Source organism: Aedes albopictus, chromosome 3 (genome assembly GCF_035046485.1).
Source record: "Aedes albopictus strain Foshan chromosome 3, AalbF5, whole genome shotgun sequence".
In the NCBI taxonomy this organism is placed as follows: Eukaryota; Metazoa; Arthropoda; class Insecta; order Diptera; family Culicidae; genus Aedes; species Aedes albopictus.
The window spans coordinates 387693536-387765624 of NC_085138.1; the positions used below are offsets into that span (position 1 = coordinate 387693536).

Genomic DNA, 72089 nt, shown 5'->3' on the forward strand with positions numbered 1-72089 from the left:
TTTCATGTAATGCTCCCCATATTCCACCAGCCAAAAATTACTATATCAAGTGTCCTTATTTCACGCGAGCTCATATTTTACAATTATGATTTTAGTTTTGAATTTTACATAATGTGTGAAGGATGAATTACTTTCACACACCTTTTAATATTCAAAACTAAATCCTAAAAGCAAAAACGAGCTCGCGCAAAATATGAGCACTAAGGTGAAGGAAATGCTCTATTAATTGAAACTCGAAGGCTGTAGTAATTAAAATTTATTGTGATTATATTGTTATACAATTTAACATTACTTACATGGATGATTTTATTCGCTTCGTTCAATCTACGTCAAATGAAGCATCCTTCTCCACTAACAGACCCGGTCCCAATCGTTTCCAGTATCTCCGGACAATAAAAGGCTCTTAAGTTCCATCATAGGCGGTCTTACTTAACCTCAAACTCATGTGCGGCCTGCTGCGGAGTCACTGGCCTTTTTCTGATTACCTACTGGATAAATATTATCTTCGCACGCCTCCTTGCGACGTGACCAATCAAGTTACGGAGGTTGACGCATACGACCGACGGATGCTGACTAAGGAAGCAGTAGATTATCCTATTTGCTGCTGCAAATCGCCTTTTCACCTCACAGGTTGCGAACATCGATATGGATTTCACTCGTTATGGCTGTAAAAATAGGATTATGTAAACTCAAATAAAATGAATTGGTTCTATATAATTGTTTATACTTTTCAATTTTATAGTATTGTTTTGTACTTACCGTAAAAACGAGACAAAGTTGCTTCGTATTTGAATTCTCCATAAGTTGACTCGCCATGATGAAAAACCGTTGAAGTTTGACAGTCTTTTTATGGGTCATGTGTTAAAAGTTATGAAATACAATTGATAGAAACAGTAACGCAAATTCGTTTGAAAAATTACTTCAATTTAAATCATATAACATATGAGATTATAATGTTTTGACCATTGCATTCAGTTAAAGATAGAACTACTCGATTCCCAGGTGCAACAAATATTACATTAAAGTGAATTACATTTGATTCGGTGATGTAAGCTTGGCTGCGAAATCTATCTCATAATGTGTGAGATACATATGATACGCAGGAAAAACACATCAGACTAACGTGTGCGTCTTTGGCTCAGCTCACAAGTCAAAACACATGAATCGATCGTGTCAATTTTTTTCAGTGCAGTGCACTCAGAATAAAGAACACATTAAATTTAAAAGTTCTGCACTTAGATTGTGACCAGTTGCTTTTACACTTGGAAAATAAGTGCAGCGCTATTGAGTCTTTGTCGATTCAATCATGATAGAATGTATGTGCATCGCTGTTGATTTCCAATCGTTCAGTGCATAGTTTTCATTATGACGAATAATAACACAATTTACACGTGGGATTAGATACAAAATGTAAATAAATCCAAATTTTGCATAGTCTACGATCGAACTGATTTTATTCGATAAACTTAACACTAAATTGATCAATTTAGACCCTACCAAACTGTTAGCCGATCAAAAAGTACATCCTTCTCGCAGCCAGGGGGAATGACACTTCCTTTTCTAACCGAAAAATCCGCATATATCCGTCCCTAACCGTCACTAACCGCTGCTAACCGAGCAGCAGTTAGACGCGGTTAACGACGGTTAGCAACGGATAAATGCGGATTTTTTCGGTTAGCCAAGGAGATGTCGTTCCCCTTGCTCGCAGCTGCATTCGGTCTAGGATCCGGCAGCTCCCAAAATCGTCCACGCGTTCGGCCTTGGTGACGGTGAAGGAGCGGCGACAATGAAGTGCAATTCTATAGAAATGCGAAAGAAATGTACGTAGTGTGAAAAGGTTCTTGAAGATTGAATAACAAGTGCACTACTTACCTTTAAAAACAACAAGCGACTCGGGCGACGGAGCACCACGTATGGAAGAGTTTTTTTTTTTCAATATTCCGCAATCAAATGTGTGTCTTCTGAGCGCGCCATGTTCGATTCGGTTTGTTATGTTTGTGTTTGGTTTTTATGTTGACTGCACTCAGAAATAAAAGTATACACGGAATTTCTATTATTTATGCATTTTGTATCCGCATCTCTCTCACTCTCTTTCTGTTTTCATGCTAACCGCTGCTTCGTCTGGGTTGACAAATCACTTCACTTCAACCCAGGCTAAACGGCAGATAGCATGAAAACAGAAAGAGAGTGAGAGAGATGCGGATACAAAATGCATAAATAATAGTAATTCCGTGTATACTTTTATTTCTGAGTGTGGGTTGCTTTTTATGTTACCCCACTCTAAATATATTATAAGTGTAGTACGCACCTCAAAAGTACTGTGGAAAAGGATAGGACAAGGAACGGTCAAGAAATGATTTCGTTGTCAAAATTTCTTGAGCGGTCCGCAGCTGAAAAGAAATGAAAATTGTGTAACGCTCGTAACGCCTGCCGGGCAAATCAAATGGAGCTATCACTTTTCCTTGCGGAAAAATGTTCCGTTCAATTATTCCCCAAGGAAAACTGACATTTCCTCCCATACTAATCAGTTGTCAAAATTCCTTTGGTAATTAGAGGGATTTTTTCTTGAGTGCTTTTCTTATCAGGTGCGTACTAGGCTATAGAAAGAATGAAATATAATAATGTAACTTTTAATTTGCAATAGTTGCACTTAGAACGATTTTATTCTCTCTCGTTCGTAATCTATGTGCTTTCTGCACTTAGATTCTATCAGTAAATTAATTTGAGTGTGGCAACTATATTGCCACCTTATACACATATTTTTTCTGTTGGTTTAGAAAAATTTTAAACTTCTGTTTTAACTGATGGACACATTAGGCCTTTGTGAGCACTCATGATTTTTTTGAGCCATAACAAATATGAATGGGCTTTTTAGAACAAAATGTATCTCCAAAAACCGCCATTTTTGAGTGCATAAAGGTTTATAAGCTCGAACTTCTGTTGTGGTGAGCGAAATGAAAATCGAATGATGGGGAATAAAAGGCATATGTTCCTTTTACTTGTGGACAAAATTTCAACTAGATTGATTCATTACTTTTAGAAACTGGGCCTTTTGAAAAAATGTACTATAATAAATGGGCATGTACTAAAATTGCCATATCGTCCAAAATAATTGACCAATCGAGTTCAAATCCACACAAGTAAATCATGAATATTGGGGCAATAACCTGTCAAAAAATCAGCATTATTAATAAACGCATCACAAAATAACAACATTTTAAACTCTGTTGACAAAAAGTTGAAATTTAGACCAATTTTTTTCATACAAAATCGACAATCGAATTTTTTGAAAATAAAAACGTTTTTGTTCATTACACCACATGTACTTTATATTCAAATGTAGAACGAGTGGATCCCGTGCCTGGTTCTCTCGGCCTTATAAAGGAATTACCGTAAAATGGTGTGTTAAGGGACGGAAAAAATTTTCAACCCCATTAATTCATGGGTTATATACTTCTTAAGGCTCAAATAACCATCATTCAGATTCAGTCATCAATAATCATCAATTATTCAAAAGCAGTTTTCTTCCTCTAATGCCGTTTTTCTTTATGAACCTGGGTTGGAACTGGATTGGCGGAAAATTTGTAAACAAACAAACGTCAAACAAACTTTAGTACAAGCGAAACCGAAGTCGGGTTGGGGCAGGGGGAATAACACTTCTTTTCTAACCGGAAAAATCCGCATTTATCCGTTGCTAACCGTCGTTAACCGCGTCTAACTGCTGCTCAATTAGAAGCGGTTAGCGACGGTTAGGAACGGATAAACGTGGATTTTCCAAGATTATTTCAAATAATACAAGCTTCGCCTTACAGCTGTAATATATGAACTGTTCTTCTTTAATTGTTTCGGAGCACGGTTTTGAAATAAACTTGTACCTAATTATTCTTGAAAAAGTTTGGTCGTCGATAGCAATTTAAGAATTCCACTCGTTCCTCCTGGATTCTAACAAGATTCCTTCAAAAAAAAGCTAAAATTTCCCCTGAACTTCCTCTGGTGATTTTCAGGACTTTCACCATCAATTTCTGCAATTCTTTCATCGATTTCTCTAAGGATTCTCAGTCAGAAATTTCTTCTGTGTTTATCAAGGGACTTCTCTGAGATTTGTTTTAGGAATTTGTCCTATAATTCCAGAAATGCGTCGACAGATTTCGTCATAAACTTTTTCATAAAAAGATCTAAAAAATCTTCCATATTTTTTTTCAGGAGTTCTTCTACGGAATCTTTCACGAATTTTCAAACATTCCACTAGAAATTCCTCCAAAATTTTGCAAAGAATCCCTTCAAGGATTTCTTCAGAATTCCCTGTGAACATTTGTTCCGAAGTTCATCTTAAGATTTCTCTGACAATTTCTTTGAGGATTTCACCAGGAGTTTTTTTCGAAGAATTCTCCAAGAATATTCCAAAATATTCTTCCAAGAATTCCAATAATTTCTCAGAAGAATTACTTTTGGAATCACTAAGAAAATTTCGCTTGGAGTTCTTTTAAGACTTCTCTAGGGCTTCATCGAAGGGTTCCTCCAGAACTTTCAAGTGTTTTTCCGAATATTATTTGAGGAAATCTTTAGAGGAGTCATTCACAAATCTTCTGAATACAAAAATGAAACAAAACAAAGGGACAGATCATAATCATCTAATTCTTGTTTCGATTTCAAAACTTGATACTGTTATGTTGATAAGTTGATCAATAGAACAACAATAACAAAACATGTACTTCAACAAAACATATTATTGAAATGTAAGTTAATGAATGTATATCAATAGCTTGATTATAACGAAATGAGATTGTCCAACAAAATTTGTAATGGAAAAGTTATGCCTTGATAATTTAATAATCACAAAACAAGATATAAAAACAGGTTATGTGATTTCGTAGTTATTAATTTAAATTAAAATCGAAAAATCGTCAAATATTGGGGGGGCAAAACCATGCTTGCACCCCCAAAGTTGGCGCCTATGAACAGGTGCCTTTGTGTATACATGCAGGCGTAAACTCGGATGCTGTTGCATGTCGTTGTCGGGGCGCATGGAGAAAACGTGGCTTAATAAAAAAAAACTGCAGATAACTTTTGATAGGAAAAAAAGACATCTCTAAACTTTTGATATGCTATTTATTAATGTTTCAGCATTCAATTGATGCAAATAATAAATATGGCCGACCCAACTTTTTATTATTGTAAATAAATAGTAGCTCTATCTTTCCTCTTTTCAACAACAATTCGTTTTCAGGTGGTTTTTGGAGAAACTTTCGAGTTATAACGGTTTGAACGAGCCACCATTTGAGCAAAATCGAGGGGTCTGAAAAAATGGTTGTGGCTCTAACTAACGGGGGGTCCATCAATTTGAGTAACCAGATGCATTTTCTTTACTTTTCTATCGAGGACTTTCAGAAAACCGCCAATTTAAACATTTTTGAAGACAAGGTGCAAATAGTGGGCCGGTCTCAGCGAGAATTACCCATATTTAACAATTTGTGGGTTTTCGAGGATGTCATCAGCAGATGGTTCAAAACACTTATTAACGTATTTTTATGGAAAATTTATTTTCATACCTTTTTGTTTGTATTTTCTTTTTTATCATTCTAAACTATCAGCCGCAAGCACACATTTCCCAACCAAAATGGGAGGGGCAACAAAAGCCACGTCAACTCTTGCTTCCAAACTACGCACCACCTTGCGGCTGCGGCACGATCCTTCTTTACGCAATTTAAGTTAGGAAAAATAGTTTAAAATATAGTTTATTTTGTTTTCATTCAATATAAAAAACGAGTACTCTTAACTGACAAAAAAAAACACCTGATTCGTGACGCACATATACACGCACCCGGGCAGTCCGCAGCAAAATCGCGACACTATACTTGAACGGGGTACGCTGTGGCCGCCATTATCTTTCTATCTCTCGTTATAAGGTCTCTTTCACACCGGTGCAAGGCCGCCTGTCTTTTTTTTCGTTTCTCGAGGATGGTAGCATTGGAAAGAGTATTTTTGTTTTTAAATAAAAATTATCACGTTCAATCTTGTAAGGTTTTTTTTCGTTGAATTAATTATCATATTCCGATCATTCTCCGAGAATAGGAAAATGGTGGTTCGGATTGTTTTTGGGAATGTGGGGAGATCGGGGAAGGGATGTTAGGATGGGATTTTCGGGAGGTTGAGGAGAATGTAAGAAATTATAATTATTTACAACAGATGTCTATACTCCGTTGAGGATAGGGGAAGTACTGGGGGTTGAGGGGAATCAACGGAGATCCTTTCTTACGTTGGTAGTGTTCTCTTCACGCAACTAAATCAGACTTTCGGTGGATGGAATTTCCCCTCGGGAGACTAGCTTACTTGGTGGAGAAGCCATCTCCAGTTGGGTCCAGGATCCATGGGTAGTTGTTGGGGCACTCCATGCAAGTGAAGAGACGCAGAGTCTCACCGGGCAGTTCGCGGGTCGTCAGCGGGCAGGCGTTCGGGAGGGAACAATAGGGTTGTCCCTTGACGTCGCACTTTTCCTTCCACTCCTGGAAGTCTCGCAGAGCGTTCAACTCGGTTGGGTTCTGCATCCATTGGATGACCTGGAGCATTGTGACGAAGAAGACATCGTTGCGGCCGAGCATTTCTTCGATGAACTTGATCAGTTCTTCACGGTATTCTTTCTTGGACTTGAGCCACGAGGCGTGGAAGTGCAGACCCAGAGGGGCACGGTTGGTATTGTAGTGACGGTTGAAGTTGTGACGCAGAAGACGACCGAACTGTTCACCGGATTGGATGTTGGAGCAGGAGTCGACCATGTGACAACCTGGAAGCGACTCGTCGAAGGTTGGATCGTCACGACGATCGAGTTCGTTCATGACCATTTCCCAGACTGGGTGGCTACGGGATGGGCAGTTGTGAGCGTTACCGTTGCACTTATGGGGCATACGGAAGTACAGAGTGTAAGGCCAGATTGGGACACGTCCGAGTGAAGCGGTGATCGAGGCATCGTACACGAAGAATTGATCAGCCATCATCTCGAATTGTTTGTTACCGCCTACGCGCAGGTACGGGGCACGAACACCGATGATCGAACCGTCGGTGATGTTGGCGAATCGTTCGATGATCAGACGAGCTCCGGCCATTTCAGCCAGCCAGTCGTCGTAGGTTCCCTGGGTCCAGTAGTTGGGGTCGTCCTTGTGGGTCAGCGAGAAGACCGATATTTCATGGCCCTTGCGGTGCAAGTCCTGTACGGCCGAGTAGTTGGTGTATTTGTGCGACACGAAGTAGGTACCTCGGATCTGGCAACCATTCGGGTTTTGCCGCTGACCGTTGAAGATGTCTTCGTACAGGTCGATGTTGTCGACGTTGATGGCACCGTTGAAGGTGATGGTGATCATCTGTGGCACCTGCTGGGGTTCGATGTTTCCGGGAATACGGGTACCGTCAGCGGAGCAGAAACAATCCGGCAGGACGCACTGCGTGGTGTCGCAATCGGGAGCACGGTTCGGGTCGAGCTCAACGGCTGTTGAGGTAGAAGAAGGAGGTTAGGTATACCGGGTTTGAGCAACGGACAGAGCATGACTTACTACACGCGTTCTCGTCGGATTCATCCTTGCAGTCGGGCTTGCCGTTGCAGAACAATTCCTTGTCAACGCATTCGCCGTTACCGCAGGACAGTTTGCCCTCCGGACAGATTGGCTCATCGGTCTTCAGGATGGGAAGGACCTTTCTTGGTTCTTTGGTGTTCGGAGAGAAAAGGGCGCATTAGATATCGTTAGAATGTTTCGGGGGAGACGTGTCCTTGGACGTGGTTTTAGTATTAGCGTGAAGGGATGAAGGGGTTGTTCTGGGAACGCTAGTTGGGGATCGTTGCTGGAGGGGAACGCTGTAGAACGTGTTGTAAATATATAGGTGTGTTCGTGTGTAGATGCTGTGTAAGGGGAACGTGTGCGATTGGAATATTTAATTTGGGACCCTTGGTCAGGATCAATAAACAATTGACTGATACTGCTGTTCTGCGTGTGTATGTCTAGAATGTCTGGCTTCTGTTGAGTTAGTGTTTGACGAGTAGTTTGAGAAGACACAATGTTAAATTTTGCCGTTTTTGATTAGCAAAAATCATGCATTGTTTACAAACGATTGTCAAACTGGAGTTCGTGATGAATTAAAGGAGCGGTCGTTACCATCAATGCATAGACAAACAGTGTTTGTTTTTAGCACACAAAATAAATATATGAAGAGTAAGGTTTATATAGGATATAACTGGTGTGAAGAATGAATTTCGTTGAATTAAACGAGAGTTATCCGATCGTTATGCAATCCATTGGATAGCGTTAGGTGTTTAGTGGAAGTGTTTCTTTTCATAGTAGTGTTTATAATTATAAAAGAGTTTTACAGACACATTCTACAAAACTGGGTAAAGAGGGGCGGATCACTTCCAAAACAACTGAATCGAAAATGCGTTTTGATGAAAATGCGTTACAAAATGCTCCAATGCCTTGAAAAATGCGTTTGAAAATGTAATGCGTTGGAAAATGCGCCAAAATATCCAATGCGTTAAAAAATGCACAGGAATGCATGGCGAATTTTTGGAGTTTTAATACACAATTTGTTGAAAAATACGCCAATGCGTAGGAAAATGCGTGTAATTTATCAATGCGTATAAAAATGCGAGCATTCCACCAATGCGCATAAAAATGCGTGTTTTCTATCAATGCGTAGAAAAATGCTTGTTTTCTGTCAATGCGTAGGAAAATGCAAGTTTTTTTGTCAATGCGTATAAAAATACGAACAATTTCATCAATGCGTTGAAAAGTGCATGCTGTAAAATTTTGACAGGTGTTGTTCAATTTTAGAAATGCGTACCTTAATACGCCAATGCGTAACAAAATGCGCCAATGCATATGTCAATACGCAAGGCTGAATCGAAAATGCGCTAGTGATTCGCCCCTCGGGGTAAATAGGTTTGTTATGAAATGAAGTTGTTAGTAACCATTACCTCAAGCCAAATATTATTGAAAACAAAAAGCAAGCTATGGTTAGATTTCATAAAACTGTGATGTTTTTTGAATGTTAGTGGAACGAGATTAGCATTGGTTTTGTGTCGAGTGTCATCTGTCAAAGAGCTACAATGTCATGGCTCAGTAGACGCTGCGTTGCTTCGTGCTGATCTAGTACTTCTTTGAAACACAACGCAGTGCCTACTAGATGCGATTTCTATGCTATAAATGCAACAACTCCTAACTGCCGATTCCATCCTATTCCTATCCTAACTTCTTCGAAATCTAATCTAAGTGCGGTTGATAACTGACTGCCATCCCAAACCAAATTGCGTGTGTAACGTAGCGAAATTAAAGTTCTGCAAAATTCTGTGCACTTGGCGTTATCCTTCCGATGTTTTCGGAAAGAAACGTATATACAAAGCGGTGGTGATAAAAAAAAACTAAAAAAAAACTTTGGCGACTTGCTTCCCTCGGCCGAAAAGAATACGTTGATTTGGTTTGAGACTTACTTTCCTTCTTGTCACACGTGGTGACCTTTGCTTTCCAATCGCAAGTTTGCTTTTCAATGTCGAACGCTAGACCGGACGGGCAAGTAATTTGCTTCAGTCCGGAACGGGTACACCTATGTATTGGCCAACACGGAGATGAGGGGTTCGTAGATGGATTTTTTTTGTTTACAGACAAGGGGTAGTGATTGAGTTTTTTTATGTTTCCAAGAGACAAGTAGATGCAAATAGAGAAAGAGAAAGAAAAGTTTTAGTGGTGACAGTTTGTTCCGGTGGGCCTGGAACCGAGGATGGAACTGAAACGGGTTCCATCGACGGCCGGTCCACCGTTGTGGACTTACTTCCTAGTTCATCGCAATTTTTAACGTTTGTTTTCCAATCGCAGGTCTGACGGTAAACGTCAAAGTATAACCCGGTTGGGCAACGCACGCGTGCCAGCCTTGTGATGCCATTTTCCCCAGCATTATCACACCTATACATTGACGAATGAAGAGGAGATTAGACTGGTAATCTTTAGTGGAAAACCGTTAGCTTGTTCCGGGAATGTAGATTCAGCGAACAAATTCACGACTTGTAGTACTAGATTAATCAAAGCAACCACGAATGCGGTACCAGATTTCGTACGCAATTCGCTCGCTGCACGAACGACTCCCGAACGAGTGCAAAGTAATAGATTGAAAGGCATCACAAAGAAGCTCATGGCAACACGCACACACGCACACTCAATCTCGCTTGCGCACGCACACCATACACTCGGTCTAGTACGTCGCGGTTGGACCGGGGAAATTGCGGTTCAAGTGGGCGACGGAGATCTTCACCTCACGACTTCACGGCAATCGCCATCTGTGCTCAGACGGAAGTACTCGTCGGCCGGTCGGTCCTTGCACAGCTCTTCGATGTTGTCCTCCTGGTCGCCGTCGTCATCCTGTCGCTTGACACGGAAATCGGCTTCAGCTGGAATGGAATGGAGATGAGGACAATCATTAAAATGCGTTGAAAATTGATATTGAGATTTTAAGATTAATTGCAGCCTGCCTGCAAATATAATATATTAACAATATAGGTCACTCTTTCGATTTTTTGGCGACACCTTTTTAGTGAATGTGGCGCCACCAAGCGTCAGAAGAGGTACTACTACACACTGAATGCATGCGCTATCCGAATGACGTTTATTCTGTCGAACTGTCATTGCATGGTGGGGATGCCCATTTCTTCTGAAATAATCGATTGAACATTAATCGATTTTTTTCAACTACGCAAATTAGAACAAATTTAATTCCCTTTTCTTGAACAATTTCTGGCGTATATTATCGTCGCAGCAGCAAATCGAAGTCGCGACTCGCGTGACATGCGAAGTTGCAGATGAGAAGTAAATTTGAACCGATAAACGTTCATAACAGAGACTAAAACACAGCCGACCCAAAGCGAACTTTCCCTTAGCGAGTTATGAACGGTATTTTCTCCGGAAATTACACAAGAATTTCCTTGTGGGATCCCTTTAAGAATTGCACCCTGGATTTTTTTTCTCCAAGATTCCTCCAGAAGCTCTTGGAGGATTCCTCCTAGAATAAATTCTCGAATTATTTTAGGAACTCTTTTCGGGATTGCTTAGGGAAAGCGTTCCAGCGTTTCTCCTCCATACTCCAACATTGTTTTTAACTGGGATTACATATCTTCAAGAAAAAAAAGCAGTCAGTGAAATACTAGATTTGTAGTAATAAGCTGAATTTTTATATAATGAGAAAGTAAATTCTCCGTTGCTGCAATAAAATGGTAACTGCAATAATGGTAACAAAAAAGGAAGGGTTTTATGACTGCTTGTGTGATTTGATGCTGTTTGAGCAAAACTTTGTTATATTGACGACGACTGTTTTAAAGGCTTTCAAATAGTTTTGGCGTTTCAGTCTTTTCGGGGTCAAAAACAACTAAATGTTTTCTTCTTCCAACGTTTCGATCCTTATTGGATCTTTATTCGATTCCCTGAGGAAGATCCAATAAGGATCGAAACGTTGGAAGAAGAAAACATTTAGTTGTTTTTGACCCCGAAAAGACTGAAACGCCAAAACTATTCTAAAGCAAAACTTTGTTTAACTGTGTTGTTGTATTCTCATTTATTGCAACTTCAACAACATAATTCGCCAAAGTTTTGCTCAAGCAGCATCAAACTAGGCTAAGAATCATAATACCCATGAGTTTGCACCGTTTCAATGCAGAAACGGAGAGTTTAGCATCTCACCATACAACAAACCAACTCATTACTACAAATCTGGTTCTGTCACATTTGCCCGAATTCCAAATGCCCGAATGACAAACGCCCGAATGTGACAAACGCCCGAAAATCATTCGCCCGAAAAGACCATTCGCCCGAAATACCATTCGCCCGAAAAGACCATTCACCCGAAAGACAATTCGCCCGAAAACCATAATAATCTTGAAAATACTTTTCTGAAATCAATTTAGGCGTCGTCCACGCGTATTGCTTTCTTTGAACGCAGTCTGATATAAGACTTATACATTTTCAGCAATATAGCTGTGGTAACAATTATTGGAATTGTTCCTTCTTTTGTTATTAGGCTTTTCTTTCTAGTTCTACCTTCAAGGAAATTAAATTCAATTTGATGTCATTTTTTACCAGAAATTCGCCCTTCTTTCAATCATGGGCTGTTCTTTTGAGTTGTTATTTTATGGGGAACCTTGACGTTTTATTTTTACAATTTCTGGATTCATAACATGGGTTTAAAAGAACAGTTTATTCAAATTTCAAAGTTTATTCAAATAAGAATGAAATAATAATAAGAATAGTAATAATAACAATAATAAGAATAATAATAATAATAAGAATAAAATTCTGCATTCTCGCGATTTTGGTGTTATTTTTCTACACCGATTAGCTCACACGTTTTAATTTTTATGAACTATTGTTCATTTTAACGAAACGTAGATATTCCGAGTAGATCAGTCGTGAACACTATTGTAGTGTTGACTACTCTGTGATGATGTTTTGGCGTTATCCTCTCGATCAACAATGCTATAACAATTAATGACCTACTATGTAATATTTTCACAATAAATTAGGCCTTCTTCAAAACATAGGCCGTTCTTTCAAACTAAGCTAATATGACTATTATTGGCGCTAGTTCAGCTGTTCTTGCGATTGGACGGATACTTAGTACACCATGCGTCTATCCTTAAACTTACATCATGGCAAACTAGAAAAAAAACTTGTTAAAAGAAATTGCATGGAATCGGCGAATGACTTTTGAGCGATTGGTTTTTCGGGCGAATGGTCTATTCGGGTGATTGGAATTCGGGCGTTTGTCATTCGGGCGTTTGTGATTCGGGCGAATGGTTTTCGGGCGAATGTGACAGAATCACAAATCTAGTCTTCACTTATTCCTTCTGGGAATCCCGGAAAAAATACTTCTGAAGACATTCCAAATGTATAGAAATCTCGGAAGGAATCACGAAAATAATTCCTGGAGGATTTCTGATACTTCAAAGAGGGAACTGGAAAGATCCCTCGAAAAATATTTCTTAAATTGTTCATATATAATCGCGTTGGAGTTTTACAAAGTCACTTCGGAATTTCTCCGGAATTTCAAAAGAAGTTCCTTGAAGAATCCCAAATCTTCACTCGGTGGAAATTCTAAAAGGACGGAGTGAATTCGGGAAGGAACTTTTGGGAGAATACTGGTAGAAATCCCGGTTGAAATTCTCAGAAGGAGGAATTTTTGAAGGAACTTTTGGATAAATCCTTGAAACAACTTCTGGTCGTTCTTGGAAAATTTTGGAGGAATTCCAGAAGGAACACCGGGAGGTATTCGTAAAAAACGCCTGAGGGAAAGAACATCTGAAGGAATGCCTGACTCAATTTATGGAGGATTATCACTCTGCAGCAGGCGAATTTGCCAGAATATTTTTACTAACTGAAGTTCACCCAGAAGCCCATGACTGTATATTTAAAAACAATGAGCTTTGCAAGGATTTCGCGACGATCGTGTAAATGTCCAATCTTTGACAGCACAATGTTCACACATCCAATAACAAAGCCGATTAGTCCGGAATAAAACAATCAGTATTCGAATAAACTCACAGTTCACTCCGGAAGAACAACGAAATTAATCGAAAATAACTCATTTTTTGTAAGCACGGAACGCTCAAAAGTTGAAATTATTAAGTTCGTGCATCGGTCCATTAGCTTGTGCACCCTTGGATTCAATGTCTTGCACTCTGCCACAAGAAATTTGACGTGCACTTGGTTGGTGATCTTCCGGATTTTTTTGTAAGCTATTCAATCCGATGTATGTATATCAGCGTGGACATTAAGAAAGATGATAATTTAAGCCATTGTCAAAGGAAAATAGCAACCACCAGGGCAAAATATAAGTTAATTTTGAGGGTGAAAATTTTAAATTTCTAAGTGAAATGATTTCGGTGACGTTACAATGAGGGAGCATTCAAATTCTTCTACAGATGTATTCGTAGATGTCATCTAATGAAATACTATTTTGTTTGTTTATATTGTAAATCGATTATTTATTAATCGATTATTTGGGAACAAAAAACTTTGACACCCCTAACATCTTTTTTCGAGAAATGTCACCTTGCACGGTAAACAAAAATTGATCAAAATTCAATTATTGACTTTTTCTGACAACAGGTGGTGCTGTAATCATTCGTAAACGGCGTCTCCATGTCGTTGTATGTGAAAACACGAAGTGACCTATATTGTTAATATAGTATATTTGCTGCCTGCCAACGAGATCTCTATGAATTGCTTCTGCATGAATTTCACATTCAGATGGCGCTGTATAATGTGCGCCTCTTTTGATATTACTGCCATCTAGATGAGAAATTTCATTTTCTTTGAATTATTAAACTTTCTTTGGTGCATTAATCGACAAAAGTCGTAATACCTGCCTTCGTTAGATGTACAAAATTCAAACAAATTCAGACCATGCAGAAAACCGCGTTTATTATTTCTATCACGTTTATTCGGTTATTAGCGGCAACGCCTCAAGCCAGATGGCGACCGCCGCATCATTGATCAACTTGAGCTCAACCAAAGTCTTGCAATTCTTCGACCGCATAGCATTGCGGCGTTGTAGCACATTGCAAATCACCTTCCCGCAAGGCCCTCCTGACCCCCTTCATCAATGCGACGCGACGCAAACCAGTTTCATTCTTGCTGCAAGCAAACACCTTCTCTTTTTTCCGCAATCTCCCGGTTTGGAGATTAAATCATTTCTTGAAAGTTGCACTGCGAAAAATAATGCTAAAAACAACAATACCGGCTACAAGTAGGTTTTGCGATCGGCATTTTACGTAACCCCGCCATTGCGGACCTCCTGAACACCCCCTTTTCCCGCATTGCACAATGGGGAAAAACCCATGAAAACCAGGAAAAAAATCAATAACTTTTGTCGCAGTGGAGTGAAAATTGCAAACAAAATCATTTCCGCTTGGAAAATGTCTGATAAATCGAATGGAACTAGTGTCGTGCACCGCACGAAACTGTATGTCGACCTACAGAGTCGATTTATCATCGGATTCTTGATTTTTCATACTAAAAGATGCGTTTTAACAGTATATCTCATATGATATATCGAAATTATGAGTTTACTCTGTCATACAAATGCTTAAGAATGTACACAAGTAGTATTCGACATAAAAAAATATGTCGACTCAAGTTGGTTAGTTTGGTGAAATTGATCGATTTTTAAACAAAAATTCATAATTCTATCGTAGTTAACTAGGAAAACTAATTTATTTGCGCAAAGAAAATGTCTGGTAAATCGACTGAAACTAGTGTCGTTCTCCGGATGAAACTGTATGTCGACCTACAGAGACGATTTATGACCGGATTCTTGATTTTTTGTACTAAAAGATGCGTTTTGTCAGTATTTTTCATACTATTTATGAATTAACTCTGGCATACAAATCCTTTAGAATGTACACAAGTAGTATTCGATATACATATTTATTTATGTCGACTCAAGTTTTATTTTGGCGAAAATGATCGATTTTCATACAAAAACTCATAATTCTGTCGTTGTTAACTAGGATATTATGAATTTACTCTGACATACAATTCCTTTAGAATGTACACAGATAGTATTCGATATAAATATTTTTTTTTATGTCGACTCAAATTGGTTATTTTGGCGAAAATGATCGGTTTTCATAGAAAAATTCATAATTCTGTCGTTGTTAACTAGGAACACTAAATCGTTTCCGCTAAGAAAACGGCTGGTAAGTCGACTGGAACTAGTGTCGTTCACCGGACGAACTGTATGTCGACCAACAGAGTCGATTTATCATCAGATTCTTGCTTTTTCGTACTAAAAGATGCGTTTTGTATTAAAATTATGAATTTATTCTGACATACAAACACTTTTGAATGTACAAAATGTATTCGGTACAAGTAGTATTCGGTACAATTTTTTTTATGTCGACTCAAATAGGTTGTTTTTGTGAAAATGATCAATTTTCTTACAAATGATTAATTTTCATACAAATTAATACTTGTAATAGTTAACAAAGAAGTAAATATTTGAAAACGTTTGAATTTTGAACATATGTACACTGTAATTACTTCTGTACTCCACATTTCTCTCTCTCACTATCTTCTTGGAGTAACGTCCTCACTGGGACGAAGCCTGCTTCTCAGCTTAGTGTTATATGAGCACTTTTACAGTTATTAACTGAGAGCTTCCTCTGCCAATGACCTTTTGCATGTGTATATCGTGTGGCAGGCACGAAGATACTCTATGCCCAAGGAAGTCAAGGACATTTCCTTTATGGAAAGGAATCGAACCCGTCACCCCCAGCATGATCATGCTGGATACTCACGTCTTTACAGCTGTAGCTATATGGGCCTAAATACTGTATTCCAAGTTTATTTTTATATCGTAAATAGCTATTTTATAACTCGAGTCGATTAAATCGGCTCGCCTGCTATCACAGTAGAGTCAAGCAGAAAAGCTAGTACAGAAATCGACTAGCTCGATAGCCGACAGAAGAAGAGTGGTCGATTCGAGATTTTGACAGTTTAGTGAGAGAAATTCCTCCAGGAATTCCTCCGGAAATTCCTCATGGAGTCCCTCCGGGAATTCCTCCAGGATTTTCTCCGGGAATTCCTTAAAGATTTCCTCCGGAAATTCCTCAAAGATTTCCTCCGGAAATTCCCCAATGATTTTCTCCGGGAATTCCTTAAAGATTTCCTCCGGAAATTCTTCAAAGATTTCCTCCGGAAATTCCTCAAATATTTTCTCCGGAAATTCCTCCAGGATGTCCTACGGAAATTCCTCCAGGAGTTCTTCCAAAATACCTTCAGGAATACCTCCGGAAATTTCCCAAAAATTTCCTCCGGAAATTCCTACAGGATTTTTTTCGGAAATTCTTCAAGGATTTCTTCCGGAAATTCCTCCAAGAATTCCTCCGGAAATTCCTCCGGGATTTCTTTCGGAGATTCCTCCAGGATTTCCTTCGGAAATTCCTCCAGGTATTCCTCCAGGATTTCCTCAGGAAATTCCTTCAGAATTTCCTCCGGAAATTCCTCCAAGATTTCCTTCGGAAATTCCTTCAGGGTTTCCTCCGGAAATTCCTCCAGGATTTCTTTTGGAAATTCCTCCAGGATTTTCTTCGGAAATTCCTCATGGTTTTCCTCCGGAAATTCCTCAAGGTTTTCTTCCGGAAATTCCTCAAGGTTTTCTTACGGAAATTCCTTAAGAATTTCATCCGGAAATTCCTTAAGGATTTCATCTGGAAATTCCTCAAGGATTTCCTCTGCAAATTCCGCAAAGGATTCCTACAGGAATTACTCCAGAAATTCTTCCAGGAAATCTGCCGGAATTTTTTTCAATATTTCCTTTGGAAATTCTTCCAGAATTTTCTTCGGAAATTTCTCAAGGATTTCTTCCGTAAATTCCTTAAGGATTTCATCCGGAAATTCCTCAAGGATATCATCCGGGAAAACCTCAAGGATTTCCTCCGCAAATTCCTCCAAGGATTTCTCCGGAAATTCTTCCAGGAATTCTTCCGGAAATTATTCCAGGAAATCTTCTGGAAATTCCTCCAGTAATTCCTTCCGGAAACTGTCGAAGGAACTTCCTGGGAAAATTCCTGGAGTAATTCCTGGAGGATTCCTGCTGTACATAGAAGCCGTCTCCATTCCACTCGGTCCAAGGCGAGAATAGCGATAGTGATAGTAGCGATGATGACAGAAACAATTACATTGACGCCTGAGTTGACAAGGAAAATCATGTTGACGCGTTTAACAACACTTAAGCACCATGCGACACACGTTTTTTGAGTGGCTCGGAAGGGCCCAATTATTTTTCCTTATGTTTTATGGAAGAAATCCACTCTTCTTACCGATATGATCATATTTTTAATTTCCAACAAACTTTAACCAATAGCAATAATTTGGATTGGAGTAGCTCCGAATATCTATGTAGCAACTACCATGGTTGTTTTGTTGATATAGTAGATATAAATTTACGAAGACCATAACTCCTGATTATGTGGTTAATGGTTAGAAACTATATTCTTTTACTATGTCGAGTGTGTGTTGAGTGAGAGTTTGGTCATGCATTAAAAGTAAAAAAAAGTAATTTCCAACTGGCACGAATAAATAAATATCTTTGATCACGAGTTAACAAGAAATATAGTTGACGAGCAAATAAGAAATATAGTTGACCTTTATCTCAATGAAAACTAAATCCATCCAAACTGAGGAAGAGAGACCATAAATTGCTTTCAAAAGTAGACATAAAGATACATGTCTTTGTATTTTTGTGAGATACGTTAGTACATTAAAGATTTTTCTACAGATCCTTAACTGACTTGTTCAATTCTTCTTTGTCGATTATCTCTTTCGCTGATAATTTGATGAAAGTAACTACGACGAATAAAAAAAAAATCAAGTGAATGACCCCGTTAGTCAATAAAAAGAAAAACAACATCATATTAGTAACACCAAACTTGCATTACATTCTTCAAAAATACTAATTTCAACGATAGACGAATTTTGTTCATTTGAAATAATTTCATAATTGTTATATATTGTTAAAATTAAAACATATTAGTATGTATTATAATATGATTATGACATATCTATAACTTGTATAAAAACCAGAGCATGTAGTTAAGTTCCCTCTTGCATAAAAAAATATCTTTGCTCACGAGTCGATATAGATCAAATAAAAATGTACCTGGCTCAAGTCGACATTATTTTTTTCAATCAAAATTAAACATATTTGACAGGAAGAATGGACAGCTTTAATAAGTCGACAAATACACTTATTGACAAGTTAATATGTGAGGTATTTGAACCAAATTTTGTTGAAAAGACAAGTCTTCATACGACTAATATCCAACTTAAGTTACATTTCCGGAGAAATTCGCGAAAGGGTCGTAACTGACAAAATGTACACAATTTAAGTGATTATAAGAGTGAAAAGATGCTAGATTTTCCTAATAAATACTCATAAACTTCCTTGATATCACTTTTCTAACTATTGAAAATCACGGGTTGAGTAGAAGGCGTAATCCCATTCTGTGTCGCACGAAACAAAACAAGAATTACGCCTTCCACTCCTAGTGTTTTTGTTTACGAAAGTAAAAGGCGAAACTGAAATCACAACGTAAACACGGCGATAGTGAAAGGCGAATCTGAAATCAAAACATATACACGGCGAAAGTAAACGGTGAAATCCTGTCAAAGTGAAAAACAAGACGAATAGTAAAAGGCGATTCTGAAATTAATATCGATTCAAGGCGCATAGTATTGGGCGTATTTAGCATTATCGAGCATCAATTCGGGCGTAATAAAATAAATGCAATTTTTAGTGCAAAAATTAATAAATTTGTACTGCTTTATTAGAAAATCAAGAAAATGTGTCAGAATTGTGTCATTTAAGCTTGTTCATGTTGAATTACTCCTAAATAGGAATTGAAATTGTATTAGCAAAATTCGGTTGTTGTTTTCGCAATGTTATTGCTCTGTCAGTTACGCCCTATTCGCAAATTACTCCGGATTTTACAAAGAATACTGATGTAAAAACGGTGAATAAGCAATGACCCATTTAAATGATTGAATATTAACAAGGTTGTTCAAATAAGTCGACATAAATCTATGTTACAAACAAAGATTGACTTCGACCTGAATATAACCAGAATTTTAGGAGAGGGTAGAATAATATAGTTATGTAAAAAAGATAACATGTTATCACAAGAAATCTTTCATTTTACATGAGAAGCTTGAAATAAATGACAAAATAGGCTATCGACTGTATACGATATAAAAATCAATTTGGAGTACAGTATTTAGGCCCATATAGCCACAGCTGTAAAGACGTGAGTATCCAGCATGATCATACTGGGGGTGACGGGTTCGATTCCAGATTGCTCCAGGAACTGAGAACTGAGAAGCAGGCTTCGTTCCAGTGAGGACGTTATGCCAAGAAGATAGTGAGAGAGAGGAATTTGGAGTACAGAAGTAATTACAGTGTATGTTCAAAATTCAAATGTTTTCAAATATTTACTTCTTTGTTAACTATTACAAGTATTCATTTGTATGAACATTAATCATTTTCACCAAAACAAGCTACTTGAGTCGACATAAAAAATATACAGAATAATACTTGTGTACACTTAAAAGTATTTGTATGTCAACGTAAATTCATAATTTTAAACAAAACGCATCTTTTAGTACGCAAAATCAAGAACCCGATGATGAATCGACTCTGTTGGTCGACATACAGTTTCGTCCGGTGAACGACACTAGTTCCAGTTCATTTACTAGCCGTTTTCTTAGCGAAAACAATTTAGTGTTCCTAGTTAACAACGGCAGAGTTATGAATTTTTATATGAAAACCGATATTTTTCGCCATAATAACAAACTTGAGTCGACATAAAGCAATATTTATACCGAATACAACTTGTGTACATTCTAAAGGATTTGTATGCCAGAGTAATTTCATAAATGGTATGAGAAATACTGACAAAACGCATCTTTTAGTACAAAAAATCAAGAATCCGGTCATAAATCGTCTCTGTAGGTCGACATACAGTTTCATCCGGTGAACGACACTAGTTTCAGTCGATTTACCAGACATTTTCTTTGCGGAAATAATTAAGTTTTCCTAGTTAACTACGACAGAATTATGAATTTTTGTTTGAAAAATCGATCATTTTCGCCAAAATAACCAACTTGAGTCGACATATTTTTTTATGTCGAATACTACTTGTGTACATTCTAAAGCATTTGTATGACAGAGTAAATCCATAATTTCAATATATTGTATGAGATATACTGGTAAAACGCATCTTTTAGTATGAAAAATCAAGAATTCGATGATAAATCGACTCTGTAGGTCGACATACAGTTTCGTGCGGTGCACGACACTAGTTCCATTCGATTTATCAGACATTTTCCAAGCGGAAATGGTATTGTTTGTAATTTTCACTCCACTGCGACAAAAGATATTGATTTTTTTCCTGGTTTTCATGGGGTTTTCCCCATTGTGCATTGCCATGATTCCAATAGGAGACCCCAGGCAGCATTCGACAAGACTCAAGTGTTCAGAGTTTAACTCACTTTCATAACGAGGACAACTCGGCAACGACTAAACGAGTTCGCCCGAGGACAATTATCCAGACACTAGGTACCTACTAGATTGCGGCAGGGACGGACGACGCAATCTACCTCCACCGTGTCCGTGTAGGTAAAAGTGAACGGCGACATGGCGGTGGCGATTCTGTTGACTTGGCTTGAAGAGTTCGACGGGTATGACATCAGACATCAATCAAGTCGGCAAGTGGTTTGGAAAAACCGCACCTGTGTGGATGATCTACGGACGGGTCCGGTTGATCGAGTTGATCGCAGTGTAAATCTGGATCGTTTGAAGGCCAAAGGCCTTCAAGACACAACAAAGGATGTCATGAATCATAATGTAGATGTAAATTTTGTAACCATGACGACCCTTTGGGGACAACTGGGGTCATGGTCAACTCAGAACAGTGAGGCTGACCTCTTGTAAACGGTGGGAAAAATGAATTAGACGTACAATGTGGCTGGCCATATGCAAGCAGTGATCATCTTTAGCATGGAATTTCTATTGTCTTCACATAATGGATCGTTATTTGATGTGAACATGTGAACATGTGTGCACTTTGTTCATGGGAACCGTTGAGAGTTGATGGTTGGTCGATTGTCTCTGTCAATTACTTGTGACCATGAACCTAAGGGTCTGTCTGTGAGATGTACCGTAACTTTTATAATTGCAGGTTATGCAAAGATGCATTTTTATGCACGAAGGCATCAATATTTTGATGGTTATTACCACCTGTCAACGAGTATAATTTAACAGTAAGTACGATGTCCTGTAACGTTATCATCCATTAAGATTGCCCATTACTTAGAACTATGGGATCTTGGAATACATGGTATTCCGGATTAAGCAATGCAACAAAGCCACACTGATTGGATGGTTGCAGCAAAAATCTACATTGCTACAAACCGCACTTGTTCGGTACCTAGGTGCAGCAACATCGAGATTTGCATGCGCATCTGGTTTGGACTGAGTACAGATCAGCACATAGCTTCATTGAACGCAAACAAAAGGGAAACCAATCAACTATGGCTACATCATGACACTGAAGAAACGCCGAACCAATCAAGGCGTGCTAAAAAGTTATGCAAATTCTGTAACCGCTGCGCTGCCTGCGGTACGAATGAACAGGTAAGTGCACGCGCTCGGCGATCCTCGTAGAGCGCGGGAAGGAGTGGAGTTTGCCGGCGACGACGGCAAACTGGTTTAGGACTCGCTACAATCTGAGAGCAAACAACATATTTAGTAAGGCTTTCAGGCTACCCTCGCACTCCCGTCCAGCCTCGTTGCTTCGCTTCTGCCACCTGTTGCAGGTCGATCTGAAGCTAGGGTGTTCCGAAATTAGAGAAAAATGTAATGTTAATGATCATCCGAATCTCGATTCAAAACTCAATCGAAATCAGTTTTATCGACTGAACTATCATTTTATCCACGGAAATTCAAACTATTTTGTTTATTTAAGCATTAGAAACAAGTATTTGAGTGCAATAAAGTTGTGTTATACCTTCAGGAATTCTTGCTGCTTTTCCATCAGTATTTTTTTCCTTTAGCAGTCAACATGTTTCTATTTTAGTGAATTTTAACGTAAGTTAGTTTTTCTCAAACCTTTTAGCAGTTTATTCAGAAATTCTTTCTTTAGAAATTGCTGTGGGATCTTTTTTCAGGAATTATGTTAGGAGTTTATCCAGGGCTTCCTGAGAGAGTTCCTTCTGCAATTGCTCCAGGAGTTGCAATAGAAATACCCCCAACCGTTCCTCTAGAAATTCTTCCACGAATTGCTCCAAAAGTTCCTGTGGGATTCCTGAAACGGATTTTCTAAAGATTTCGGCAAGAATTGAGAAAAACCTCCAGTTATTAATGCATTTATGTCTCCTGGAGTACTTACAGATATGTCGCCTGCTTGCAGGATTTCCTAAAAAAAAACCCAGCAGATGTTTCTTCTGTAATTTATCTAGACAGAAGTTCCTTGTGAAATTTATCTTGGAGTTTATTTGTGATTCGAGGAGATTTTTTTCTGAAATTTCTTCAGTTTTTACAATAAAGACTTCTCTAGGGGCTCCTTCAGAAATAATTCCAGATGTTCCTCAAGGAGATACTAGTAGTTTCTTTATGATATTTTCTAGAAGATCCTTTAAAATCCCTTCAGGAATTTCTGGACGGGATTTTTTTCTAGGAGTTACTTCAGGGAATCCAGGGAAATCCTGTTTTTTATTTTAAATTTCGTCCTGTGTTTCATAATTGCATTTTTTTCCTGGAGCGATTTATGAAGGTACTACTTTTTTTACAAAAGCTTCCGGAGAAATACAATATTGTTTGAAGAAGTTACTGGAAAAAAAATCTAAAAAATCTTCTGAAAGGATTTCTAAAGGAACTGCTGGAGCGAATGTTGAAAGAATGCCTAAAGAAATTCCCGCAGGGAAGGATTCTTACAGGGAATTCAGGATGAACACAGTATCACAGAATTATGTAAACGTTTATACAGCAACTCCTAGATCTGAAGGAATTTCTATAGAAATACTTGTTGCTTGGTTTCCTGCAGAAAGCTCTGTGATGGAATAGGAAGAAAAGTTTGGATGCATATCCTGAGGAATTCCTTATAAACGTCAAATCTGCAGGGATCTTTTCACTTGCCTTAGGGGATATAGAACATCCAGCGGAATCTCTGAAGCAACTCCACTGGAATTTCTCCGAGAAACATTTTGAGAAGCTTCTGAAGAAACATGTCGAGAAGCTCACGCAGAAACTGCTGGAGAAAATCCTTGAAGTGCTCCTGGAGAATCTTTTGCAATATCTTCTATAGACTGGAAAAACTTGTAATTAGAAGGCACGAAATGATGCTAATTGACAAATTGAGAGATGAAATTTTGGAAAAAAAATCGCGTTCTGGTGGGATTCGAACCCACGACTCCGTATTCGCTAGACCGGCGCTTTAACCAACTAAGTTTTTCCAGTATGTTTCAGACATACCAGCAAATCTGGTAAAATGCCAGTAAAATGGGCAATATGTGTCATTGTATCTTCTATAGAAACTCCTAGAAGACAATCCTAAAAAAAAATGCGTCGAGCAGCTTCCAGGTTCTTCCTTAAAGAATCCTTGGATAAATTTCTGAAAAAAACCTTGGACCCTTGGATAAATTTCTGTATGAATCATTGAAAAACTTCATGATGATACTGCTCGAACCATAAGGAAAACCTGAAGAGAATTCAAGAGAAAACTCCATTCATGTAATTCTGGAGGCGCCCTTTTCCCATTCGCCCAAATTTATGATGAAATCTCATATCAACCTTTGGATGAATCTAGGCAGAACTTCTGTCTTGCTTAGGAGCATCCGATAAAATTGTTTGAAAGACGTGAAGAACCCATGGCGAAACGGTTGGGCAAACTCTTGAAAAACCTGAAAGAGTATTCCCAGAGGACCTCGGTGAATGATTCTGGAGGATCGCCTGATCCGGGGAGGAATGTTCAGATAAAGTCTTTGAGGAACTTTAAAATGCAACAAATAACAGAGTTATTGCAGATTACACCCCAAATTGGACTATCACACTAAAAAGTGTGATAAAAGCAGGGGGAGTGACACTAGTTTTGGCAAGCCGAAAAACCCTAAAAAAAAGTCCAAAAAAGACGAAAAAAAAACCGGTAAAACCTGCAAAAGTTTGGAGGGTTTTACCGTTTTTTTCGGCTTTTTTTGTGGTTTTTCGGCTTGGCAAAACTAGTGTCGCTCCCCCTGGATACAAGTACACATTTGCCTTGGATCGTATCGACGTCTTTGGTGCACTCATTTCTTGATTTAGAATGAATAAGTGCGCCGAAACCCCCAACTCGATCCGACGTCCCGAGCAGAAGGGAATAACAACAGCATAAGAAAATGTGATATTTTAGTGAAATAACTGAGTAATGAAATAAGTTATTTTCCTGTTTTTAACATAACAAATTATGTTATAAACTTGACTGTCATAAGCGGCAAAATAACAAAAATCATAACAAAAAAATGTTCCTGGAAGACCAATTTAATAACATGTTATGTTAGTTCGATAACAACATAATAACAATGAATTTTGGAAATATGTCAATAACAAATGTTGTTATTTTAAAGTTATTAATAACAATCCGAAAGCAAAATTAGTTATGATATCAAACTAATAACAAAGTAAGTAATAATGCTAGGGTCTTGTACCATTTGGGCAGGTTTACCTATTTTTGGCACTTGCCGCTGTTACTAAATCAATTTTATACCTAATTGGCACACGATGAGTTACGTACAGTATCTAACCCTATACAAAAAATCAAACCAATTGGTTTGAAATTGACTTAGTTATATTATCAAGTGCCCAAAATAGGTTCACCTTCCAAAATGGTACAAGGCCCTATATGAATAGCAAATCAAGCGTTTAGAGCATATCAGTAACCATTGCTAGTTATCAAAGAAAATCAACGAAAAATACAAGCTGAGAAAATAATCTAATAATAAAGATGTACAGAGCATATGCACGCACATACTCCCTCATTACGGAAAACAACGTAAACTAAGTTAATCTCGAACTAGGGTATATGTACCATTCCTTGGCCTAATTTGCAAGCCGCCTTGACAATTTTGACCACAACTAATGAAATAATAGCACTAGAAATAATATGTCGGCCCTATTACACACTCTAGGCAATGCATGTTTCACCAATTGGAAGTAAACTTACGTAAATATTCAAGATTTTACTTAATTAAGTTGAAAAGATTCGATGCGATGGTATGCAACGTTGGTCTATGGTACAAAAATTGGCCTATTAGTGGATACAACGTTGGCCTATTGCTATCCATGAACTAGAATCACTAATTATCTCATTATTTCAATATTTCTGCTGGAGTATTATCTCTGTTTGTTCACCAATCTTACTTTTAAATTATATTTTCGGAGCCAAATTTTCAAAAAACTATAAATAAATCACTTTTACTAAAGTTCTTTCTTAATTTAGTAGCGAAAACAACGCAACCCTATTATTGTGTTATATTTTTACAGTCACCGCACACAAAATCTTTCTTCCTGTTCGTTCTTTCTGGTTCTTACGCAAGAAATGCTGTTGACATCTTTTTATCGCTGTTTTTGACGTCACTTTACTGATGGGCCAAGATTTGGGTACATAGTGAAAAAAATGTCCTCAATATTCGGCCCACATTCAATTTGTAAAATAATTATTATTCGTTGAAAACAAATACACAAGTTCAAAATACCGTATTTGACCGTCGTATCAAATGTTCAGTTATTGAAAAGTCAATTCGAAATGTTTCAGAATCATGCCATTTACGATCATGTGTATAGACTACGCACTAAGCCGAAGAATCATGGCGTCTACAAAAGCTAAACAAAGTGACATTTTCATTCAATTTTAATGTTCCAAAGTGCTAAAATTGAAACGAAATGTTACAGTTGTTTGGCGCATAGCTTTTCCGATATCCAGATATGCGTGTTTGTTTGAGTTTTTGGTTTACATTGAGATAGGCCGAACGAGGGGACTATGCCAACGAAGCATCCCGATACCCTATGTTGCTTTGATTTCAAAACTTGTTACTGTTGTGCTATTGTTGATAAGTTGATCAAAAATACAACAATAACAAAACTTGTACTTCAACAAAATATGTTATTGAAATGTAATTTGATGAATGTATATCAATAGCTTGATTATAACAAATTGAGATTGTCCTACAAAATTTGTTATGGAAAAACTCTGCCTTGATAATTTAATAATAACAAAATAGGATATGAAAACAGGTTATGTGATTTCGTAGTTATCAATTTGATATTCTCCTCTGCTTGGGGTGGTCCTGCGCTGCAACCACACTTTGAAAGTGTGTGCACATTATTGTGTCCGTCCAATTTGGGGGGCAGTCAGCAATAATTAGAATCGACTTGTGTTTTTGTTTCCATTTCGACCCTAGCAGTATATTAAATGTATTTTTTTCCCTGAAACCATACACTCTATCGTAAACATAAACGCATTTTTTAAAGTCTTCACATAATTTGGAACAATATTATATTTATCATCACTGGCGGAGCCAGCTTTTTCGTTTTTCTTACTCACTCTCCTAAACATACACGAGAAAGAGCGAGATGAAAGAGGAGGCATGCTGCCCCCTCTTCTATCTTTCTTCATCTCGTGTGTGTTTAAGAGAGTGAGAGAGAAAAAAGCAAATGCTGGCTCCGCCAATGTTTATCATCACAAAAATAAATGTCTTCACAGAAATCCAAATGCCTTCAAATTGAAGACATGCCTCCTTACAACTGACATCACTGAGCCGTTAATTTCATAGTGGCCGTTTTAGTGATGAACTTGTCCACGATGACGTCACACGCATCTCATAGGCTAGATGAGTTGGATGAATGCTTCTTCTTTTCTTCTCTATAAACCCGGGCACTGTTTACATAAAATGACATATTCATGAACATCCAGCGACCGAAAGTTCCCTGGATGTTCACTGGATCTCACCGGATGCAAGATGTGAGCAGTGATTTTAGTAAACTCGCCCCGTAGTTACCGTTTTACATCTTGCTGTTCGTTGGCGTGTGACATCATCGTGGATAAATTCATTAAGAGAATCTGATGTGATTGTATGCTTTTTGGAATTTTCCTTTGTTTATATTCAATTAGCTTCCTTAGCGGTGGTGAGATAATTCCATATTCTGAATCTGCATGCCAAACTAAGCCGAAATCAGAATTTTCATGAATTTTGGTGCTCGGGAACATATTTAACAATCAATTTGAATTTTTTTTATCTGTATTAACGAGATTTTTAACCCTAGGCTAGTTCATCTCGGTCAATCAATTTGAAGTTTATATGGGGGCGATTTGTCGAATCACTCCTCGTCGCATTTTGTACTGGGCGGAGCTGTCAAGCAGTTGCCCAGCTGTCGAAAGGTGATTTCGGAAAATCTCTTGAAAATTGATTTTAGGAATCAAAATAATGTTCTAAAAATCTGAAAAAAATCATACTGGCTGAGAAAAAGGTGCTCTTTTGTACAAAATTAAAAAAATCATTATAGGTATATTTCAAAATTTATAAACCCAAATGTTTGTACGGGTAATCTTTTAGTCGGTCATGGCATCAACACAGGAATCGGCTATGATCGTGGTTGTGTAACTTTTCCGTCATCTTTTCTTAACAATAGCATAGGAAAATGATTCTGTCAGTATTGACGTCAGTTTGTACGGCGATAAAACAAAAATCTAATGTGGAGATTAATTATTTCTCTCTTTGCAAAAAGCAAAAGGCAACCATCCGGTCGGTCGCGGCGTCTGTTTGTTCAAAAGAAATGCAAACCGGTTGTAATCATGCGCTTTGAAAGATGTTTTCCTTGAAAAGAGCAGAGCAGAATTTTTCATTTGCTCGTGGCATCAGTTGGATCTTCAACAAAATAGGAATCTGCTGAGATTCTGTGCTATTTCCAGCATGTTCTCTGGCAAAAGCACAAGAAAATCTTCCAGTCGGTCGCAGCGTCAGTGTGTTTTTTTTGTCTGTATTAACGAGATTTTTAACTAGACTTACGTACACGACAATTTTTCAATGGTTTATCATAAACTTTTAGTCCAGATTAGTTGAGCTGTTCAGATTTTTTTTTACCGGAAGCAGTTAAGGTAATAAGATAAATGATACGTTGCAATTTTGAAATGAAGTCCTGTCTTACACATTTTTATTAGATGGAATTTCGGTTTCTAAGATGACTTTCAATGCTAATCCCTTTCATAATGCGCTTTGATAGACTTTTTTTTCGTCAACTCGTCTCAAAACAAAACTCGTCAACAAAATAAGAATCTGTTGAGATTCTGCGCAATTTCCAGCATGATCTCTGGCAAAAGGCACAAGAGAATCTTCCAGTTGATCGCAGCGTCAGTTTGTTTGAAAATTGGCGTCACCTTTCACAGAACGTATAATGGTTTTGAGGTCGTATTTAAGTATGCTGGTTTTTTCCATACCATTGCTGCAATAAGCATGGATGTAATTTGGTGAGCTCGTTCTTTGTTATTGATTATAAAATTATATTACTTCGCACATGTATGAAAAAGACGTACGTACACGACACTGTTTGAATAATTTAACCATAAACCATTAATTTGACCAAACAGTTGAGCTGTTGAGATTTTTTTTTACCGAAAGCAGTTGATAACGAAGGTACATGACTCACTGCAAATTTGAAGTCATGTCTTTCACATTTTTACTAGATGGAATAATGTTTTCTATGATGATTTTCAATGCCAATCCCTTCCTGCATTCAACGTACAAGTGAACGCACAACGGCTTCCGTCAAAGCTAACACCATGTCACACTTTATGTCTGATCTGAGTATGAAATTCACCACAAATAGGTCTACGTGGTTTTTTGAACTAGACATTTTTGAATTTCATTGTAGATTCCTGAACCAGATTATTTTTCATTTGTTTTTGTTTTTATTTTCAAGAACCAATTGCCATCCCAAGTAACATTTTAAGTTTTGTTCGGCTCTGCAAGAGATCTTCATGACCAATTTTATAAAACTCGCAATAAAACTGATTTATACATCAAAACTTCTTGATAACCTCTTCAAGAGCATCTTCCGGCTAAGTGGACCACTCTCGGAGAGGTTTTGCAAACAGCATTAGGAGTAGCAATAAAACCGTTTTAAAACCTAGTAGAAAAATTTCCCATTCTCGATTATTGTTGTTTTTTTTTTTCAACAAAAACTATGACAGCTCAAGATGCAGAGATGCTTCTTCGATGGCACGTAAAGTTCAGGACGAAACATCATTCGTAAGTAGAAGCGTTCATTTCAAAGTAATATTTTAGTTGTTATTGTGTTGGTAGGCTTATGCGCATTCAATTTTATCGTGAATATTGGGGTGGCAGAATCATAAAATTAATGCGCTTCAAAAATAGTGAATATTATCATCTTGGAATGAAATAAATCGATTTGTTTATTTACTAAAACTATCTCGAATCACAAGAAAACTCAGCAGAGAGAGTTTATTTATGTGAGCATGTTATGGAAATGGTGACAAACTATCAATTCATTGCTAATTTGAGCAAAATTAACTATTTTCCATTCACGTTAGCTGATTCTTCAATATGGCGACAACCATAATGAGCGAAAATAAAACGAAAGCAAATTTACTTTTATGATGACCGCAATAAACCTAGAAATGTCGTAGTTCTGCTTTTCCACCAACAGATGTCGTTACTTATCGAACGGATCGCCATCTGTTGAGAGTTTTAACAGTTTTATTGTGGTAATAATGATTGCCAGAAGGTTTACAAATCGGAAAGTTTTGTTTACTCTTAAAATCTGTCTCTATGGATGATCTTGGTCTCTTTCTACTCATAAGTATAAGGGAGTAGAGATCAAAGTGGATAATGAAATGATAGATATGATAGAATTCGCTAGGTAGCGAACAAGTGTGAAAATTTTTATAGAAGGTGAAATTAGGCAAGTACGAATACATCGAATGCGTGAAACTTCTGCCGTGCGACCTGTGCTTTTAAACAGATCGGCTTGGTTGGTAGTTCATACCTCCTTACCAAGACTTGCAAAAGTTTCAGGCACCCGACTGCCTGTGTATTGTTCTGTTTTCATCACAAATTCTATCGATCGGTAGCTTTTTCGGAACTCGCACTCCGTTCATAGGAGTATGCCTATATCGCGGCGTGTTCTTCCTATTAGCTTTTTCGATCTTATTGGATGGAACACTTTTCTTTTTGAGCCACTTTTCTTGTTCGCTACCTAGCGAATTCTATCATATCTATCATTTCATTATCCACTTTGATCTCTACTCCCTTATACTTATGAGCAGTGCTGAAAAATTCATTTCGTTATATCTAAATTCAATCACCTGCAGCTCATTTTAGAAGCTGAACCTGAGAATATGGTGTATGGAAAACTTGTGCGGCTAGGCCAGTTCTGCAAGAAAGTCACGGAAAACCACTATTTTTCGAATATTTGAGGTAAAGGTCACGGACTACCTTCGAAAAATCCCAATGATATTCACGGTGAATATGATTTGGCATTTTTCAAAGGTAGTCCGTGACATTTACATCAAATATTCGAAAAGTAGTGGTTTTTCCGTGACTTTCTTGCAGATCTGGTTTAGCCGCACAAGTTTTTCATATACCATATTCTCAGGTTCAGCTTCTAAAATGAGCTGTAGGCGGTTGATTTTAGATATGACGAAATGAAATTTTCAGCACTGCTTATGAGTAGAAAGAGACCGATATAGCCACAAAATCATTAAATGTAATAAAACCCTAATAAAAATCAAACAAAACTAATCAGCAATGAAATTGTTACTTGGGATATGTCCAAAATTTTTTGAAAGAAAAGTTCAGAAGTTTCATAGTAAACTTTTTCCATCTGCCACTAATTCTCCTTTGGCTTATGAATATCTTTCGAGATTCTTCTTGCATGAATTCTTTTTGAATATTTCTCGAACTGACCGGCAGTATTTCTAAGATTTCTTCCAGAATTTTACTCCGCAATTTATATGAAACTGTGGAAATCTTGTTTACCACATCCATGGGAATGCAATTTCGAATAACTAGAAGTAACCTATGGGTAAAATTCTGGACGAGTTCGATGTGAAACATAAACGAAAGGGGTGAATTGTGAAGTTGGCTGGAAGGTTCATCCTCTTTGGAGGAATCTTCAATGAAGTTTATTTGAGAATTTGGAAATAATAAATATTATTAACCACCCTTCAGGACGCACGCCGTTGCAAAAAAGTACAACACTACCAAAAAAAACCTCGCTCGTCATATACAGCGCGAGCGTGGTGTAGTTTTAGGATCCAACAGGCGCGCGTTCTGAACGGTTATCTCTTTATTATGGGGAAATTCAGCCCGAGGCTGGTTCATCCACGATTTATGAAAGAATATACTATCCACGGTGAGTAAGTGGGATCAAACCCAGACAAACTCACAAAATGTAAGTTTTTTTTTTCTCGGAAGAGCAGTTAAGCCTCGGATACTGAGATGCATTAAACTTGGGCTAAAATCTTATTAATAAAAATAAAAAAAGAATAGACTGGATAAAATTCGTAGTTTTCAAAGATCAATTTTAAATGAGAATTCCTGTGGAAATTTTCAAACGGAATACTCTTTAAACGTAAATAAATTTAATGAATGAACTGCTGAAAAATGCCATGAAGAATTTTTCAGAGTATCAATTCATAAACCAAGAAATAATTTCCAACATTTTTTTCATTTTTTTGAAAATATATACATGAACAGTTGTATTATTGCTCCAGAAAACTTCTGAGTTTTCTTTAAAGAAAGCTTTATAATCTTTTTGTAACAATGTGTTCATGATTTTTAAATATTGAACTGTTCATGATAAGTGGTTGCAATTACCAAATTAAGAACTAAAACTCTTATGTTATTTTGATGCAAGTGACACACAACCGTAATTGCACAATACGCACCACAATTATCGATTCTTCAATATTTCAATCATACACCTTCCCTTTCATATGGTCCACCCTACCACATCGCACACCGCAAGAGTTTCGTTTTCATTTTCGCTTTCGGTGTCGACCGAAACCTAAAGTGGGCAAATATTCCGTAATATTCCACCACACCACTGCCATCGAGCGAGAAGAAATGCAAATGGGATATTATATCACCGCTGCTCCTCGTATTGTACTGTGCCGTGGCTCTGACTCTGGACTGGTTCACTTTAATTACATTATGTCATCATCATAACTATCACCCTGATTGCCCTCATCATCATTTGTATGAGCAGTATCAACCGCAACAGATGGGAGGTAAGATGACTCTCTTAGATTATTGTATGGTTTTATTGGAGGAAATCAGAAATAAACTTGTTCATGTTTCGTAAGATGGAGTGTAGGGCACCCTCGTTCAAGTCCATTCACATCATCATCTTTAATCATAATAAGTTAGGTAGTTGCATAAAGATAAAACATCACACATTCGTTTTCATTAACACCCACACTTCTCACTTTCCAGTCTCCATTTACTGTTTTTCATAATTCATCTGTCCAAAAATTTGCTCTCTCAAACCCTAAGTTCACATTCACACTCTTAAGATAAAAGCAAATATTTCTTACCGATTGCCACCACTAAGCACAGAACTGCGAGTAACTTTATCACCCGCGCCATTTCACTGCTGCACTACTGCACTGTGCCACACTTCGCACTGAACTGATCCGTAAGGCGCTTCACACTGCGCAGTTGCCCGTGCAGTTCAACCCCCACACGCAGCAGCTCCTTTTCCCTCTCTCTCTCTGTCTCTCTCTCTCGCTCGCCACCCCGCGAAACGCTCGCTCACTCTCCACACTGCGCGCCGCCCGCACAGGATCTCCTTTCTTCGGGCGCCCAAATCGGGGGCCAGTAAAAAAAAAACTAGAATTCTCCACAGACACGGTTCAGGGTGCCGGAGACGGGCTCGAATGTCCACCAACAGCGCACTAAAATCTTTCCGACCAGACCATCAACTATTTATATATAGGCGTACGCGTTTTGCCGTGGCGCGACCACGCGAGTACCCCCCTCGCACTCAACGAAGCGCGGGTGCGGCGGGTTGCTCACTCTCTCCGACTCTGGACCCGCGAGGAACTCACTCTCGTTGTCGGACAAGGTGTGCCCGCCCTGGAAAGGTGGGGGTTCGATCGATCACTCACGAAACGCGCCAAAGCTTCGAGGCGCGGATCTCTCAACCGAGGCAGCATGCAGCCCCACTGAAGACGGAACTGAAGCAATTGACGACGACGCGCGCGGTCCTACCAGCTACTGGGTGAGGATTGTGTTTCATAAGTTGTATTTATGGAAGACTTTCATTTCGGTTTTACTTCCTGAGTGCAGCAAGCAGCAGCAATCACGATGACGAAGGCGACGACTACGACGACGACGACGACGGTGGCAATTAGACATAAGAGTGCAATTTCGAGATGTTTGCGCTGCTAAGCAAATTTATGCACATTAGGCTGCTAAGTGTAATATAGCAGAAGTGATGCAGTAGGATGTGGAATGATCGATAAAGCACTGTGCGGTGACTATGGCAGGTTGGAGAGAGGCTTCTCACAAGCAAATGGGAAAATTGGACGGAGAGACTTCAATGAAAAACGGAGAGACGAACCCCAGTTCAAATTATTGCAGACCTGATTTTTAATATGCATAATTATATTGTAAATAACTGTAAATACAGTATTTGTTTCAGTTTTCATTTATGTTATTCCATACACTTATTTTGCTTTGCATCTAAAAATACTGGGTCCACAGTATGTTGTCAAAATGGCTGTCTGACCATGTCAGCACTGCGCTCATTGCCTTTTAATACCAAAAATACAATTTAAAATAATTGTTACCTACAGGGGATACTCAAAATAACTGGGATAGGTAAAATTTTCACTTTTCAAAAAATGTTGAACTCGCTGTAACTTTTCGAAATTGGCATCAAATATTCTCAAATTTTTATTGTAAGTTCATCAACTAGTTGTGTATCAGTGCTCAAAATTTGGAAAATATCGAGCCATTCTACACGAAGTTATAAAGATTCTAGAAAAAGGTATAATTATCCGATAGCCAACTTTGAGCTGTTATATCTCCGGATTAAATGAACCGAATCCAATGAAATTATAATCATTTATGACTTATATAAATGAGCTATCAAAAACTTTTGACTAAACTTAAAATTCTTTACACGAAAGAAAATTATTACGATAGAATTATGTTTCTAATATGCCACCAATTTATCCAAAACTTCATCATCGTTTTAAAATTCGAGATAGTAATTATAGTTTATTTAAATTCCCTCTAACTGATTTCAATATGAATATGTTTCGAAAGGAAGTAACAAAATAACCGGCATTAAATTGAAAAAGTAATGGGATGCATATGAAAAATAGATAAATTTACTAAAAAAACATAGAATAAATGAAACCGCCATAACTTCTTTTCTTATTAATAATTTTAAATTAGGTAAACTGTTTTTCAAAGTTCATTATATTAGTCATAAATGATCAAAATTTCATTGCATTCGGTTCATTGAATCCGGAGATATAACAGCTCAAAGTTGGTTATCGGATAATTATACCTTTTTCTAGAATCTTTATAACATCGTGTGCCCGATATTTTCCAAATTTGAACCACTGATACACAATTAGTTGATGAACTTACAGTGAAAATTTGGGAATATTTGATGCCCTTTTCGAAAAGTTACAGCGAGTTGAACATTTTTTGAAAAGTGAAAATTTTACCTATCCCAGTTATTTTGAGTATCCCCTGTATTAGGTGATGGAAAGTTGTATAGGAGTCGAAACGCGTTTTAAGGCGAAGAAAAACGTCTGCTGGCATTTTCAACTCTGCACAGAAAGAAATTCTTAATACTGCAAGTGATGTAAATACTAGAACGTTTGAAATTCTATTTCATTTACATAAAATTCCATTTTACATAAAATAATTTCTTGCACGCAATGTTGTAAGCAAACTTCATACTGCAGACAACCTGTAATATTTATTTATTTATTTATTTATTTTTAACTGTAAATTTTGGAAGAGGGAAAAGCCCCCTTGAGTGATTTCCATTTGAAATCTTCCTCAAAAGGGCGCAAAACCTCTATATCTTTTCAAATTAACGTTATAATACTAAATATTAAAATTAGGCTCATCCGGAGGAATTCCATGTCGGAGCCGAGATCATTCAGGGAATCCATATGGCATCACGTAACCGAAGGCGAAGCTTGAAGCATCAGTGCGGGCAAAGGAAAACATTCAAAAAACAAGGTATCTGAAAATGAAAAGGCAAAAAAACAGCAGAAAGTTTCAAACCGAATAAGAAATATCCATTAAGTATTTATAAATGAGTTTCAAAATTGGAACATTTTTCTGAGCTAAAACATCACGAATAGATATAGGGATAGTTGAACCCAAATTGGATATTCGATCAAAAAATATCTGTCTTGGTAAATTGAACCTTGAACAATTCAAAACAATGTGGTCTATGTCCTCATATGATACGCCACAATAGCAAAGATTAGAGTCATTGATATTGATGCGGTACAAATAACAATTACAAATGTAATGATTGGAAATGAGTCTAGAAAAACAACAAATAAAATTACGCCCAACAGGTAGATGTTTAAACCAAGGAATTTTTTTAACCCTTGGACAAATAGAATAACAATATCGTCCTTGATCACTTAAATTCCAAGAATTTTGCCACTCAATCATAGATGTTTTCTTTAGTTTAGGAAAATGCTCAAACGGTAAAATTACACGGTTGTAGGTTATTCCACGTAAAACGCCCAATTTTGCCAAATAATCGGCTTGTTCATTGCCATAAATCTTAGAATGAGCTGGAACCCATACAAATTTTATGATGTATCCTTGAGAATATAAATTCAACAATATTTCTTTAATAGTAAATATTAAGCGATGAGTTTTAAAATTGAAGTTAATAGAATTCAAAGCCAATAGCGAACTAAAGCTATCAGAACAAATCATATAAATATTTGGCGCACAAGTTTGAATCAAAGTACAAGCAAAATAAAGAGCTGTCAACTCAGCTACATAAATAGAACAAGGATTATCCAATTTGAAAAAATGTGTTTGAAAATGATTAAACACACCAAAACCTGCTACCTCTCCAATCAAAGAGCCATCAGTAAAATAAATTTGTTCAAGATCAACTCCAGTAAATTTACGATCAAATAACAAGTGGGCAAAATGAATGCGTGAGTAAAAAGGAATAAGTTTTAATTCTTCATACAATGAAAAATCAATACATGGACGAAAAGAGTGAACCTGCATATTGAAATCATAAAATCCAGGTGAGGAATCTGGTAAAATATTTTCAGCAGAACAATAAATAAATGAGCCTAAAATTCTACTAGAGGAATTAATTTGAAATATGGATTTCAGTATTTCAATAATTGGATGATTGTTCGCAAAACATTGTAATAAAAATTTACAATTAATTTCATGAAAACGAATTTTGAGTGGAATTACACCAGCTAAAACTTCAGCGGATTTAGAATGAGTAGAATTCAATAATTTAAGACAAATTTTTAGGCAACGGAATTGAATTTTTTCAAGTTTGACGAAATGAGTTTGAACGGCACTTCCGAATGCAAAACAACCATATTCCATAACAGAACGAATAGTAGTTTTATAAAGAGAAATTAAATCATTGGGATGGGCCCCCCACCATGTTCCAGTAATCATCCGAAGAAAATTAATTCTTTTTGAACAAATTTGTTGAACATATTGAATATGATTACTCCATCTTAATTTGTAATCAAACCATATGCTCAAATATTTATACTCAAAAACTTGATCAATTTGCTGATTGTTGAAAAACAAATGAATATCAACTGGAGATAGCTTGCGGGTAAATAAAATAAATTTGGTTTTTTGAACTGAGAAAGTAAACCCATTATCATGGGCCCACGAATCAATATTATCTAACGCGCTTTGCATATAGTGCCGAATTACTTCTCTACACTTGCCACTGATAGAAATTGCTTTATCATCAGCAAACTGAATTAAATAACATCCATTAGGAATAACGGATACAATATCTCTGGTGAATAAATTATAAAGAAAAGGACTTAAGCAAGAACCTTGTGGGAGTCCAAAATAACTGTTACGAATCAATCTAGAGGACCCGTTATGAAAAAAATGCATTATTTTAAAAGAAAAGAGATTACACAAAAAATTTGAAAGAATTAAAGGGATTTTACAATTATTCATCTTTTCGAACAGTAAATCAATTAAAACAGAGTCGTAAGCACCAGAAACATCTAGAAATGTAGTAACTACATCTTGTTTTCTATTGAAAGATAGTTCAATATGAGAGGCCAACAACGCAACACAATCACGAGTTCCACGACCTTTCCTAAACCCATATTGAGAGGATGAAAAAATGTTATTTTTTTCGGCCCATAATTCAAGACGGTTCAAAATCATTCTTTCCATCAATTTACGAAGGCAAGATAGTAAACTAATTGGTCTTCTACTATCAACTAACGATGGATTTTTTCCAGGCTTTAAAATACTAACTACCTTAATAAAACGCCATTCTAAAGGAAAAATATTTTGTAATAAAAACGAATTATATAGAGAAAGCAAATGTAACTTCCCATCAATTGGCAAGTTTTTCAACAAAATAAATTTTATGTTGTCAATACCAGGAGCAGTATTATTTGTAATTGACAATGCTAATTCCATTTCTTCAATAGAGAATTCAATGCAAAGTTCAGGAAAATAATTATAAGTTTGATGAGTTTTAAATTTAATAAAGGGAGGAACGAAATCAGGACAAATCTTCGAAGCAAACTTATCAATCCATTCTTCGGAATATTCCGAAATATCAGGGGCAGAAGCATTATAATTTCTCAAATTACGAGCAACAGACCACAACTTAGACAAAGAGGTTTCAGAATCAAGATTTTCGACAAAATTTCTCCAATAATTTCTTTTTTTGAATTTGGTTACTCTAATGAACTGAGCTTCACTTTTACGATATAAAATATAATGCTCCCTGGAACCCGACCGACGAAAAGTTTTGAAAGCCATAGATTTATTCTGCATTGCCACATTACAATCATTATCCCACCAAAAGGAAGGATTTTTATTTTTAAAGGAATTCAAATTATATTTTTTGTTATGAGATTTCTGTAAACAATTTACTAATAATTTTGAAAAACTTTTTTTTTTTTATCTAGTTCATTTATTTGGGGCTCAATCGCGTATAACGCTTTACGGAGCCGAAGATCTCTTTTTGCACTTAATAATATACTATGTACAAGATAATAACTTTTCAATCATGTTTGTTAGTGATGGGTGGAGGCCAGGGTACTCGTGGCAGCTCGAGGTTAGAAGGTCACATTTTGCAGGATGGACAGGGTGAGGACTGGACCGAAGGTTTACTGCAGCTCATCCGGGTGCTAATCGCATTTTGCTAACGTGTTCGGTGCCTTGTGGTGTTGGTACCAGCTTGTTGAAGGGCTTGGTCTTCCGGATGGCCAGGAGCAGCTCGGTAACACGAGGAGGACAAAACAGAGAAAAAAAAAACTGGAGAAGAAAACACAAGCGAATTAAACTTTTATATCAGATGAGCGGAGAGCAACACGAGGAGGACAAAACAAAGAAAAAACTGGAGAAGCAAACACTAGCGAATTAAATTCTTATACCAGATGAGCGGAGAAATTCATAAATGGATTGCATATAGGGGAGATCGCGGGTTCCCAACACATCCCTTACTGGAACAAAGGGTTGTCTATCTCGGGCCTCAAGGGTATCCAATAGTAGTGCTCTGGAGGCGTCATTATCCGGGCATTGCCAAACTACGTGGTCGATGTCATCATAACCGGAACCGCACTTAGTGCAAATATTGTTGAGCGCGAGCTTTATTCTATGCAAGTGTGCGCCTAGCGAGTAGTGGTTTGACATAAGTCTTGACATTACGCGAATAAAGTCTCGACCTACGTCCAAACCATAATGCCACGCTCGCAAAGAAACTTTAGGAATAATCGAATGTAACCACCGTCCCAGTTGGTCATCTCGCCAATCATGTTGCCAACTTTGAAGAGAACTCTGGCGAACTAAATGGAAAAATTCATCATGTGAAATTCTTCTATCATAGATCTCGCCTTCCTGTGCGCCCACCTTTGCGAGAGAATCCGCCTTCTCATTGCCATAAATTGAGCAATGAGAGGGGACCCATACAAAGGTAATCTTGTATGATCTTTCGACCAGTGCACACATCTGCTCTCTTATTTTTGTAAGAAAGTAAGATGCATGCCTTACAGGTTTCATCGACCGGAGTGCCTCAATAGAACTAAGACTATCCGAGAAGATGAAGAAATGGTCTGCGGGCATGTTGGAAATCATCCCCAAAGCGAAGTCGATTGCTGCCAGCTCAGCAACATAAACAGAACAAGGTTCTTGAAGTTTTCGGAAGGCGGTGGAATTTTCATTGAAAACACCGAAGCCAGTAGACCCATTGATGCGGGACCCATCAGTGAAGAATCTCTTACAGGAATTGACATTTTGGTACTTTTCGTTAAAAATGCGAGGAATAGATATACACCGAAGTTGATCTGGTATTCCCTGAACAGCTTGTTTCATGGACAGATCGTATTTAACAGAGGAACTGTCATTGGTGAAGTGTACACGAGGAGGATTATAACCTGGGAGGCTTATATCAGATGACATGTAGAAAAGATAGATTCTCATGAATTTTGACTGAGTGTTCAGACTGAGCATTTCTTCGAAGTTTGCAATAACAAGTGTGTTGCTCACTCCACACTTGATAAGTAACCTTAGCGAGAGCTCCCAGAAGCGGTTCTGGAGAGGTTTCACCCCTGCCAGGACCTCCAGGCTCGCATTATGCGTTGAGTGCATACAGCCGAGGGCAATACGCAAACAACGGTATTGAATTCGTTCCAGCTTTATTAGGTGACAGTTTGCTGCTGAGTGGAAGCAGAAAGAGCCATACTCAATAACAGAGAGAATAGTCGTTTTGTAAAGTTTTATGAGGTCTTCCGGGTGAGCACCCCACCATGTACCGGTAATTGTGCGTAGAAAATTGATCCTTTGTTGACATTTTTGCACCAAATACTTGATTTGGGTACCCCAAGTGCCTTTTGAATCAAACCAGACCCCAAGGTATTTCGAAGTCAAAGACTGGTCGATTTCTATTCCCAAAAGATTGAGTTTCAGTTGGGCTGGGTTCCGCTTTTTAGAAAACACAACCAATTGAGTTTTTTGCGGAGCAAACTCGATCCCCAAATCTCTTGCCCAGGTTGACAGATTATTTAGAGAATTTTGCAATGGTCTTTGCAACATTTCTGCATGTGGGCCTTTTAGAGAAACCACAGCATCATCTGCAAGTTGTCTTAGCGTGCATTGTCCTTCCAAGCAACTATCAATGTCTTTCACGTAAAAATTATAAAGCAAGGGACTTAAACATGAGCCTTGGGGTAGGCCCATGTAACTAATTCTGGAAGTTGTCAGTTGTCCGAGATTGAAACTCATATGTTTTTCTGACAACAAATTATACAAGAAATTATTTAAAATTCCTGGAAGTCCACTATTGTGCAGTTTTTCTGACAATATTCCTATGGAAACTGAATCAAAGGCGCCCTTAATATCCAAGAAAACTGAAGCCAGTTGCTCCTTTTCCGCAAAGGCCAGTTGAATATCTGTTGAAAGCAACGCTAGACAATCGTTTGTTCCTTTGCCCTTGCGAAACCCGAACTGTGTATTTGAAAGCAAGCTATTCGATTCAACCCAATGGTCGAGTCGCGATAGGATCATTTTTTCCAACAATTTCCTTAAACATGATAACATAGCAATTGGGCGGTATGAATTATGATCAGACGCTGGTTTACCAGGCTTTTGAATAGCTATTACTTTGACCTGTCTCCATTCATGCGGAACGATGTTGTTCTCCATGAATGAGTTGAACAGGTCCAGTAATCGTCTTTTCGCGATATCTGGGAGATTCTTTAGAAGATTGAACTTGATCATATCGCATCCCGGAGCGGAATTGTTTGATGAAAGAAGAGCCATAGAAAGTTCCAGCATACTGAAGGGCCTGTCCAGAGAACCGTCTCTTGGGGATGTTTCCCAAGAAATCGGTTGTGCTGGGACTGAGTCTGGGCAGACCTTTTTCGCGAAGCTGAATATCCAACGGTTGGAGTATTCGTCACTCTCATTAGAAGAAGAGCGGTTTCGCATGTTGCGAGCCACTCTCCAAAGCGTTGTCATTGAAGTTTCTCTTGAGAGACCCTCAATGAAGTGTCGCCAATAACTACGCTTCTTCGCTTTCAGCAGGTTTCTCAGCTGTCTTTCGAGCTTTGCGTACTCTTGATAAAGATCTGAGGTACCGTGCCTACGAAAAGATTTGAAAGCATCAGATTTTTTAAGATACAACTGGGTGCAATCATCATCCCAGCCTAGTGTGGCTGGTCTTCTTTTGAAGGTTGCACTTGGAACACGTCGTTTTTGTGATTCTAATGCACTCTTATATATCAGTTCAGACAGGAATCGATACTCATCCAAAGGTGGGAGAGGATTGAATGATTCGATGCCAAAAGATACCGCTTCTGCATACTTTTGCCAATCGATATTCCTTGTGAGGTCAAAAGGAACCTGAATTGGATGGTCTGACCTTTCACTATTATGTTTGATGGTGGTTATAATGGGCAAGTGATCACTACCATGAGGATCCTCGATTACCTTCCACAAGCAATCGAATGATAGTGAACTTGATCCCAGTGATAGGTCAAGACGACTTTCTTTGCCGTCAGATGCAATACGTGTCACTTCACCTGTATTTAAAATGTTCAAATTGAAATCGTCGCACAAATCATAGAAAATGACCGCTCTATTATCGTCATATGGTTCGCCCCACCCTGTACCATGTGCGTTCATATCACCCACAATTAATACTGGATGTGATAGTGCAGAAATCGCATTCCAAAGATGACGGCGGTTAATTGAAATTCTTGGAGGAATGTAAACGGAAGCTACGCAAAGATCTTTACCCTTTACGTTTATTTGGCAAGCAACGATTTCTACGCCAGGATGAGTTGGGATTGGAATTTTATAAAATGAATAACTTTTTTTGATCCCCAAAAGTACCCCTCCATAATGATCATCTCGGTCCTGGCGAATAATGTTAAAATCGTGGAAATTGAGTTCGTCTTCAGAAGATAGCCATGTTTCACAAAGTGCAAATATATCACAATCTGAGTTGTGAACCAAAAATTTAAACAGGTCTAATTTAGGTTTTAAACTATGACAGTTCCACTGTAGCACAGTGATCATATCTTGAACCTCAGTTGATGAATTATCCATCAAAAGATATGATCGAAGCAAGGAGGGGCCATGATTGTGTCAAATTCCGAAGATACTCTTCTACTGCTTTGAGAAAAATGTCTAGTATGCCTCTGAAGGAATCGGAAAGTCCGAGGGCATCATATAAGCGATCTACAAGGGCCCTAAAAGTGAACAGTCCTCGATTGGGCTTGATAGGTTTTGCTGAAATTCGAGGAGCTTTTGTGGCTTTTTTCTTGCCACCTTGTCGAGTATTTCTTTTTGAAGTATACTTAACAGTTGGAGGCGGAGGTTCAAGGTCCTTGCTGCAGCAAGGAACTGCACCATCAGAGACCTGCTTCTTCGGACTTTTTAAATTCCCTCCGCCTCCTTTGGAAGTTGTCAAACTTTTGAGGGAAGACTTTAAGAACACCTTTCGGCGCAATCCCGGGGAAGATGGTGACTTCCTTTTTCCGGATGCGAGTACCTCCGAAAGAGATCCACCCTCATCAGTTTCGCCGTCATCCTGATCATCGGAAGACAACTCCTGATAGGGATTTTCAACTGGGACAGCTGACTCAGACATATTAGCGGGCGTATTAAATGATTTCACCATTTCCGCATAAGTCTTCTTGGAGCGCTTAATAATTGAGCGACTCTCATTTTGAATACGCTTTTTGTATGCCGGGCATTTTTGCAACTCGTGTAGTTCTTTACCACAGTAGCTACATTTTTCAGCTTCCTGTGTGCAAGACTCTTCGAGATGAGCTTGGTTGCATTTGCCACAACGGGGCTTGTTGTCGCAAAAGCTAGCACTGTGACCAAACTGCTTGCAATTGGTACAGTTAAAAACCTTCGGCCTAAAAAGACGTACTGTGTAAAAAGCATTATCAATTACAACAAATTCCGGGAGGACGGAGCCTGGGAAAGTCACTCGAAAAGACCCTGACGGTGAGTAAACTTTTTTGTCCCCTTCCATGGTTGCCTTTTGGAGAGGTTTACAATCAAGAATACTCACATCAGCGATCGACCTGTTGTTGAAGCGTCCTACGCCGGTCTTAATATCATCGCAGGTCAGCGTTTCGTCGAGGATCTTCCCCTCCACCTCCACTTCTCGTGACAATATGTAAAGCGAATACTCAACATTGAAGCACTCGTGCTGAACAATTTCATTTGCTGCTTTGTAACTAGGTGCAGTTACACGCAGCTTGGACTGTTTCACTTGATGAATAACAGTCCCAGGATATTTACGCGTCAGCTCTCGAGAAATCGAAAGCATATTCAAAGGTTTGCTTTTGCGCCGGAAGTAGACAACCCAAGGCCCAGGCGAAGATGGCTGGTAAAACCGCGTTCGCGCAATGATATCTTTGGGAGGCATTCCGCCTCCTCCATTCGATTCATCCATGCGGGAATCTCACCCGCAAAACTTTCAAACAGTATATACTAGACAATAATCAAACGAGAGAAGAAAAAATACTAGTGAAATTCTATTTGAAGTCTAGCTTTTATTTTGACCCACACTGTATGGAGTCGCAAAAGAAAAAAAAAACACCCACACACAAAGGTGAAAAAAAAACTGTGGATTTTTTCAACTTGGCGCGTCTCACCCTAATGCACCACGAGAAAAACAAAACGAAGCGAAAAAAACGACCTTGAAACCCAATCACACTTTTTCGGAGAAATGAGAGATGCGAAAATAAATAGTCAATAAAAAGAATGCTACTTAGCCGTTCCCGTTCGTTGACTGCAGCACATGACCGACCACAGCGTCGGAGCCGTCTTTTGTCTGCTGCTGCTGCTTCAAAGCGGGATGAAATCAAACACCTATGACGCCGATGGTGTTGATATGGTGGATGTGGCACGATATCGGGTGGAACTTTGTCCACCTGATTCGCTCCCTTCGCAAAGCGCGATCACCTATAGCACTAAACTTTGCACTTATTAGCAACTAACTAATTAATTAGTGTAAAAAGAACCACGCGGGCGGTGGAGAAAACACTATAAAACGACTGCAAAGAGTGCCGTGTGATGAGATAGGGATCCTGTCAACCTACTCGTACAAGCGCTCAGCAAGGAATCAATTTTGAAAAACTATTATAATTTTGAACAGGATCAAGTGAGTTATTGAAATTATTCAAACTACAAGAAACTAAATCCGAAAATTTCTCCCAATCAACATTTTTTGTCAAATCAGGAATGTGTGGAATTTGACAAGAATGATCTCGAAAAGGACAATGAATACTAATTATAATTGGTAAATAATCACTTCCATTTGGATCATCTATAGTTTTCCAATTAGATTTCAAGGATAAACTATTTGAACAAATAGATAAATCAATACATGAATGATGAGCAGGAGGCGCAGCGACCCTGGTGAAAGACCCATCATTCAAAATAATTAAATTGAGATCATCTATCATGTCCATAATCAGGGAACCCCTACCATCAGTCCTATCACTACCCCAAGCTAAATTATGAGCATTAAAATCTCCAAGTATATAAAAAGGAGAAGGTATGTTATTTAAAATAGAATTAATTTCTGTTAAAGAAAATCTGGCATTCGGAGGAATAAGGACTGTATCGGAAATTAACTATAAACATTCAAAATGCTCTATGTCGACGCACGGTTGGTCTTTTCATTCCGGTTCTTCTATGAAATCTTCACAATATAGTTAGGTTTAGAACAGCTTGAAGAAATTTGGAAAATGTTTAGAATTATTGAAAATATGGGTCTATGAGTATACCACACAAAATAACAATCTGTACAAACAGTTTTAATTTTAATTTTTTTTAACGTTTCAAACATTTGTAACGAACAAAATTTGTACGGGGAAAAATCAGGAAAATACTGATTATTACTAGCAGTTATGTACCCATAACATATCACTCTAAACTGACTTTTAAAATTCTTATTTTGGATAGAAAAACCTCCAACATTAAGAATTTGGTCTATCCCAAAAAACACATACTTTTTGGTCGAACTTTGAGGCTCTGTTTTAAATATCTTTAAAGGTTATAAAATTTCGTTCTCTGGTAAAACTACCTCTTCAATAGATTTAAATACATACCCAATCGAAAAAAATGCAAATTTTCAACTTTATGTATTTTTTATTTGCGTAATCGTTCTTTGAAGACGCATAAAAAAAAGAGTTCCTCGAAAAATGACCTTTTTTCATTTTTAAGAATTGCCCTAAACTGCGGAGGGAATTTTTCTTGATAAAAATAATGTTCCTATATCATGAGCATTCTGGAAAAGAATATATTTGCGCAAAAATAAGAGAAAAAAATGAATATTTTCCCACAGTTTTCGCAATTTTAAATTTTTAGGAGGTGTCCAAAATTTTAAAAACATTTGTGCAATCTTTGAGATAAAAGTCCAAGTTAAATGATTATTTTTTGAAAATCAGAACTGCCATCATTTATTTAAGAGATTTATATAGTATCTCCATAAATAAAGTTATGTTTATTTCGAACAGATTATTTTTCAAGCCATTGTGAACGTTTATAGTTAATTTCCGATACAGTCCTTATATAAACAAACAATTGAAAATTCCAAACCGCCATATTTAACGCTAATAGCAACGTACTCTATTTGCAAATCTAATGAAAAATCTAAATATTTAAATTCTATATTCTCACGAATCCCAATCAAAACGCCACCATATGAAATACAACGATCCTTACGAATAATATTAAAAGATGGAATACGAAAAGATTTTGTTTCTACCAACCACGTTTCATTTAAACAAAAAATATCTAAGTTATGATAATTTATTAATGATTTAAGTCTATCAATTTTTGGGATAATACTACGGCAATTCCACTGCAAAATGTTCAATTTATTTAAATCAATTGGAGCCATTACGAAGAAAAAAAAGCACTAATGAGGGGTCCAAAAGAATTCAACTTTTCAAGAATAGAAACCAAAAAGGGTAAAATCTTTTTTATCAATTTTTTCCAAAAATCACTGAGACCCAAAATCTCCACAAAATCTTCCAAAATAGATAAGATTGAATTACCACTATCTGAGTTGTCATTATTATTAGGATTAGATTTTGTACTATTTTCAGGATCAATTTTTTGAAAACCAGGAATGATACGAGGAGACATAGGGGATTTCAAAGGAGGAAAATGCGATTCATATGATGTTGATGCTTGTGGATTCAAATGATCATCAAAATTTATAGATGATTTAAAAGTCTTTTTTCTTTTTATAGGCGGTTTATAAACGTAATTAATCTGAGCATTTTGATCTTCTTCAACAACAACGTCAGCTAATGGAGTAAACATGTTGGCAGTGGAAACACCAGGAGTAGTTTGCATAACTTCCGAATAAGATAACTTATTTTTATTTATTATTTTTTGATTAAGTCGTTGTTGATGAGTGATGTAAACAGAGCAATCTTTCAAGGAATTATGTTTTTTACTGCAATAAATACAAAAATCTGAATGTTTGTTACAATCAGCCGAAGAATGAGCCTCACCACATTTTGAGCATTTGGGCTTGTTAGAACAAAACTGTGAGGTATGACCAAAAAGTAAACAATGCTCACAGTGCATAATTTTGGGGAAATAGAGTCTAACATTGAAAACTACATTATTAACAATAACATTATCAGGAAGGACAGATCCTGCAAATGTTATTTTAATACAAATAGAATGTTTATAAAAGGACTCTTTATCAGTGAAATATTGTTTTGATAGACGCATACAATCCAAAATTTTAACTGGAGAAATTGATTTGTTTTTGAAAACCCCAGAACCGTGATTAATAACATCGTCACAATTCAAATCTTCATCGTAGATGATGCCATTAATTTCACATGAATCACTAGGAGCATAAACTCTGTACAATTCACAAAACAACTTAGATTCCAACAGTGAATTGGCATCATCACGAGACCCAAAAATGATTCTTAGTTTGTCCAAAGAAATTTTTTTAATTTCTTTAACGGATTTAAATCTTTTGTAAATTTCTGCGGAGATCAACAAAACATTTATTGGCTTTTCCTTTTTGCGAAAATAAACCGCAAACGGACCATTAAATGATGAAGGATAAGTTTTAATTCGAAAAGGTTTAGTGGAAGAAGTTTCCGTTGAATTCAAATTCTCCGCAGAATTTGTTCCATCCCCGTCAGTTTCCATAATAGGAAAATGACGGGGTTAAAAAATACAAAAAGTTTAAGTATAAAAGTAATATAAATTGTAAAAAAAAATAAAAATTAAAAAACAAAATGATACTTCTCAAACACCGAACAACTTCGTTAATTTCAACAGGAACAAAAAACTTGAAGGTTCTCCAAATTCCTAATCCGATCGAATGCAATGAACTCCAACAAACTGACCACCAACGACCAGCAAACGACCGAAAGCTTGAAGTTTGATGAATTCTCCAAGACCGTACGCACAAAAACCAATTCTGAACCAGCTTGGAAAACGCAACCTGTAATATTACAATCCGATGGAAAATTGTGTTGAAAGCGATGGAGGTCAATTTGTTACAGCGAACTCGATGTAACAATTTTGAACTATTTGTGCTTGAATGAAATACCTGGAGCTCCATTGAACCGCACGCACATACTTACTTACCTTACCGATCAGGCTAAGGCCGGGGTGGCTTCTGCTGTACATAGTAGCCGCCTCCATTCCACTCGGTCCATGGCTGTTTGTCTCCAGTTCCGCACTCTGCGTAGGGTCCGCAGATCGTCCTCCACTTGGTCAACCCACCTAGCTCGCTGCGCTCCACGTCTTCTTGTACCGGTCGGATGGCTCTCGAGAACCATTTTAGCCGAGTTGCTATCCGACATCCTAATGACGTGACCCGCCTACCATAGCCTTCCGATTTTCACGGTATGGACGATGGTTGGTTCTCTCAGCAGCTGATGCAGCTCGTGATTCATTCGCCTTCTCCAAGTCCCGTCTTCCATCTGCACTCCGCCGTAGATGGTACGCAACACCTTCCGTTCGAAAACTCCAAGAGCGCGTTGGTCCTCTGCACGTAGGGTCCATGTTTCGTGCCCATAGAGGACGACCGGTCTAATCAGCGTTTTGTAGATGGTTAACTTCGTGTTACGGCGAACTTTATTCGATCGTAGAGTTCTGCGGAGTCCAAAGTAAGAACGATTTCCTGCCACAATGCGCCTCTGAATTTCCCTGCTTCTCTGCGCACGCACATAGCGGCCATAAAAAGGAAAGGAGGTGCATGGTATTTAATTATTTATTTATTTATTTGCTATCCAATCTTATGACGTAAGACAATGTCTTTTTTGCTGCCATATTGTGAATTCAATCATAGTAAGTAACATGTTCAATACTTAAATCTATAATCTACAAACTAAATTGTTCCTGAAGGCTCCTTAATATGTTTTTGGTTCAATCAATTCATGTTGGCAAATCTCTGAAGAAGGTCCCGCTTAAATCCCCCAGATGAATTTATGGATTTTATGTTCACGGGTAACGCATTCCAACTTGCAACGCTTCGTACGAAAAATGACTGCCCATAGTAGGATGAGTAATGCTGAGGAATTCTGAAATTCATATTACGCGGTAATCGCAATTGAGTGAGTTTGGTATAGAGATAGCCAGGAGTTTTAGTGGTAATGAGTCTATGAAAAAGCAAACATGATCTGTATTCATAGAATTTTAGAAAAGAACAACCCAATAGTGTTTTTTGTAAATGAGTCACATGTGAGTATCTGGAGAGGTTAAAAACATAGCGTATAGATGCATTAAGTGCTAGCCTCAATTTGTTGATAGACGCCATTGACGCATTGCTGTAAATGAAATCACAGTAAGTAAGATGAGGCAAAACCAACGCCTTAAATAATTTTATTTTGGTAGTAGTGTCCAAATGACGAGTTGAGCGATTCAATTGTTTTAATGCACCATAGACCTTCCCACATTGTGAGTTGATATGCGCATCCCAACTGAGACTAGAGTCTATAATGACACCAAGATTCGACGCCTGATCAACAAAAATTGATTAATTCTCCACCAAGGAATAAATCAGGCGTTTGTGGAGGAGCTCTTAATCTGCAAATTAAAAGTGCTTTAGTTTTAGTAGGATTAATACTCAACAAATTTCTATTAGACCAGTCAAGAATGTTTTGTAGATCATTATTAATTTTCCTTGCCATATCGTTCATATCGAAATGTTTATGACCACATAGGTAAATTTGCACATCATCTGCAAATAAATGTACAGAACAATAATCTAAAACTGCAGGTAGATCGTTGATGAACATGGAGAACAATAAAGGTCCAAGAATTGACCCTTGTGGGACACCAGATTTTATTTCTTGAAAAGCTGAATAGACGCCATCGTGACAAACAGTTTGTACGCGACCTATTAGATATGATTTTAATAAATTTACTGAAGTGTTGGAAAAATTATATGTGGAAGATAATTTATTAAGCAACCTACGATGGGACACACGGTCGAAAGCCTTAGCAAAATCTATTAGTAGTAAAATGGCAACACCTTTTTTATCTATTACTCTAGCTATGTCATCATGAACTTTCAACAAAGTTGTAGTCGTGCTATGATTTTTACGAAATCCTGATTGATAAGGGTTGAGCAAGTTCATTCGTTCAATAAATTCACACATTTGAATTTTAACAACCTTTTCAAAAACTTTTGACAACGAGCATAACAGGCTAATAGGTCTGAGATTTGTAATATCAGAGGAGTTAGATTTTTTTCTTAATTGGAATTACCTTAACCCTTTTCCATTCATTTGGAAACTTAGAAGTAGAACAAATTTTGATAAAAAGGTGTTTAAAAAGAGGAAGTGCGAGGGGTAGAATACTTTTGACAAACTGAATGGGAATAAGATCAAGTCCCACAGCGTCAGATTTAATATCAAATATTGCATTAACTATTTCGTAGTTTTCAGGTTCGCGAAAAGTGAATCCGTTGGAATTTGTTGGGTAAGAATGATATGGAGAATTGTCATTGCTATAATTGGACGAGAAGTAGTTATTAATGTCCTCAGCTGATGCATCACAAATATGTTCATTCACTTTTCCTTTTGATGCTCCCAATTTTTTAACATTGTGCCATAGCTGTTTGCTTGTAGAATTGACATTCAAAATTCGCTTTTCGTAATTTTCTTTAGATTGTCTTATTAACAAATTAACTTTATTGCGGATTCGCGTATATTCTATCCGTTTCGTAGGCGATTTGTCCCTTAACCAATTTCTGTATGCAATATCTCTAGAAATGATTGCTCTTCCAATGTCCTCGTTAAACCATGGATTATGTTTTGGTTTTGTCGATCTCAGAGGTATGTGTGTATCATGAAGGAGCAATAAATTACTATTCAAGAATGCTAATAATAAATCCGGATCCTCAAGTGACATGTATTCAGTCCAGTTGATGGCATAAAATGCATCTTGCAAAGCAAACGCATCAAAGTTAGTGTAGTCACGATAGTGAATAATGCTTTTGTTGCGAATTGAATCAATTTCTAAAGATAAAAATAGCATATCATGATGTGAAACACCAGACAAAGAAATTTGATCATGTCTTATCACTTTATTTGGAGAATCAGTCAAACAGAGATCTAGCAGAGAACATCCCCATTGATGAAAGAATGTAGGTTCGTTATTTATACACACATAACCCATGCTCGAAATAATATCTTTGAAACGCCTCTGTTTGCTGTTATCTTTAAGCAGATCAGTATTGAAATCACCCAAGAAGAATGTAGATTCATATTTAACTGTATACCCATCAAAATGTCGAAACAAAGTATCCGAGCAATCAACGTCAGGAGGATTGTAGTAAACAGCTAGCAAAAAAGGTTCAAGTCCGTTTGAAACTTCTAGACACATATACTCAGTTAAGTTGTTACCAGTAGCGAAATTAGCGTTTTGAGAAGTTTCTATAGCACGACAGGCTAAATCTTTACGCACATATACGCAAATGCCACCTCCGTGACGGTTACGATCATTTCTAAAAATTTTAAAGCCATCTATGTTGATTAGCCTATTATCAATAGACGCATCAAGCCATGTTTCGGTCATACAGATAATGTCCAGTTTGCTTTCTAAAAGATTCATTTTTAGTTCTTCAAACTTTGAAAGTTTTCGTGCTGTCAAGCTTTGAACATTAATATGACAGACATTCAAGTATTCGGCATCAAGAGCAGCTCTCAGCACGGCCCTAGGTATCAAAGAATTCGTAGAAACATTGATGTTGTTAGCATTATCCGTCATCTCTATAGCGGAAATAGGGATTGAAGCCAAACCGTTCCCCAAAACCCACCAAACATGAATCAATATGAACCAGGAACCTCGGCAGCTTAATGAATATCATTAACGCTTTTAAATTCACTACAAAGTTGGCAGTCTAGTGGCTTGCAGACAAAAAAAAATCATATGTTCTCTACAGCAGCAATTTCTCAACAGCATCTAAAGGCCCACTAGCAACAGCAGCAACAATTAACATCAGCCAAACAGCAACAACAAACATCAGCTAATCCCAGTCATCATTGGAGCCGCCCTAAACCCATTGCATTGACTTTTAGGAATGGAGATAAAACATGGATAACTGAGGGATGGAATCAAAGGAAGATAGTAGAAGGAAGAATGATAAAACTAGGAAAGGTAAACAGCTCAAATTGATTACTTTTAGGAGAGGTTGGAAACATTGGAAGAAAGGAGGGGAGCCATGGATGCAAATGAAGGAAAATAGCACTATTTGGATAGGTTTGATTGGAGATTATACAGCTGGTCCAGGGTATCGATGATCACAGGTTCGCTTCCCAAGCAAGTCCTCACGTAAACCGATCCCTTTCTCGTCGAAACCTTATACAGCAGTCCCTTTGATCGCAGCTTGATAGAAGCAAGCAGGATTCGCTTAACGAGTGGTGAAAGGTTCTCATTGATGTAGATACGCCTTTGACTATCGTAACCAATGTTGTCCAACGTCAAGGATCGGTTGTTCAGATACATTTGGAAAAAATCATCCCTTGACCCACGGGACCTGAACTGGCAAATGATAGGTGGTGTGGACTCAATACGAAGAGGAACCTTTGACAGTCGCTTCAAATGTACCACCGGAAAATTCGTTCTAGCTATACCGAGACAGTACGTTATACCCCGGAAAATTTCATTTAGGTCCTCATCACGACGATACGGAATTCCTTTGATAATCAGCTCCTGGGATCTTTCCATGCGATCCAAACGATAGTAGTACTGACGTATTTCGTTGATAGGCTGAGAGACGATAGCGTTCGGTTCGTTGTTACACTTCTTTTTCATGTAGCTTACTTGATACTCAGCTACAACGGCAGGATTATGTGGTTTCTCCATCCATGCATCGAGTTTTGCTTCGATATTTTCGGTGAAACGGGAAAACATCTGTTGCATTCTTTCCCAAAACACATCCAATTTGATAGCTCCTCCAGTATTCATTGTGTTTTGACACTCGGCTGCAGACATCGTTGCTTGTTTGTTGGTAGGTAGAACAAAATGCTTGTTGTGACTTATTGTTCGAACAGTGAGTAGTAGTACAGTTACAGCAAGGCAGAGCTCAGAATTGTACACTTCTGAAGGGATACTGCGAGTAAGCAATCGGGGAAAAAAACAATTAAATGAGCAATTTATTTACGTGGGATGTAAACTGCACCAAACTGTAACGAGCACTCATATCAGGAACTTCTCTAGCAGGTTTGAACCGATTTTTAAGCTTTCAACATAGTAATAAAGCCAACTAAAAACTGCCACGAACTCTGCTATCACTCGATTGCACACATCCCTTCAGAAACTCAATTAGTTGATGTTCAGAGTGCAATCGATAAAATTCCGCACGCTTTTTTCCTTCCAACTTCAAACAAACTAGATCTGAAATAAGCACCGGAAGTTGGTGGAGGAATGAAGGTATGACGGGGGATCCACGGCCCGGGCCTCCATAGGGCCCGTGCATAAACTACGTAGACTCTGAAAGGGGAGAAGGGGGGTCTGACCTAAGTCTACGGTCCATACGTATGTACATACATAGGGTTTTTGTCACCCCATTCCCGGCATAACAGGTAAACAATATTGTGCATTACCTAAATTCACAACGAAACGATCGTTTTTGTCCACTTCTTCCATCTGAATCAGATACCTTATTGCGTGAACTTGTTGTTAACATTGATTGTTGTGAAGATTTTCTGCCGGAAAGTTGATTGTAAACGAGTTTACTGCACCAAGTCCAGCGCCAATTCTCGGCACCAGTGCCGAACTCCCAGCAAAATCAAATGGGAAATCACTTCGGCACCCATCTTTGTGCTGCCGAAGTGCACTCGTGTGCGTGTTATATTTGTTTCGAACACTTGTGCGGCTTCAGAGTGAAAATGTAGCTCATTGACTGTGAATCCCGTTGCGGAAATGTTGCGGGAGATGATTACCTACGGAAGTGCGTTTTGAAAATATGTGGCAAGTGATATTTTGATTTGTTTTGCTGTGAGGTGCCGGGAATTGACGCGGGTGCCCAAGTAAAGCTTGAGTCATTTAATATCTGGACGCAAGAAACCGGAGCTATCTCGGAAATATGTTATTGAAATTAAGAATGTTTTGCACTCAAAATTTAGGATATTTATTGCACTTCAATAGAAAAATGGCGTTGAAATTATTCCGATTTGATTTTAATAGAATCTCGAACCTTTCTTCAAATACCACTAATAGGCTCCTAAAGTCCTATCGGGATTCTTGTTTTAAACCACAATATATGGTTCAAGAGTACATATTTACTCATTTTTTGACGTTTTTATTAACCGTAGTTGAAAATATATAATTTTTATTTTTTTAGCCTTTTGTCTCGTCCCTAGCTTATAACACATACTTTGAGTGTTTTTTTTCACCGTGTATGTCAGATAGGAACATTTTTGAAATCCCAGTGCGAAAAATGTCGAGCTCAGTCACACAAGGTTGACCTCAAATGTCAAAGTAGAACTATTAACCATTTTACTTATTTCAAATTTTCTCATTATTCCTTTGTTTTTCAAGTTCGAGTAAAGTACAATTCCGATTAGAATACCATGCTTGATCGTATTATTCAATATAAGCGAGATTTCGTCTTTAATTTTAGGACCCTATTATGTATTATGACAGTCCGTTGATTAACTTGAGTGGCCATTTTCTTCCACCATATCTTCATCTCCGTTGCATCCCGAACCACTTCTCCACTCTTCTTCACCCTTTTTCAACTTTTGCTTGACAATTGCCCAAAATATCTCAATTGGAAGGAACTGAGGGCAGTGTGGGAAATTGATGTTCTTTTTCATGAAATCCACCCCGTTGTCGCCTCCCTACCACTGTAGCAATTCTCCACTGTAGTGGCAGCTTGTCAAATTAGGCCAAAACTTTACAGGTCCATTGTGAGCTATAATGAACGAAAGAACACAGTTTTTCAGGCACTCCTGCTTGTATTGGATTCCTCGGTCTTGTTTGTCACGAAAATCTCGGTTTTTTGTCCACAGCTGCGAATACCTTGCCAAATCAGCAATTTTCTTGCAAATTCATCGGTAAAAACAAATTCAAACTTGCTAGAAACATCACCCCGACCTGTGGCTTTAAAGATCTTTTGTCCGGAAAGCTGACCTTAGCCCATTTTCACGTACGTTTCATCCTCCATGAAAATGCATCCTTCGTACTTTGTCGGAACCTCGTCATACAATTTCCGGGCACGTGTTTTGTTCACTAGGTTCTGCTTTAGTATTCTGGCCCGAAAAGATCAGAATATTTCTCGCAGATGAATTCTCCTGACGGTACTTTGACTGGCATTATTTTTTTGACGACATCATTATCCGACTGCCCAGGATTTGCCCTAAATATTCTCAACAAATTCAAATGCAACTTCCGATCTTTAGTTTCACTATGACGCTTGTTATGATCCTGTCGATCGATAGAATACCCCTGACAGAAACGTTTGAGAACGCTGCACACAGTCGATTTGAGCAATTTCAACGATTTCGAAACTTTTGAACCTGATCACGTCGGATTTTCGAAGTGAATGTCCAAAACTAATTTTAGATTCGCGGCGTCCATCACATGTAACTTATTCGAAACAAAACGAATCGTGATGAAATTTTCAGCACTGAAGGAGGCAGCATTCCAAAACAAACTGCTAAGTAATAAGAAAATCGTGTTAAGTACTGTTCCTTTGAATTCCACTAAGAAATTGCATCCTTTGACAGATACGTATTTCGACCTCAACTGTAAGGTCGTCTTCAGTGTCTTGTACTTATTGACTCGAGTCAACTCGAGTGTACTAGAGCCGAGTCAAGTACAAGACACTGAAGACGACCTTACAGTTGAGGTCGAAATACGTATCTGTCAAAGGATGCAAATTCTTAGTGGAATTCAAAGGAACAGTACTTAACACGATTTTCTTTTTACTTACAGATATTCCCCTAACAAGCCCAGGTAAATCATCATCAAACTGCTGTAAACATTTTTCAATCCGACCACTAGGATCGCTGCAGTAAGATAAACGATCCGTTCAGATATTAAATGACTCAAGCTTTAGTTCGAAACCCTACATTTATTCGCTCAACATCACATTTAAGATAAGGCATAATCAACAATAGTACGCCACAATTCTCGATTTGTAGCTACCGTTCTCCATCGTCGGTCACGCCCAATGCTCCACGCCTTTTTGTGTCAACCAGATCGGTAGCGAACACCAACTTTGCAGGGTTGTTGTCCGACATTCTTGCAACATGCCCTGCTCACCGTATCCTTCCGCTTTTGGCCACCTTCTGGCTGCTGGCTTCGCCATATAGTGCAGCGAACTCGTGATTCATCCTTCGCCGCCACACACCGTTCTCCTGCACATCGCCGAAGATCGTCTTTAACGCGCGTCGCTCGTAAACTCCGAGTGCTTGCAGGTCTTCGTCGAGCATGGTCCAGGTCTCTTGTCCGTAGCGGACCACCGGTCATAAGGGGGGGGGGGGGGGGGGGGTGAGCACCCTTACACTGAAAACCACTTTGCAGTAACAAGGAGTTCAAATACTTCATCATTTAAAAAAAAGTGAAGTCTGAGGAATTCCTCAAGATATTGCTTCAGAAATTTCTTAACAAATGCCATCATGAATTTGAATTTATCCAGCAGTTTCTCCAGAAACTTTTTTAATATTTTTCCAGGTTATTTTAATGTAGATATTCCAGCAGAAATTACCTTCGGAAAACTTGCAGTAATTCCGTTGGGAATACCTTCAGAAATTTCTTCAATAATTCCTCCAGAAGTTTTATTACGAATTTCACCATGCATTCTTTTGAGAATTTCCCCAGTAATTCTTTACAAATATCATTCTTAATTCCACCAGAAATCCGTTTGAGAAGCTCCAGAAAATACTTTAAGAATTTCTCCGGGAATTCTTTCAAAAATTTCAATCAATCTTGAGGAATACCCTAAGAAATTTTTGGAGAAATTTCATTAAAATTCATTAAAGGATTTTTATGAATTCCTTCAAAATTACCGGAAAAAAATCTTTGAAAATTTCTAAAGGAATTCCTTCGGAAATTCGTGGAGGAATATCTTTGGAAGTTGCTAGAGGAATGCATTCGGAAATTTTTAAAGGAATCAATTAAAAAATAATTTCAGGAATTTATTTCGAAAATCCTTGAGGAATTCCACCGGAAATTCAATGATAAATTCTTCAGAAATTTCTTGAGGAATTCCTTCATTTCTAAAGCTCCTTGAGAAATTCCATAAGACATTCCTTCGAGAGTTCTTCTACGATTTCCTTTAGAAGATTCTTCGGGAATTCCTTGAGGAATTTCTTTGAAATAGATTTAGAATATTCCTTGAGGAACTCCTTCGGAGTTTTCGTGAGGAATTCTTCCGAAAATTCCTTGAGGAATACCTTCAAGAATTCTTGGAGGAATTCATCCGGAAATTTCTGAGAGAATTCCTTCCCAAATTCCTGAAACAATTCTTTCGAAAATATTGAAAAAAAAATCCACTAAAAGTCTCATGGGATATCCCTTCTGAAATTCCATAAGGAATTTCTTTAAAAATCTTTCAAAACTTCCTTGAAAAAATATTTCGGAAATTCCTGAAGAAATGTTTTTTGTGATTTTTAATTTCTTAGTGGAACTCATTCGGAAATTCTTTGAAGAATTCCTTTAAAATTGCCTTGATAAGGAAAATTCGGAAATTGTTACAGGAGTTCGTTTGGAAATTTTTTTGACATATGTCTGAAATGTCTTATGGAATACCTTCCGAAATTTCGTGAGAAATTGTTTGATAAGTTCGTTGAGGAATTTTTTCGTTTTTTTTTTATAAATCTTTACGAAATTCCTCAAGGAATTCCAGCGAAACATCCTTGAGAAGTTTCTTCTGAAATTCCTCAAGAAATTCCTTCAAAAATGCATTGCGGAACTCCTACGAAAACTTGATAAACTTCTTCAAACATTCCTTCAGAAACACGTTTGGGGATTATGTGAGAAAATCCTAAGGAATTTTTTTGAGGACAACCGTCAAAATTTTTGGAGGAATTCATTCGGAAATTTTTGGAGGTATTTCAAGGCAAATCCATAAGAAATTTCTTTGGAAATTCTGGGAGGAATTTCTTTGGAAATTTAGGAGAAAATCCTTTAAAAATCCCAGGAGAAATTCCTTTGAAAATTCCTGGAGGAATTCCTACGGAAATTCCTGGACAAACTCCTCCGGAAACTCATGGAGGAATTCTTCGGGAAAATCCTGGAGAAATTCCCTCGGAAATTCTTGGAGGAATTCCTTCGAGAATTCGTGAAGGATTTCCTTCGGGAATTCCTGGAGGAATTTCTTCGGAAATTCCTGGAGTAGTTCCTTCGGAAATACCTGGAGAAATTCCTTCCTGAAATTTCTGGAAGAATTCCTTCGGAAATTTATGGAGGAATTCCTTCAGAAAATCCTTGAGCGATTCCTTCGCAAAAGTCCTGGAGGAATTTCTTCTGAAATTTATGGAGGAACTCCTTCGGAAATTCGTGAAGGTATTCCTGGAGAAATTCTTTCGAAAATTCCTGGTGGAATTCCTTCGGACATTCATTAAAGAATTCCGGCAGGAAATCCTTTGAAAATTCCGGGTGAAATTCCTTTGAAAATCCCTACAGGAATTCCACCGGAATTTACTGCAGGAATTCCCTCGGAAATTCCAGGAGGAATTCCTTCGGAAATTGCTGGAAGATTTCCTTCGGAAATTCCTGAAGGAATTCCTTCGGAAATTTATGAAGGAATTCCTTTGGAAATTCCAGGAGGAATTCCTTCGGAAATTGCAGAAGGAATTTATTTGAAAATTCCTGGAGTATCTCTTTCGGAAATTCCTGGAGGATTTTCTCCGGAAATTTCTGAAGAAATTCATCCGGAAATTCATGAAAGAATTTCTCAGGAAATTCCTGGAGGAATTCCTTTGAAAATTCGTGGAGGAATTTCTTCAGAAATTCGTGAATGAATTCTTTCGGAAAATTTCTGGAGCAATTCCTTCGGAAATTCATGAAGGAACTCCTTCGGGAAATGCTTTAGGATTTCCTTCGCAAAATTCCTGGAGGAATTCCTTCGGAAATTCATGGAGGAATTCCTTCGGTATTTCCTGGAGGAATTCCTCCGGAAATTCCTCGAGGAATTTCTTCGGAAATTCGTAGAGGAATTCCGTCGGAAAATTTCTGGAGGAATTCCTTTGGAAATTCATGTAGGAATTCCTTCGGAAAATTCTTTAGAAATTCCTTCGCAAAACTCCTGGAAATTCATGGAGGAATTCCTTCGGACATTCATAGAGGAATTCCTTCGGAAATTCCAGGAGGACATCCTTTAAAAATTCCAAGAGGAATTCCTTTGAAAATTCCTAGAAGAATTTCTTCGGAAATTCTTGGAGGAATTCCTCCGGAAATTCCTCGAGGAATTTCTTCGGAAATTCGTAGAGGAATTCCGTCGGAGAATTTCTGGAGGAATTCCTTTGGAAATTCATGAGGGCATTCCTTCGGAAAATCCTTTAGAAATTCCTTGGCAAAATTCCTGGAGGAATTTGTTCGGCAATTCATGGAGGAATTCCTTCGAAAATTCAAGGAGGGATTTCTTCGGACATTCATGAAGGAATTCCTTCGGAAATTCCAGTAGGAAATCCTTTGAAAATTCCAAGAGGAATTCCCTTGAAAATTCCTGGAAGAATCCCTTCAGAAATTCCTGGAGGAATTCCTCCGGAAATTCCTAGAGTAATTCCTCCAGAAATTTGTGGAGGATTTTTTCCGAAATTTCCTGGAGGAATTTCTCCGGAAGTTCCTGGAGGATTTCCCTCAGAAATTCCTGGAGGAATTGTCACGGAAATTCCTGGAGGAATTCTCTCGGAAATACATGGAGGAATTCATTCGGAAAATCCTGAAGGAATTCCTTCGCAAAATTCCTGGTAAAATTACATCGGAAATTGATGGAGAATTTCCTTTGGAAATTTCTAAAAGAATTTCTCAAGGAATTTCCGACAGAATTTCTCCTGGAATTTCTGAAGGAATTCTTCCTGGAATTTCCAAATAAAAATCCTTCGGGATTTTCCAAAAGAGTTTCTCCAGGAATTTCCGAAGGAATTTCCAAAGGAATTCCTCCAGGAATTTCCAATGGAATTCCTCCGGGAATTTTTAAAGAAATTCCTCCAAGAATTTCCGAAGGAATTCCTCCAGGAATTTCCGAAATAATTGCTCCACGACTTTCAGAAGGAATGCATCCAAGAGATTCCGGAGGGATTTCTCCAGGAATTTCCGAAGAAATTCCCCTAAGAATTTCCGACAGAATTCCTGCAGGAATTTCCTCCATGAATCTTCAAACGAATTCGTCCAGCAATTTCCGAAGGAATTCCTCCCGGAATTTCCGAAAGAATTCCTCCAGGAATTTTTGAAAGAATTCCTGACGGAATTTGTAAAGGAATTCCTCCATGAATTTTCGAGGGAATTCCTCTTGGAATTTCCAAAAATAAAATCCAAAAAGACTTTCCGAAAAAATTTCTCCAGGAACTTCCGAAGGAATACCTCCAGGAATTTCTGAAGGAATTCTTCCAGTAATTTCCGAAGAAATTATTCCAGCAATTTCCGAAGGAATTCCTCCAGGAATCATAAAAAGCCAGCGGTCGGAATTTCGCTCATTCTCACGAAAATAGAATTCTCCCTCACGCCAATTTTCAGCGAAAATCTGGCTTGAGAAATCTCCCACACAAAGAGCAGAGCGAAAACATTTTTCACTCACTCCCAAAGGTGCGAGAATTTCGTTTGCTCTTTGTCGGCCGATTATGTTGTCTTTCCTTGACTCATATGACGCCGACGATGATTGGTTTTATGCATTATATTTTCTACACCCTCTGTGTGGTTGGAGTGGTGGTGTGGATAGAGTGCGCGTGTCGCGTATGTTTTTAGTAATGTTCCAGGTTCGAATCCCGTCGCGGGCACAATTTTTGTTAATCTGCTTTGAAAAGATTTTCGTGAAAATTGGGTGAGTGAAAATTTAACAGAACGAAAAGAAATTATCTGCAGGTTGAAGCGATTTTCAGTTATCTTGAATCGCTACTCTCGAAAGAAGTGCTGGAGGGGAAAAGTGTTCCTCACGCAAAATAGTGAAAATAAGCTCTCCTGCCGCCGTGAGAATAGCCATATTTCGTATCGCTGAAACGAAAATTACGAACCCTGTAAAAAGCATTCCTCTAAGAAGTTTAGAACTATTTTTTTCCAGGAATGTCTTAAGGAATTCATCCAAGGATTTTCTCAGGAATTTCTCTATAGATTTCTGAAAGAATTCCTCCAGAAATTTCCGGAGGTATTCATCCAAGATTTTTCGAGGCAACTCCCCAAGGAATTTCCGAAGGAATTCTTCCAGAAATTTCCGAAGGAATTCCTTCAGGAATTTCCGAAGGAATTCCTTCAAGAATTTCCGAAGGAATTCTTCCAGGAATTTGCGAAGGGATTCCTCCAAGAATTTTGGAAGGAATTCCTTCTGGAATTTTTTAAGGAATTCCTCCAGGATTTTTTGAAGGAATTGCTTCAGGAATTTCCTGTGCAATTCCTCCCGGAATTTCCGAAAGAATTCCTCCAGGAATTCCTAAAGAAATTCCTTCTGGAATTTCCGAATGAATTCCTGCAGGAATCTCAAAAGGAATTCGTCCAGCAATTTCCGAAGGAATTCCTCCCGGAGTTTCTGAAAGAATTCCTCCAGAAATTTCCGAAAGTATTCATCCAAGATTTTTTGAAGGTCCTCGCCAAGGAATTTTCGATGGAATTCCTCCAGTAATTTCCGAACGAAGTCCTTCAGGAATTTCCGATGGAATTTCTCCAGAAATTTCCGAAGGAATTCTTCCAGGATTTTGCGAAGGGATTCCTCCAAGAATTTTGGAGGGAATTCCTCCAGGAATTTCCAATGGAATTTGTCCAGCAATTTCCGATGGAATTACTTCAGGAATTTCCGAAAGAATTTCTCCAGGAATTCCCAAAGGAATTTCTCCTGGAATTTCCGAATGAATTCCTCCGGGAATCTCCAAAGGAATTCGTCCAGCAATTTCCGAAGGAATTTCTCCCAAAATTTCTGAAAGAATTCCTCCACGAATTTTTTGAAGGAATTCCTAATGGAATTTCCGAAGGAATTCCTCCCGGAATTTCCGAAAGAATTCCTTCAGGGTTTTCCGAAGGAATTCTGCTAGGAATTTCCGAAGGTATTCCTCCAGGAATTTCAAAAAAAAAATCTAAAAAGAATTTCCGAAAAAATTCCTCCAGGAATTTCTGAAGGAATTCCTCCAGGAATTTCCGAAGGAATTCCTCCAAGAATTTCCAATAGAATTCGTCCAACAATTTCTGAAGGAATTCCTCCAGTGATTGCCGAAGAAATTATTGCAGAAATTTCTGAAGGAATTCCTCCAGGAATTTCCGAAGGAATTGCTCCAGGAATTTCCAAAAGAATTTGTCCAGCAATTTCCGAAGGAATTCCTCCCGGAATTTCCGAAAGAATTCCTCCTGGAATGCCAAAGGAATTCGTCCAGCAGTTTCCGAAGGAATTCCTCCCGAAATTTCTGAAAGAATTCCTCCAGGAATTTCCGAAGGAATTCCTCCTGGAATTTCCGAAGGAATTCCTCCAGGAATTCCGCTAGGAATTTCCGAAGGAATTCCTGCAAGAATTTCCAAAAAAAAAAAATCCAAAAAGTATCTCCGAAAAAAATCCTGCACGACTTTCCGAAGGAATCCCTCCAGAACTTTCCGAAGGAATCCCTCCAGCACTTTCCAAAGGAATTCCTCCAGGAATTTTCAATGACATTTGTCCAGCAATTTCCGAAGCAATTCCTCCAGGAATTTCCAAAAAGCATTCCTCCAGGAAGTTTGGAATTATTTTGTCCAGGAATTTCGTAAGGAATTCACCTAAGGATTTCCTCACGAATTTCCCTATTGATTTCTGAAAGAATTCCTCCAGGAATCTCCGAAGGTATTCGTCCAAGATTTTCCCAAGGAACTGCCCAAGGAATTTCCGAAGGAATTCCTCCAGGAATTTCCGAAGGAATCCTTCAGGAATTTCCGAAGGAATTTCTTCAGGAATTTTCGAAGGAATTTCTTCAGGAATTTTGGATGGAATTCCTTCAGGAATTTCCAAAGGAATTCCTCCAGGTATTTCCGAAGGAATACCCTCAGGAATTTTCGAAGGAATTCCTGCATACATTAAAAAAAATACGAGGATGCAGGAGAATTTTATTTTTACTAATCAAAAACAGCTCTGATCATCTAAGTTTTTCGGTTATGTTAGAATATAGTTGCTCGGTCAGGGGGGGCCACGGCCCCCCCCCCCTGCCCCCCCCCCCTGGCTACGCCCTTGACCTTTGGTACAACTTGGGGTCTTAAACCCAAGTATATCAAATGGATTTACACAACTGTTGTTCGGCCAATATTGGCTTATGGATGTCTTGTGTGGTGGCAAAAGGGCGAAATGAGAACGGTCCAATCAAAATTAGGCCATCTCCAAAGGATGTGCTTAATGGCGATGTCTGGAGCGTTCTCTTGAACTGCTACGGCAGCGCTCGAAGTTCTCTTTGACGTTGCTCCACTACACATTCATCTCAAACAAGAAGCACTTTCTTGCACGTACCGTCTATAGGTACTCGGTTTACTAGAGGAAAATCCTGTGAACCGCAGTTCAACACACACCTCGTTGTTTCCACTTTTGGTGAATTGGGACAAAGTTGTCCTTGCTCCAAGTGATCTTACAATTGCTTGTTATTTTCCATATAGGACATTTTCCACGAATTTCCCTTCCCGGGAAGAGTGGACATCTGGTTATCTGGAGAGAAATATTTCAGACGGCATCGTATGTTACACTGATGGCTCCCTTCTTGAAGGTCGAGCAGGTGTTTATTCTCGTGAGCTAAGGCTGTCTTATTCACTTGGTAGACACTGCACCGTTTTTCAGGCCGAAACTTTGCTCTTATGTGCGGAGTGCAATCAGCACTTCAGCAGCACGTAATGGGCAAAGTAATATACTTCTGTTCAGATAGCCAGGCTGCTATTAAAGCACTTGCTTCGGCCAACTCCATGTCGAAGATAGTTATCGCTTGTCGAACTCAAATCGAGGAACTGAATTCAGCAAACGCTGTTCACCTTGTATGGGTACCTGGCCATTCTTCCATCGCTGGAAATGAATTGGCTGATGAGTTAGTTCGCACTGGAGCATCACATGACTTCATTGGCCCTGAGCCAGCTATTCCGGTATCCAAGTGTTGGGTAAAGCTTCAGATTGACACCTGGGCTGCCACTCAGCACAAACAATACTGGAATAGTTTGGAGTCATGTCGTCAATCAAAATTGTATTGTACTGAGCCATCTCTAGGGGTGGCAAAGTATCTAACAAATCTGTCAAAGCAGAATTACGCATTCTGGTCAAAGCATTGACTGACCACTGCCGACTCAGGTATCACATGGCGAATATTCAGCAAGCTGATTCATTTGCCTGTGATAGCTGTGAATCCGATTATGGAACTTCGTATCATTTAATATGTAACTGTCCAGTTTTTGTGCAATTGCGTTTCCGAGTACTCGGAAAACACTTATTAAGTGAATCTGACTTCAGAAACCTGAATCTTCAGGACGTTCTGTTGTTCTTGACCCGCTGTGGTAAAGAGCTATAGGCTCTCTTTACGCTTTATGCGTTATTACAGTGTCCTTTTCAGGGCGCGATGTGAACCCATTGTGGTACGCTTTTGCGTGTATGACGATGCTATTCCCTTACCTGTCCTTTCCCCTGTCCTATCCTTTTCCCTTCCCTTCTCTGTCTGGTAAATGATGAATAGGCTCGTGTTCATGGCGATGGCACAAATTTCCCAAATGGAGGAGAACGTTCCTCTGGATCCGACCTACTGATACCTGATACCTACAACCAATAAATCTAACTTGAAATAGGTTCATATCCAGTTCAAGTTTAAGTCAGTTAAGTTCATCGAGAAGTTTTTGAGTAATTAATTTGAATTTTAAATTATCCACTATCTAGCTAGAGTCCCATCATATTGGGTCTGATTTAAATTTAACACAAATGGACTTTGTCCACAAGCGTATGAGAATAGAAAAATGGAAAAATGGTCATAAAAGACTGACTTATTTTCCAATTCATATGAATATATTCTAGAATTTTATAGCTCCACAGCTATTTTTGATCAGCACCCAAACTTGTATTTTTAATAGTGACTATGCCTGCTTCAAATGAATTCATATGGAACCTGTATCCGGAGCGTGAATCTTGTCTGGAATGAAAGGGAAAGGAATGTTTTACCTATTCCAGTTTTGAAACCCCTCCAAGATTTTTGCAAATGGATTCAGACCTCATCTCTGGGAAGCACAGGAGCACTAATGAATGTTCTTTCTGTCCATAGCATTGACCGAACAAGGTAAGTGAACGTCGAAAAAGCTTTAATCAGTTTTTATGAGGCTCCATTTCCCAGAACGCTCAAACGTCGGGGAAACCCAATGTTCAGTCTAGACTGTAGAGGACAAACTCTTCCTACTTTGTCACTCAGGCTCTCGCGTTCTCTCGTGACTGTTGGAATGGATCCCACCTGGCTCACCTGTGTGAGCGGCACCCCCTCACAATTGAGTGACCCTGTGAAGCAAAACTCACTTGCAGTCTAGAGAGGGAGGCAACGCAGAAACTGAGTACTGGAACGTATGTCTTTGATTGCTTGAACTAGTGGTCCTTAGCCGAAATCATTGAACTTCTTAGAGCTCGTATGTCTTTTACTTATTTGGACCTGGTGGGGGAGTTAGCACTCGAATACGGAGCAAAAAGAATGTGAATTTTCAAAATAGCTTGCATTGTCACATGCGGAGATCAACATCGAAATCTCCGCAGTTGTATAGTGGGAGGAGATTTACCCGATTTGATTTGATAGGTTTTATGGATTTTGGGGTCATGTCGTCGCCTCCACGTAGTTTCAGGGTGTCTGTCCTACCTAGGCCTACAAATCAATGCGGTTGTAATGGAAGGGTGGTCGCGCGCCTCCGGGGACGGACGGAGAGGAAATTGCGTGAATTGTGGGACGACAGGTTTGTGTCACGGTTTGGGCAGACTGGTGAGGTGAAAGAAACCAGTCTGGCCAAAGTCTGCCATAGTAAAGGGGAGTGGGCATGCAATGCACCGTTGAAGCAAACGATTCCAGTGACATCTTGCATGTTGACACTTATAGTTAACATAATCAAACTCAATGTGAAAAACCTTTTTTACTGCTCAGGACATACATTACAGTGACTAGTATTCGATCTCTTGTGGTCAATACCGTGTCCTCTGTATAGGGCATGTCGTGTTACTTTATCAGTATTCAGAGCATGAGCATGAGCATAGATGAAAGCACAATTCGTAGTTGCTACTCCGTAATTGACCAGAGCAATCGAAATTGCACAAGGAACCAATAAATAGGGCTTGGGACTAGCTTACTATTCTCTATGTGTACAGTTCGAGAACTCACAATTAGTAATATTAATAACGGCGCTGGCCACGTCCTTACGGTCATCGAGGAGGGAAGGGATTGTTAGGTAGACAACCGTTGTTAAAGAGACCGGAAATCCCAGTGTCTCCACGATTGTCTTGGGAAGGAGTTTTTGTTAGTATTTTTTTTTTGTTTTTATTTATGTGTATTTTAACTTAGAGCTAATTCTACACTTACATTTTTGTTAGTAGGGTAGGGTACATTGTCAGGTCTAGGAGTCACCTATGGTTGGTGATGCGATCTGACAATGGATCAATAAACACTAACTTTCGCGTAAAATCGACCACTTTTCTATATGAAAACATATCTAATAAAAAAAAAACTGTCGCGCGTCTCCACCCCATTAGGGAGAGAACCTTGAAGCCCATTCCACACAGGAATGAACTGAACGCGCCAAAGGACAAATCAATGATCCAAACCATATGCATTCACAACAAGAAACAACACAAAACCAAGCACACGCGCATCTATTGTTTTCGTTTCCGCGCGAGTAGTTAGTATGTAAACTTGCATGCAACTTTTGGAGGATGACTTGTATGGGAAATATCGTACCTAACAAAAATCGCTTAAAACTATCAAATTCGATTTGGTAAAACGAAATATTTTGCATGAGTCGTTAATCTAGATGTTAATTGACCAATTTACCCTTTAATTGCTTAAAAAATATTTCCATACTTAATGGCTTGCAGTCAAAAAAGCAAAAAATCGCATATTTTGCCCTATAAATTGAGGTATAGCTCAAAATTGTGACCTGCTGGAGCAAATCTGAGCCCAGATTCGGATTCAGCGGCCCAAAATCTGTCAGAGACACATAAGTTTGCTCTTGAGACAGACCAAAAGTTAATTTTTGTTACGCTGTGCTATTAGACGGAGAAAATCCTCCTCTTTCCGAGTGAGTGAAAGGGATAAAATACGATCCACAGTTTTGAAAGAAGGTGTCATTCAAAAAAAGCAGTTATACATTTTTGAAACGTCGGTTCTCAACGTTGTTGATTATAAAAAGTTGATAACTGTGAATAGCTCAGTTGCTAGTTGATCAACCGACAGTAAAAAGTATTAGAAGGATTCTGGTATTAGCTCATGATTTTTGAATTTCAGAGAGGCCATTGAAGAAATTGACATTTTTCTGGTTGATCTGTCAGAAAATACGGACTACTGGCACTGGAGACGCTTTTGGTGAAAAACTAAAGAAAGTCGGTGGAAAAATTCCTGTAAAACTCCTAAATGGAAGTTCTGAAGCATTGTTTAATTGTTTAAGACTTTGATAAACAATTCCAGCAATTCCTAAACACATTTCAAGTAGATCAAAGAGTAACAAATCTGGCACGATTCTTGTTAAAAATTTCAATAAAATACCTAAACAAGTTTCTGTTGAAGTTTATTCGGCAGTATGCTGGATGAATTCTTCTAAAAATGACCTGCTAACATGATTTTAAAAAGTATTCAATGTCCATATATTTGAAGAATGTCTTAAATTTCCGAAAAAATGAGTGAGAAGTAATTCAGCAGAATGACTAAATAAGATTTCGGCGTAAAGTTTATTTTCTTTACTTCCTTGGATATAGATTATCTTATTGCTTACCACACGATATACACATGCAAAATGGTCATTGGCAGAGGAAGCTCTCAATTAAAAACTGTGGAAGTGCTCATATTACGCTAAGCTGACAAGCAGGCTTTTTCTCAGTGGAGACGTTACGTCAAGCAGAAGCAGAAGAGGTAAGTAGTAAAAGTAAAAACTATATGGGTCATTCCATATGAAGTGACCGAGAAAAAGTGAAAACGTGTTTTCGACCATCACGGATTTTGACCAAATTTTGTTGGAATGTTTGTTTAAATGGAGGAAGAAAAAATCCAAATTTTGGTGCCGATCGGATCACCCCTCGGCCAGTGGCAGCACCCCTCGTCTTTGTCAATACAAGAAAAATCCAAGTTTTCCCTTCCTTTTCTTAATTTATAACTTTGAAACTATAACATATACACATTTTTGACCTTCGGCTTATTTGAAGAAAAATGTCAGAGGAATCCAGAAAAAATATTATTTTTTCGATACAGTGTTGCCAAACATGTTATTTTTCAATTTTAAAATTTAAAATCGGTTTTTCGTCGAATGAGTATATTTTGATTTCAAAAATTTTGATTCCATCGTATTTATCAGACATTTTCCAGTCGAAAAAGCTTAACTCCCAGAGGTCTTTTTGGCCGTTCCAGAGATATAGCGTTTTTAAGCTTGGAAAAGTTTTTCTCTAATATATCAAATTAGTTCAATTTACAAGTTTCGCTAAGAAAACATTATTCGATGCAATTTGAAGGTGATTTAGGCTGATTTAAACCAAGGGAAGTAGCAAATTGTGTGAAAAAAAATTGGCAGTGTTGCCAGTTTATCAATTATAGATTTATTATAATAAATAACAATAAATTGCTAAAATTTATTTTTTTTGTGTTATAATCCTTATTTCAATTGACATTCTACCTATGTAAACATAAATGTTGACGAAAGTGTTGCCAAATATTTTAAATTTATTGTAAAAATCTAAATTATATGAGAACTTTTGTATGAAATCAAATTATCAAGCAAGTATAATAAATTCCTTTTTTACAATTTTATTACTATTGGCAACACTGAACCTAGATAGTTTTCGTTAGGTGTGCAACTTTTTATTACCCTTTGACAAGGGCAGTGGTAAATTTAAATGTTCACTGAAATTTATTCATGGTTCATTATCACGAAAAAGAATTGTGGATGACATGTTATGCCTTAGCGTGCAAGTTGCTATTCATTTTTTCTCTGTTTATCCATTGTTTTGAACTTGCACGAAAAAAAGGAAGTTCCCAAAAGTGAGTTCAATCCTCTCAATCTTGAGCAGGGCCGGATCTAATGGGGGGGCCGGGGGGGGCAGGGTCCCGGGCCCCCACATTTTAGGGGCCCCCACAAAATCCGTTTATGCTTGCTAAACATTAACTTTATTGTTCAAAAACAAAGAAAAACTTTTTTCTCATCACATTTGTACCTCCGAGGGGCCTTCACATTCGCTCCGGCCCCGGGCCCCCACAATCCTTAATCCGGGCCTGACCTTGAGGTTGGCAATTTCTATTAACTCACATACAGACAAAGTACTTAGAGTAGAAGTTTTTTGACCAACTGCCAGTTCAAATTACTGAACTATCTGTACTATGTCACTAACTCATTTTTGGCTTCCCGTTTCAAAGTTGAGTTGTTTTGTTCTTCTTTTTTTGACAACAATAAAAAAATCAAATCAGAATGTATGCAAAAAGAGCTCAAAAGTTAGTTTAAAAGTAAAATTGTCTCGAAAGAGATTTTGGAATTCCCGTAGAATTGCATTGTATCGCTGCGGCGATGCTTCGTTCGTTAGATTTGTGCGTCTAAACTTTGTTTGCAAAATTGCAATGCGGTTCCTAGATGATTATGATGATGATGAACCTTAAGATTGGGCAATGGAAAATTGCTTGCTCAATTTAGTTTTTGCTCCCGTTATGGAATTCAAGAAAGAGAAGAAGATTCTGAAGGATCGTTATGAAGTAGCATTATTTATTCCTGGTATTAGAGTCTTTTAGTGTAGCAAAGTAAAGAAATCAGAGGGCAATGTGTGGATATCTGAAACAGTTATTTTTTCGGTGAAATAAATGTAACGACACACACGTTTTGAATATGCTTCAAGAGTTCATTTTATTTTATCAGAATAATTTCTCGCCAATCGGCTCAGTAGTTTCCGAATCCATAAGGGTCAGACAAACTGATAGAAAGACAGAAATTCATTTTATGTATATAAATATTGATATACCCATATTTGATGATCTGGCAACACTGTTATATTTTCTTTTTCATGTTCTTTCATTTACCACTGTCTTAATCAGTCCAAAGAAAATTGCACCTGAAAAATCGTTTTTTAATGGTTGGATAAAAAAAAAACGACAATTCTGGCAACACTGCCAAATCTTTTTCACGCAATTTGCTGCTTCCCTTGGTCTAAATCAGCCTAAATCACCTTCAAATTGCATCGAATAATGTTTTCTTAGCGAACCTTGTAAGTTGAACTAATTTGATATATTAGAGAAAAACGTTTTCCAAGCTTAAAAACACTATATCTCTGGAACGGCCAAAAAGACCTCTGGGAGTTAAGCTTTTTCGACTGGAAAATGTCTGATAAACACGATGGAATCAAAATTTTTGAAATCAAAATATACTCATTCGACGAAAAACCGATTTTAAATTTTAAAATTGAAAAATAACATGTTTGGCAACACTGTATCGAAAAAATAATATTTTTTCTGGATTCCTCTGACATTTTTCTTCAAATAAGCCGAAAGTCAAAAATGTGTATATCTTGTAGTTTCAAAGCTATAAATTAAGAAAAGGGAGGGAAAATTTGGATTTTTCTTGTATTGACAAAGACGAGGGGTGCTGCCACGGGCCGAGGGGTGATCCGATCGGCACCAAAATTTGGATTTTTTCTTCCTCCATTTAAACAAACATTCCAACAAAATTTGGTCAAAATCGGTGATGGTCGATAACACGCGGTGTGTACACTTGGTGTGGAATGACCCATATGTGAAATAATTTATGCATCAATTTTGAGGGATGTTCTTGGTGAAATTTAAGAAAAGGTAAGTTCAGGGAACATCCATAAAGAAATTTTGAACGAAGTCTTGCATAAAACATTTGCATGGGAATCTCATCTAAAGCTATCCTAGAACTCCCTTGAGTATAGGTCTTCGAATCAGGCGACCATTTGAAGCATTGAACATCATACTTATACAGCCTATGTTCGGTCAAGTGGTGCTTTCAAATACTGCTTAGGGTGTACGTGTCAACACTGAGTAACCAGGTCTTCAGATCAAAACAATATTGTTAACTCGCAGAGTGAGGATACCATTTTTTGGAAAAAAGCGGAAGTTCTTTTCAGGGATTTGGAATTATAAATTCTTCCATGAAATCCTTAGAATTAATTTAGGGATTCTTCAAGACATTTCCCAAAGAATTCTTTTTGAGAATTTTATAGATTTGCGATTGAAATTCATCTATGAGTTTTCATAGAAATTTCTACATATTGTGTGATAAATTCTTCCAGGGATTCTTTAAAAAAACCTTTAGATATTATTTTCAGAAATTGTTCTCTCTTGCTTCAAAATTTATTTCGGATGTTTTACTGAAAGTATTCCAAAAATCCCATTCCAAAAACTTACATTCCTTAAGAATTCCTTCTCAGACTCTTGCAAAAAATCTTCCGAAGATGCATTCGAA

At 38.0% G+C, this 72089-nt stretch overlaps 1 protein-coding gene across 3 annotated transcripts; it reads right to left on the minus strand.

The window, feature by feature from the left end:
* Positions 1–5521: 5521 nt before the first annotated feature.
* On the minus strand, positions 5522–33824 carry LOC109401443 (chitin deacetylase 1). Of its 3 annotated transcripts, none has more exons than XM_029875370.2 (5): positions 33161–33824; positions 10285–10420; positions 9808–9938; positions 7545–7694; positions 5522–7480 (listed from the first exon to the last, which is right to left on the minus strand). In XM_029875370.2, the coding sequence occupies exons 1-5, from the start codon at positions 33210–33212 to the stop codon at positions 6327–6329; spliced, it is 1623 nt and encodes a 540-aa protein (XP_029731230.1). In that variant the 5' UTR covers positions 33213–33824; the 3' UTR covers positions 5522–6326. The 3 variants fall into 3 exon arrangements, with proteins under 3 accessions (XP_029731230.1, XP_062711909.1, XP_062711908.1); XM_062855925.1 differs by lacking the exons at positions 9808–9938; positions 33161–33824 and adding exons at positions 9470–9582; positions 14219–14353 and having other exon boundaries at positions 10285–10501; XM_062855924.1 differs by lacking the exon at positions 33161–33824 and adding an exon at positions 14219–14345 and having other exon boundaries at positions 10285–10501.
* Positions 33825–72089: the final 38265 nt, after the last annotated feature.

Bases quoted from the DNA above. Each gene is read 5' to 3' on its own strand.
- LOC109401443 (XM_062855924.1), bottom strand. From the start codon at position 14,309: ATGGCAGTAATATCAAAAGAGGCGCACATTATACAGCGCCATCTGAAT. The intron at 9,939-10,284 runs GTGAAGATCTCC...GTCAATGTATAG, and splicing joins GATTGCCGTGAAGTCGTGAG to GTGTGATAATGCTGGGGAAA. The intron at 7,695-9,807 runs GTAAGTCCACAA...CGAACACCAAAG, and splicing joins AAATTGCGATGAACTAGGAA to AACCAAGAAAGGTCCTTCCC.